The following is a 72,089-nucleotide window of genomic DNA, read 5'->3' on the forward strand; positions in this document are numbered from 1 at the left end:
GAAGAAGAATAAGAATTTTTAGCCTCTCACCTTGTGTGCTCTCTTTTAGGGTTTGTGTGAGTGTGTGTGTGCGTGTAAGAGCTCAAGCTCTCTTCTCCTCTGTATCTTTTCAGGATTAGCAAATAAAGAAATAATGATGAAGCATATAAGAGCGATGAACAAGGCATGGATGGAGAAGCATGCCACGATGCAAAAAGAGAAGGGTTGCCCATCTTGGTTCAATTATTAACTTTCAGACCTCTTTGGTTGTGTGAAGAAGAATAAGAATTTTTAGCCTCTCACCTTGTGTGCTCTCTTTTAGGGTTTGTGTGAGTGTGTGTGTGCGTGTAAGAGCTCAAGCTCTCTTCTCCTCTGTATCTTTTCAGGATTAGCAAATAAAGAAATAATGATGAAGCATATAAGAGCGATGAACAAGGCATGGATGGAGAAGCATGCCACGATGCAAAAAGACAAGGGTTGCCCATCTTGGTTCAATTATTAACTTTCAGAGCTATTCCAAATAGCATTCCAGGTGCACTCTTTATATGGCTTGGTAGATGAATAAATAATTCTAACATTTGTAATATAAGATTAGTACCTATATATTCTCATAATAATGAAGTAATCTATGAAATATAGAATGAGTACCTCGTTGTTACATAGAGATTGATGGCGTACCCTTGTAGATGTCTTGTCTGCAAAGAAGTTTAAAGATAAATGGAGAACTGCTTTTTATAAAGGTAAGCAAAAGTGGAGGCATGCTACTAGATGGTTAATTGTGATTGCAAACCCTACACAACAAGGAGATGGTTTCTTTGAGTAAGAAAACCTATGTCTTTCCCTCTTAGTCATTTTGATAGGCAACGACATAAATTGGTTTTAATATTGCAGTTTGATTTTGGTGTAGTGTGTTGCAATCGACTAGTGCAAGTAAATTGGGATGACAAAACAAATTGTTTGATAGAGGATAGGTTATATAGCTTAGCATCTAGCACATTGCCAAATGACCAGAAAGCTATGATTTTAGATCTCTTGATTGATGGAGATCCTCGACTTAAGGACTTGCAAATCCCAAAGAGTAAGTAATTATTATTTTCCCAATTTTCTTCATATATACAAAGCATTGTATCTTGTATTAATAACAATTTCAATGGCAATACAACAAATGTAACTTTATTTAGAGATTGGCTAAGACAAGAAGTGATATGGCATGAGAGTAGAACACAAGGTGTGGCAATCCTTATAGAAATTATAATTATATATAAGTAATTTCCAGATACATTTAAGGAAGACCTCGATGATCTCAAGAGATTGTATTCTGGGGAAGCTATTTGAGGAAATGGTGGGATCCCTAAAAAAACAAGGTGTGGCAGCTTCAAACCCTATTTTCATCAAAGCTACTAAGCATGTTGTATTCAGGTGCGTAACAATCTAGAAAGACCACTCACTACTTTTTTTATGTTCTTGTATTCGTAACTTCAACAGAAACAATTATATGTAGATGGATTCGTAAGTGCCATGCTGAGAATTATGTTCTTGTATTTGTAACTTCAATGGAAATAATTGTATGTAGTTGGATTCGTAAGTGCCATGCTGAGAATTATATTGCAACTGTGCTAGCCATCATAAATGAGTGGCAAGATCCAGGACATGAGAACACACAACAAGAACTTCGAGAACTTCGAGATGCAAGGGTGTACAAGAGACTATTCCTTGAATTTCCAAATGGAAAATTTCTTAGGAGAGAGAAGGTGATATACACACGACCTTGTAAATTAAAGCAATCCAAGATGGTATGTACTATATATCTACTCGTGCTAGTAATTAGATTTTTTTTTATAAATATTTAATATTAGATTATATTGATTCGTGATTTATGTTATGAAGACTTGAATTCTACGTGACTAATCACATCTTAAATCAAAGGAGGGCAAAGAGCTTATGAAAGATCAAGAGGTTGATGAAGATGGAGAGGATGAAGGAGATGACGATGATGAAGTTGTAGAAGATCCTGAGATAAGGATGCCATGAATGAAGAGGAAAAATGAAGAAGTGGAAGAAGATGATGAGGACGCTGACGTTGCATTAGAGTTTGATGATAGAAATTTTGAGTATGACATTCGGCCCATCGAAACAACCCCAAAAATTGATGAAGTGGATCATGCTGCAACACAGGCAAGACACTCTTTTACTCGTAATTAATTACTTTTATTAATAAATAGTTGGACTACTAACATATATGATTTGGTTATGGGTGTAGATAAGCTTGGCTAGAGGTAAAGCGCAAATGCACCATTTTGACATAATAATCCAGCTGACCTAGGTGTTTTGACTGTTGGAATTAGGGTTACAGGAAAGCACACAAAGCTTGGAGAAGAAGAAGCCAGAATGCACACAACACAAAGTGTATTAGATTGTGTCAATGTACAAAAGATAAGTTAGCCCTAGAATAATGGGCGTATATACAAGTCGGGGGAAAAAACCTCCTAAAGAGGAAAAAAGTGCCCCGGTGGTCCTAAGTGTGTTCACACACATCACTGCCTATGTATATGGCAACAAATCCCCCGTGGGAGTGATGGTGTGAAACGAGAGCTGGCACTCATGTATAGGGGAGTGCCATGCTCGTAGTATATCAGTCCACAAAGGGGAGCAAGCCCAAAGCTTTGCGGAAAGCTTCGAACTTCTCACGAGGAAGCGCCTTTGTGAAAAGATCGGCGAGGTTGTCCTGTGTTGGCACATAGGCCAAGTTGATCTCTCCTGCTGAGAGTCTCTCCCTGACATAGTGATAATGCACCTCAATGTGCTTTGTGCGAGCATGAAAAATTGGGTTTCTCGCAACTGCCAATGCGCTCTGATAGTCAGTGTAGATAGAGGTGGCAGACTCGTGTCCAACACCCAAATCAGCGCATAAGCCGTCTGAGCCACACACACTCAACCGTAGCTGTGAAAGCTGCCCTATACTCAGCTTCACAACTAGAAGTGGCCACAATAGGTTGCTTCTTGCTCAACCAAGATATGCATGAGCTACCGAGCATGAAACAAAAACCACTTGTGGACACTCTTGTGTCATAGCAACCAGCCCAATCTAAGTCCGAAAAAGCATGTAAATCTGGCGGCAACGATCGCCCCTTGGGATAAAACAACCCAAGATGTATGGTGTCAGTCAAGTAGCGAAAGATGCGTTTAACTGCCTTCCAATGCTGAGACCCTGGGCTATGCATAAACCTGCTCACCTGTGAGACTGTAAACTGAATGTCTGTCCTCGTAATGCATACATAAATGAGGCAACCAACAGCTGTCTGATAGAGTGTGACATCAAAGTGATCTCCAGCATCATGAAGACTCAACTTCAAACTTGTCTCCATTGGAGTAGCAATAGGCTTGCAATCTTTAAGGCCAAATCTTCGCAACAATGTCTCAATATACTTTGTCTGACACAAAGCAATACCTCCATCACACTGCTTAAATTGTATCCCCAAATAATGATGCAAATGCCCCAAATCTGACATCTCAAAAGAAGCATTCAAATCAGCAATATGACTCTCATTTGGTCCTGTGAGGAGCATGTCATCGACATAGAGAGCAATGATTAGATGTACATCATCCACACGTTTAACATACAAAGTGCTTTCTGTTGGACTATTCTGAAATCCATGTGCAGTCAAATATGCATGTATCTTTTCATACCAAGCTCGTGGAGCTTGCTTTAAACCATATAAAGCCTTTTTCAACCTGCACACTTTGTTTTCCTGCCCTCTTTGAACAAAACCACGAGGCTGCGATACATATACCTCCTCATGCAAATCTCCATTCAAGAACGCAGTCTTTATGTCTAACTGATGTATATTCCAACCATTATGAGCTGCCAATGCACAAATGCTACGAATGGTAGTCATACGACAAGTGGGAGCAAAGGTCTCATCAAAATCAATGCCCTTTTTTTGAGCATAACCCTTTGCAACAAGTCTAGCTTTATAGCGATCAACACTACCATCTGGCTTTCGTTTTAACTTAAAAACCCACTTACATCCAATGGCCTTCTTACCAATAGGCAAATCACACAAAAACCATGTACCATTCTTCATTATAGCATCATATTCACTTTGTATTGCAGCCAACCAATTTTCTGATTTTTGTGCCTCATCAAATGAAAGAGGTTCTTCCTCTTCACACATACTAGACATAGCCAAAGCATAACAATCTGATGCATAAGAGGCATGCTGAAAACCTGAACGAGTACGACTAGACATAGGTGCATCAATTTTACTATCACGTAAGGTTTGTACCAGCCATTTAGGCATACCTCTAGCCTGCTCATTTTCAGCCCTATCCTCGTGAATTATATCCTGTAAATCTGCATCAAAAATAGGCTGATCTATGATGTCGTTTGAAATCTGCATAGGCTGAATATTTGCCTCATTAGGACTTATATTTGAATTCCCACCTGTAAATAGAGGCAACAATGTATCAAATACATCCCGTGAGCTCACACCTGTCTCTTTGGTACATAATAACCAAGGCTGCACAGCATCTTCCACAAAAACAACATCTCGACTAATCAAGATACACTTTGATTGTGGATGATACAATCTGTAACCCTTGCTCTCAGCACTGTAACCAATAAAAATGCATTTGACAGCCTTATCATCCAATTTTTTTCGTTGTTGCACAGGCACTAAAGCATAGGCCAAGCAACCAAAGACACGCAAGTGACCAATAGAAGGTTTCCTGCCATGCCAAGCTTCGTATGGAGTAATAGACTGCAAGGCCCTATTGGGACACCTGTTGAGTACATATGCAGTACACATGACAGCCTCAAGCCAAAACGCATGTGGCAAAGCTTGGCTCTCGACCATACATTGTGCCATCTCTATAAGTGACCTGTTTTTCCTCTCAGCAACACCATTTTGCTGAGGGGTATACGGCACTGTACATTAGTGTTTTATCCCATGACTAGCCAGAAATGCATCAAACTCTTTAGACATGTACTCCCCCCCTCGATCAGAACGGAGGGTGCCCACATTACAATTGGATACATTTTCAACCATAAGCAAAAACTGTTTGAAGCACAAAAACACTTCGGACTTTGCCTTCAGTGGATATACCCATGCATGCCTTGAGTAATCATCAATGAAAGTCACGAAGTACAAGTGTTTACCAAATGACGGAGTTTGCATAGGCCCACATACATCACTATGTACAAGTTACAATTTGCGATTGGCCCGCACAGAACCATCCTTTGGAAACGCAGAACGCTGCATTTTGCCTAAAATACAGCCTTCACAAACATGTTTCAATGGTGCCTCATATCAAATTTCTGCAAAACGCAGCAAACTAGCAAAGTTCAGATGACCAAAACGAGCATGCCGTAGCTTTGCATCTGAAACTGCCTATTCATCAGAAACTGCATTTGCTGAATCTTCCACACACTTGTCATAAGAATTGAGCCTATACAACCCACGAAACAAGGTGCCAGATACAATAAGCGTATCACCAGAAGTCAAATCATGAATAGTACATCTGTCATCCACAAATTTGACTACAAGTCCAAGTCTAGCAAGCGCAGAGACAGACAATAGATTCTTCTTTATCCCTGGCACATACAAAGCATCTGAAAGTGTGAAAGCGCTGCCATTTGCAGCAGTAAGCATAATTTTACCAATGCCCTTCACTGGGTAAGAAGCATTATTGGCACATGTGACAGTATTCCCATTAGGGACAGCCTCAAGACAAGTGAACATATGACGATGTGAGATAATGTGCTTTGTAGCACCACTGTCAAAATACGATACATCAGAGTCAACAGAAACTACCAAGCATGCATCATGTACAGATGGGTCATACTGGCAATATACGCTAAACGCCCATTCTGTATCCTGCACAACATTTGCAGAATCTGCATTTGTAGAAGCATCTGCTATTGTGGCTACATTTGACTCTTTCTTCGTTGCCTCTTTAGCCTTTAGCTTAGGGCAATTCTTAATGACATGATCAGTTGCCTTACAATAGTTGCACCTCATTTTTTTCTTGCCTTTATCAAGAGCCTTCTCGGATTTATTGTTGCTACCTGTGGAAGGAGAAGAAGTTGCAGACCTACTAATAGGAGAAGAAACAGTGGAAGGGGCTGCCTTACCACTTCTTCTCTACTGGGCAGGAGCAAATGCTTGATCAACTGCACGCTGCCTAGCCCTATTTTGCCTGGACTGCGCTTCTTGCAAGAGCTTGTTGACTAAATTATCATACTTGACAACATCAAGTCTGTCCTCAATAACAAGTCTCCACGTGGAAGTAAAAGTCTGATATGACTCAGGTAAAGCATCAAGAACAGTCTGCACAAGAGAATGATCATGAATAATCTCACCTGTAGAAATCAACTGTTCCTTGAGATCTTTAATCTCAGCAAGAAAAACATTCATGTCATCATCTTCCTGCATAATCTTCGATTCTAGCTCTTTACGCAGGTAAGAGATTTTTGCCTCGTTACGACCTGCATACAAACCAGCTAGAATATCCCAAGCCTGTTTTGCTGTTTTAGCTGAAAGAATATGTGGGGTGATGTTATGTTTGACAGAAAGTGGCATGAGCTTGCGTATCTTTACCATCCCAACGAGCTTGTTCAACAGTGGGTAAAACAGCAGCAACAGTAGAGCTGCTAGAACCTGCAACATCCTCAACAGATCCTACATCCACAGAACACCCTGCACAATGTTCCACACTCCTTTTGCAACCAAAACATGATGCATCATGTATGCCCAAAGTGGGTAGTTGCTATCTCCATCCAATTTGTCATCAGCAGAGATAACATGCGAAATACATCATTGCTGTTATCAGCCATGGCCACTGACTGAAACTGATGCAAAAGCTACCTGTAATGAAGCAAAGACTGAACAGAAAACAACTTGTGCTATGTAGCACGGTCCACAATAGAATACGTATGCCTGTTCTGCAAAAAACTGCATTATCGAAATTTCTACGAAAAATGACGAACACCTGTGCAGAACTTGAAATGCAAAAACGGAGCCCGAAACGACCTCAGATGCAATTTCTGAGAACGCAAAGTCCTATGGGCTATTTGCAGAGTATAGGGACCTGCAAGCGCTCATGAAAGCTCACCTCAATCGGAGAACGTGAGTCGGAGGGTGCTGGCGGTGTAGCCCTGAAAGCCGATGCCTGCTTTGATACCAATTGTTGGAATTAGGGTTGCAGGAAAGCACACAAAGCTTGGAGAAGAAGAAGCTAGAATGCACACAATACAAAGTGTATTAGATTGTGTCAATGTACAAAAGATAAGTTAGCCCTAGAATAATGGGCGTATATACAAGTCGGGGGAAAAAACCTCCTAAAGAGGGAAAAAGTGCCCCGGCGGTCCTAAGTGTGTTCACACACATCACTGCCTATGTATAATGTACTTACAATCAAGTTCCTCTACTATTGTGGAAACCTCGTCGCTCATCACAAGTATATTAATCAATTTTGCATCACATGTGTAATGACAATCAATGTGTATCTTTTGTATTGTTCTTAACAAACTCTTCTCAACATGGTGCAACAATACATACTTTTGCGAAGGTGAGAACATTTGCAAGGGATCCTACCAAGATAGGGCGTGCAATTCAAAACCAAGAGAGTCCAGAGGAGTTAGCATGTCTTTAAGATATGTTACAAAGTGTGAAAGAGGCAAACTGAACCTTCAATATTAAAGGTATCAATACAAGCACAAGATGTGATTATATTATAGTGAGGTTGCCCACATGAGCTTCCTCGATGATGTTATCCCACCATGGAATCTCTATACATGTGAGTGATCAAGAGGAAATTTTTAACAACAAAACCTTACGTTACTCTGTTTACGTTGGGCACAAATTCTCATGTTTTCACATCAATGTCACGTAGATGGAGATGAGCCTTTATTGCTCAAGATTTGTGAGACATCCTTGATAACAATCCCTCCCGTATTGTCATGTTTTCACGTCAATCTCACGTAGATGGAGACGAGCCTTTATTGCTCAAGATTTGTGAGACATCCTTGATAACAATGGCTTCCGTATTATCATTGGTACAATGTATCAAGTGAAAATCATGATAGGCAAGGCCGAGCAATATGGCTTCGTATTAGACACCCTGTTAAATGTGCAGTTTACGACGAAGATTGGAAAAGCGTTTGGACATGAGGTGAGCAACACTAACCATAGAGGTGCTTATGATTCTCATAAAAGGTTGCCATTGAATAACACTTTCTATTATAATAAATCTTCTGATACTCTTGTGCAGACACATACCCTCGTCCGTTGCTACGTTCTTGAGCATAGTTAGAATAAACCATGCATAAATTTTCACCTGATTATATCATTGATCCTTGTGCAGACACATACCCTCGTCCGTTGCTACGTTCTTGAGCATAGTTAGAATAAACCATGCATAAATTTTCACCTGATTATATCATTGATCCTTGTGCCAGTATGCACTGGGGATGCCCAAATGGGATTGCATGGTGAGGTAAGGCATAAACATATGAGTACTCCAAATTATTGGTGTTGCATATCATAAACATATGAGTACTCCAAATTATTGGTGTTGCATATTACGTGGAATTTAGAGAAATGTTTTCTTTGTAGGTGGATGTCAAAGTGGATATTAGTTTTGGGATAGTCTCTTGAAGCACCATAGGGCAAGTGATTGTAGAGCTTTATGCAGGATGTGGAGATTGTGCTATGGTAGCGTAAAAATTAGGTATGAACATAGTTTGTATTGATTTAGAAGATGACATTGTAAAGGGTGTCTCAAATGAAGATGTCATTGTAATTCAATGAACAGATTGTTTACAAATATTCAACAGATTGGGTTTAACAATTGTTTATGATCAAGTCATGATCTTAGAGAGAGAGAGAGAGAGAGAGGGTGGGAGGTGGTGGGGAGAGATAGAGAGAGAGTGTTCAAAGTAGAGAGAGAGAGAGAGAGAGAGAGAGAGAGAGAGAGAGAGGAGCTAGGTTAGAGGGGAGGAGCGGGGCTGGGGGCTGGGAGGTGGTGGGGAGAATTAGAGAGAGAGTGTTTAAAGTAGAGAGGGAGGGTAGCCAAGTAAAGATCCCTCTAAAGCTCTCTACACCAAACTCCCTCGGTGACAACCCCCTATACTTTCTTGAGTTAGCCTTTCTTAAGTTTGGACATGCCCATAACCACGTGGACATAAATTAACCTGTGTTGCCTTGGTTTCGCTAGCCCCCAATGATTGTTTAAGAACGAGTAGAGTCTAGAGGCCTTGTCTTGTTTACATCTATTCGTTGAGTTGCAAGAGACAAGCTATTCAACATTTAGATCAACAAACAACACTTGTTTCCATTCCAAAACTGACAAGCAAGCTTTGCCACTACCCAATCCAACAACCTTGAGCTTGTCACACATTGTACCAATGGTGCTTAATCAAGATGTAAATCCCTTCTAAATATATTCAAACTCGGCTACACTCATGTTTACTTCCATAATTATCTATGTAGATGAATTTTCCATAATAGTATCCTTACACTTAATTCAATATGAAGCATTGTGTGTGTATGTGAAGACTCTCAAGCAACTTGCTAAAACCAATAATATCACCATCACCACCCAATTTGGGAACCAGAGAAGAGGTTTTATTATGCCTTCATTTCGTTTATTTCCAAAACAAGGATATATGCTTAGAGGTGTTTACCTAACCTAGATGGGAGAATAGTTAGGCTCCTTAACAAGCGAGAAAACTATAAGGACATTTCTACCCAAGTTACAATGCTTGCACCACATGGCATTTCGAGAATGCACAAAAGAAGTGCAATCTCAAATTCCTTAAATCTAGAATTGGGCATGTGGACAATACCACTTTTGAACAATTCTATTGTGCATTTTGAGACTGCACAATAGAAGTGCAATCTCAATCTCCATAAATCTAGAATTGGACATGTGAACAATACCATTTCTGAACAAAGAAAGTGCAAAAAGGCGAGGATCTTTTAATAAATATAGAGAATGTTTCCTTGTTGCTAGCAGCGGGTTCCCTCATTACACAAATTCTCTCCTTTATATTAGCCCACCAAGATTACATGTTAGTATGTAGTTAAAAAAATCTACAAAACTATATGTAATGGACTTGCAATACTCTCATTTTCACTTATGAATAATATTTTAATTTAAAAGAAGAAATTTTTAATGCATTTTAGTTGTATATATATATATATATATTAAAAATTAGAAGTTAATTGGTTAACCAGTTAGGGCATAGGGAGGAAAAAAGGTTGAGAAACATTTAAGGCAAAAGCTCTAATAAACATGTGCTTCCTTGCTTGTCCGGCTAGTGTGAAACATAAATTGCGAGAATCTGACTGTGGTTTTAAGGGTTTACGCTGCATCTAAGGGTTCTCCTGTGCGGCAGCGTTTGCCTGTGCTACAAGCAAAGCTCCATGGGGACTTCTTTGGACGAGAAAACCTCTGCTCAAGTCCTTCGCCAGGTCAGTTATGCATCTTTTTTGTTTCTGCTGTTATGATACGTGTTTGTGTGTGTGTGTGTGTGTGAGAGAGAGAGAGAGAGAGAGAGAGAGAGAGAGAGTGTTGGTGCTGATAAGAGAGAGTGCGTCTGCGTGTTTTGTGTGTGTGTGTGTGTGTGTGAGAGAGAGAGAGAGAGAGATTGATTTTTTGCTGTCTCTCTAAAAAACCATTGCTCATCTTTTTGTTGGGGTGGAGACGTGGGCAAGCACCACGAGTGTCAGGGTTTGAACTCACATATTTTGGGAGGGGTGATTTTTTGGCTGTCTTTTATCTTTCTTTCATGCTGTATCCCATACATGGTGATTCTGTGAGCTTGATTTTCTGTGTGTACACAGCCTTGTTTCTCAAGTATTTTTAGGTCTGACCAAAAGGCTGTGTAAGAAAGCCCACAGCCTGTTTAAACGGGAGAGAGAGAGAGAGAGAGAGAGAGAGAGAGAGGGAGAGAGAGAGAGGGAGTCATTTTTCGTTTCTATAGGTGGAGTTCTACTTCAGTGACAGCAATCTACCAGGCGATAAATTTTTGCGGCAGTGTGTTGAAGGGACTGAGGGTGGTTGTATCCTTTTAGATTACTATTGAAGTTGGTCTATACTGAAACACATGAAATTGCTCTGTGTGAATCCTTAACACTGTCAGTGGTAAGCCTTCCCCTGATATGCTCTTTTGGGCGGATGAGAAACCATCTCAAATTAAAAGAGGGTGGTCCTGACAACGTCCCTGCAGAGACGACTGCTGCTGTTGCTGAAGTGCTTCGAAAATCGACTTTTTTAACAGTTTCTGATGATGGTAACATGATTTTATTGCCATGGGGATTTCTTCTTAATATTCCTTCTGCTATGTCACCTGTTCATATGGAATCCTTCCAAGCATGGGTGTGTTACTAGAAAAGGCCAATTTGTTGAGAAATGCTAAAGGGAATCCCATAAATACAGGTGTAACCACCATGAGTGTCATTTCATGTGGCATTAAAACATGATTGATTTTCTTAGGCTGCTGTCCGGTCTTTGGATTTTTGTGGTTTGTAGGTCAGAAAGTTGGCCGAATTGCTCCCCTATTGAAGCTTGATGAAGTCCAGGCTGCAGTAGATGCTAGAAGTATTGCAGCAGGTCCTCTTCGTTGGACAATGACAATGGAAGAAGTTGAAACGTTCTTTTCTCAGCATGCGAAGGTGAGATACATTGTAATATGTATGATGACATCATCTCTGGCTTTTTTTTGAACTGGAAACTAGACCTGTCCAACTCCCTGCCTGTCCCACGGGCAAGATATGTTCTGTAGCTAGCCTTATTTTTGTCTGCAATGCAGCTTTGTCTATTAAAAGTAAATCACTCCCACGTAATATATTTGCTTTGCGTTATTGCAGGTAAACAGCGTGCGTTTACCTCGCCACCCTGTAGGGAGAGTCTTTTGTGGCTTTGCTGTTGTGGAGCTTTGTTCTGAAGATGATGCCAAGAAGGTGTTGGAGTTGAAAACATCATTTGATGGTATCGAATTGGAGATAAAACCAAAGTATGGGACGTGATTTTTGCAGTACATTTCAAAAATTTTACTTTTCTTTTAGTCACTTATGGCATAATGTGTTGGAAAAGATGGGATGCATAGAAAGTCCATGAGACACCCTCAATGTTTGGCCTGTGCATACCTAGCAATGATTATCTGTCATGTGCATCACCGCACTTGGAGTTGCTTTTTGGACATGCTTTACCAACAAGTGCAAGGCCCTGAGGTGGGACACTAGGCTTATTCAGTGTGAGCCCTTGTCCAGGGATGGGTCGTCGTTGGATATTGGCCATTCAGTATTTCATGCTAGTCTACTCATTCAAGTACTCTTAACTTCTCCAATGAGGATGTCCCGCCACCAAGGCGACAAAAAAAAAACACCAAAAACAAAATAAAGAGTACACAAAAAATCAAACTCATAAGAGCCCATCAGTCTAGATGGATACTGCCAGCACTCCACTAACTTCTTTTCATCTTACTAAATCCCCCACCCTCTCATTTTTCCGGAGAGACATGAGAATTAACCAAGTGCGACACTTCCCCACGTGTCTCGACAACTCCTCTCACCGATCACGAGGGCGCGATCGACTTTAGTAAGGGGAGTATGTTAACCATATATTGGTTAACACATTCCTACGACAACTATGTCCGCATACTTATGTAATGGGCACCGTAAATCCCATCATTGGATGAGGGAAACGTCCTAAAGACGCTCCCAAATATTGGGCTTCGAGGGACAAACAAGAGGATCTTGGTCAGTTAGCTAAACCATAGAGAAAAGCCTTGTAACTATGTTTTGGGCGCCTTGGGTCACTTACTCCTAGGTGGCCTAGCGGGAAAAGGCATTAGGGAAAAATCTCAACCAAGAATCTCCAAGCCAATGGATACATAGGCCACATTGAAAACGATGGGTACATTTAAGATAATTTAGTGGACATACTTGTGTGTTGCCAATTGCTTGAATATACGCATTGGCTTGGATACCAATATATTAATTTTCTTAACATAGTCCTGGATTGTCATGTATACGAGCTTCCCATCACATTGGCCATTGGGCACTTCCAAGCCATGGGACACACCTAAGAGAGTGGGTACACTAGACGTAATGGATATATCTAAGGTAATGGGCACATACAATGAGGGGTATACAAGCCATTACTAATGAATCAATGTGAGTAACTCACACTTAATGGCATACAAGCCAATGGTAATGTAATATCAGAGATTTTGCTTCTAACCAAGAATCTTCAAGCCAATGGGTACATTGAATAAAATGACTACATCTAAGATAATGTGTGTACAAGCTGATGTACCCACCTGCTTGCGTGTGACCAATATCCTGCATGTACCCACTCTCTTAGGTCTGTTGCCCATGGCTTGGAGGTGTCCAATAGCCAATGTAATATATTGGCTTGAATAAACCCGTTGGCTTGTATGCCATTAACTTTGAGCTACTCACATTGTTTCATTGATTTTTAGCCAGACAAAAAGGGTACTAAACTATAAGCCTTTGCCCTTTGGGCAGGCCAAAATTTTCACTCACTAGATCACAAGTTAGCCTATGAATGTTTAGGCTCTAGTTCTCAAAGGTCTCATACTGTTCCCTGAAAACTATTCATTAGAGGTCATAGGCGGGAAGGCCGTATCTCGTGCTGCTAATAAGTGCTCCACACATTGGTTTAAGTGAATTTTTTGACACACAAGGCTTGTTATGTGGGATAAGCCTATTGTTTGCACCCAACCCCATCAAAGACAACACCAAAAACACCTCCATCAAGTAGATCATAATCCATTTTCCCTCTATGAACAAGTCTCCGTCACGAGAACGTGCAACAGGGGAGCATGCATCAACAGATCCCTGCACTGCAAGGCTTTTGCCTAGCATCGCGTCTAGCATGATACTAGAGAAGGATCCTCTGCTTGAGGATGTGTCTACCCTGCAAAGATGACAGGCTGGCAGCTTGGGCAATGGATATCACCTCCGGCCCGTGACGATTGCAATCTGAAGTTTATGTGAGCTGGTCATCTTGTACGTGGGGTGCTGGTGCTGGCCTTTTGCGTAGCAATTTTGTGTGCTTTACTTCAACCAGGACAAGGTCTATGGCTTCGTCCTTGCTATGAATCAAGTAGGACTCATTGACGTTCTACTGAGATGCATATAATCGTAGTGGTCTTGCCTGTTTAGGCTGAAGGATGGATGTAACGTGCCCCATGGGGGATCGCATACATGTTGGTGTGTATAATCACTAGCTAATGGGATCTTAAGTGTGCATACTGTTCGAGAACCTCTTATAATCGTTTTTTGTTATTCCATCTACCTATGGGTGGTGTTGTATGGAGAAAGAAAAGAGGGGGAGATGTATGTGTTTAGTCTTTGCTGATACTGAATTGGTTACGACTATAGTGGAAGAGGGCATGTGACTCTAGAGAGTGGTCCAAAGCCCTCTTTGATTAGGTGATGAAAGCGGCCTCGTACCTCATAGTAAACTTGGCAGTGGCATGTGTAGTGCAACTCTATCTCAGGCTCCATGTGATAGGGGACATACCTGACCTCTGTTTGCACTCTAGTGTATCTACTAAAATTGGATGACATATGAACTATAGTTAGATCCTGTGGTTCTTAATGTGTTCTACATCTTGGGACTACCTTCAATGAGAGAGAATCATCACTAGAGATGTTGTGTTTGGCTTGCATGGCTTGCTTGGCTAGAGGATATACCATAGAAGGTTGGTTTATACCTTCATCTAGTGCCCTTGTAGAAGCACCCCCTTCATATAATGATGGGTGCAAGTACTTTTACGCATTCCCCCCCCCCCCAAAATTTTTTTTTTAACACTAGGAACCTTTTCGAAATGAGACCGTTTTGTTTGAGTTTCACAGGGTATACGCGCGCCAACAGGGTGTACCCGCGCAAACAGGGTACAGCATACAGGTAAACAGGTACATCATGGCAACGAGCTTGGAGAAAGCAAGGGCTTATGAGCTGCACAGGGTGTTAAGGACTGATAGAGAGCTTGGGAAGGGCATGTTTAGATGCCGGTTTAACTGTAGGATAAAGGGGAAACCGGTCAGTTTCTATAATGTCAATGCCCTGAACACGCATATGCGTAGCAAACATGAATGGACACTCTTCTATCCAACACAGAAAACAAGCGTCAAGCTGGATAATGCTCTCATAGAAAGCTACAAGCCATTCTATGAGAGTAGCCTCTTGTTTCATGAGACGGATGTAGTGCATGATGATGTAGTGCATGAAAGGGATGAAGTGGTGACTGATGTGGGGCGGGAAAAGAAAAATGTAGGCCATGTTGGGACATACGACACGCATCATTATGTACGCAGACGTGGTTATGCTTCTCAAAAGAGAAAGCATGGTGTAGATGATGTCAACTCTTGGTCCCAAAAATGGGATGACATGCACTCCCGGTGTGAAAAGTTGGAGATAGCGTGCCGGGAATTGCAGGCAGAATGCTTGCACATGAAGAGATGTTGCTTAGAAAGCATTGAATCTAATGATTTGGGCAAGAGAGTGGAAGCTTTTCTTGACAAAAACATGCCTCTTTATGTGCAAAAATACTTTCGCAAGGACGGCGAGAGGGAAGAGCCAGCCAGAGGTCCAGTGGAGGCTGAATGCCTGGCAGACGCTGGTCATGTACAAACTGCCCATGTGCCAGATGAGGTTGCGCATGTACAAACTGCCCATGCGGTTGTGCAAGATGAGGTTGCCCAGGTTGGGGAGGCAGAGCCTGCTCCCAAGGTTAGGGAGGCAGAGCCTATGCAAGTTGTTGCCTTGGTTGGGGAGGCAGAGCCTATGCAAGATGCTGCCCATGTGGTTGTGCCGGAGTTTGCAGTTGTGCAAGATGTGGTAGATGTGGTTGGGGAGGCAGAGCCTGCTGCGTATATGCAAGATGTTGCCTAGGTTGGGGAGGCAGAGGCTGCTGCCCATGTGCAAGATGTTGCCCAGGTTGGGGAGGCAGAGGCTGCCCATGTGGTTGGGGAGGCAGAGGCTGCTGCCCATGTGCAAGATGTTGCCCAGGTTGGGGAGGCAGAGGCTGCCCATGTGGTTGGGGAGGCAGAGCCTGCTGCCCATGTGCATGATGTTGCCCAGGTTGGGGAGGCAGAGGCTGCCTATGTGGTTGGGGAGGCAGAGGCTGCCCATGTGGTTGGGCAGGAAGAGCCTATGCAAGATGCTGCCCGTGTGTTTGTTGTGCCGGAGTTTGCAGTTATGCAAGATGTGGTAGATGTGGTTGGAGAGGCAGAGCCTGCTGTTGTGGTTGGGGAGGCAGAGCCTGATGCTGCCCAGGTTGGGGAGGCAGTGGGCACACATGCCAGAGCCAGCCCAAAGTCTCAAAAATCAGGGTCCACTTTCATGTCTTACGTCCGAGCAAGAGTCCATGCTTGCTAATGCTACTGTAGATCCAGATCTTACTGTTGAACAAATTCGTATGGCTGCAAATGAGGATGTGGAGACGGCTTTAAGGCTTATCCTCCTGCAAGAAAGGTCATTACACATAAATGACTTGCAAGTCATATCCAAAAAGCAAGCAAAAGGTAGAAAGAAAAGCAAGAATAAAGAAGAGGAGTGTATATATGAAAAGGTTGAAAGGAAAACATTAGAGTTTCAACCCTCTTTCGTGTCCATGCTTCTTGAAAGGCAAACCATGATGAACATAGCATGCTTTGACATGCTACTCAGAGCTGCTTGCTGGATGAGAGGAAAGCTCAGTGATTCTGATTTGGTTATTATTGATCCGCTTGTGTTTTGTGGGGCAAATGATATCTTTGTCAAGGCATGGACTCATCAAATGCCACAGGGGTATGAACGTATGATTCTGGTTTGCATGCCTATTGTTTATGACAATCACTGGTCATTGGTTTTGCTGGCGAAGGAGGAGCCGCTTTGTTTGCTAAAAACGAAAGAACGGGCTAAATTTTTGAGTAAGAAGAAGCATCAAGTGTTTCATCTTGACTCTCTTACAGATAAGAGAAGACAAACAATGCTCAAGCAACATGTGAATGGCTACTTCAAGAGCCATCCAAACACCAAAAAGTTGGCAAAACAGAAATGGCAGAGGCCCCGTGTATTGCAGCAAGGGGGTACGTGCTTGTGTGGCTGGCACACTTTGCATTTTATGTTGGAAGTCATGTATGCTTCAGACTTTCTTGAAGCACGAAAAATTTTGCTGGCTATAGATCAACAACAGTTTGAAACTTTCAGGATGAGTCTGCTTGAAGACATTCGTGCGATGCTACTTAAACCATATGGATTAATGACAAGTTAAAGATCCTTCATTGCCACCATCTCTCCTGCAGTCTCTTGTTGTCGGTTGCTCTTGTTTCACAGTCACTTGCTTGCATGCTAGATGGATACATAGATGGATGCTAGTATGCATGACAATTGCTTGAATATACGCATTGGCTCGGATACCAATATATTAACTTTCTTAACATAGTTCTTAATTTTCATGTATACTAGCTTCCCATCACATTGGCCATTGGGCACCTCCATGCCATGGGACACACCTAAGAGAGTGGGTACATCAGACATAATGTATGTATCTAAGTTAATGGACACATACAATGAGGGGTATCTAAGCCATTACTAATGAAACAATGTGAGTAACTCAAAATTAATGGCATATAAGCCAATGGGTTTATTCAAATCATTGTGCACTGATGGGGAGAAACTGCAATTAAGGTTTAGAGTTCATTCATGGGAGACATACACAGAGAAGCAAGGGAGAGAGAGAGAGAGAGTTGTGGGGATAAGTCAACTCATGAAAAGCATGAGTGTGTGACTCCCCTATCACACATGTATATTGCACTAGTACACATAGTGCACTTAGTACATTAAAAGTACTAAGTGTACTATGTACTATAACTTATGGGCTTGTACACACTATAAGGGTGGGCATAACGCCTTTACCCCAACAACCTCCCACTTAAAGGCAAAGTGCCCTTAAGTAAAGGAAAAGAAAAAATCAGCATGTACATGATAATATACAAGGCCATATCAAGGCTGAAAATGGCCTCATCCAATGCCCATCAAGTGTCTGCAATGAGCAAACCGCTCCGGAGGCAAACTCTTCGTCAATAGATCAGCCGGGTTGTCATCTGTATGAATCTTAACAAGCTGAATTTGCTTGTTCTCTATCACCTCTCTTATGAAGTGATACTTCACATCCACATGCTTCGTCTTTGCATGAAAAACAGGGTTCTTTGCCAACTGAATGGCACTCTGACTGTCACAATGCAACAATGGAATATCCCCTGTATAGCCCAAATCAACCACTAACCGAGATAGCCATAATGCCTCCTTGCAAGCCTCTGTGGCTGCAATATACTCGGCCTCTGTAGTAGATAAGGCAGTGCACTTCTGCATCCTGGATATCCATGACACAGCACCTCCTGTGAATGTAAATACATAACCGGTAGTAGACTTCCGGTTATCTGGATGACCGGCATAATCCGAATCCGTGTAACCATGCACTAATGCATCCTGTTTGCCAAAGCAAATGCACAAATCCTGTGTGCCCTTCAGGTATCTCATGACACCTTTCACTGCTTCCCAATGCTTCTTGCCAGGGTTGGCCATGTATCTAGAAACCACTCCCACTGCAAATGCAATGTCCGGCCTAGTAGCAACCATGGCATACATGAGACTGCCACAAGCTGAAGCATACGGAATCTTGGCCATATCAGCCCTGTCTGTATCTGACTGTGGGCTGTCCATAGCACTGAGTTTCACATATGGAGGCAAAGGAGTACTAGCTTTCTTCCCCCCGTCCATATTGAACCTCTGCAAGACTTTGCCAATGTATTCCTTCTGAGACAAATACAACACATGCTGATTTCTGTCCCGAAGTATCCGCATACCCAAGATGTGATTTGCATCACCCAAATCCTTCATATCAAAGGTTTGATGCAGCCTCTGCTTTAAAGCATCCATCTCTTTACGAGATTTCCCGGCAATCAACATATCATCAACATACAAAATGAGAATCAATAGACTGCCATCCAAAGCTTTTTTGGTGTACAAGCAGTGATCTATATCACTTCTCCTGAATTTCTGAGATTTCATGAATGTATCAAATTTATGATACCATTCTCTTGGTGCCTGTTTGAGCCCATAAAGACTCTTTTTCAGCTTGCATACAAGCTTCTCCTTTCCACTCTCTGCATAACCCTCTGGCTGCTGCATATATATCTCCTCATGGAGATCACCGTGAAGAAAAGCAGTCTTCACATCCATCTGAATCAAGTCCAGATCATCATGCGCAACCAAAGCCAACACAGCTCTAAGTGTGGTCATTTTGACCACTGGAGAGAAGATCTCATCAAAGTCCACACCATATTCCTGCTTGAAGCCCTTAGCCACTAACCTGGCTTTGTATCTTGGCTTAGCATCTGATGCAACTTTGAGCCTGTATACCCACTTGCATGGCAAAACCTTCTTGCCTGCAGGCAAAGGCACCAACTTCCATGTTCCATTTTTATGCAGAGAATCCATCTCTGACTTCATGGCACGCTCCCATAGAGCTTTGTCTGCCCTCTGTAAAGCCTCTTTGTAACATGAGGGCTCCCCACAGTCAGTTAGCATCAAGTAGTCAACCCCTGGAACAAACCTGTCAGGGGCTCTAGAGGGTCTAGTGGACCTCCGTACCCAATGACCATCATTTGCAGGTTGCTGTCCAGCCTGCATATCACCCATTGGTGGCTCCTGTTCCATGCCATAAGGCTGAAAAATCATGCCCGGTATATCCTCTAACTGTGGTATATCCATAGGGATATCTTCTGCCATCTCTGGCTGTCCATTTGGACCATTTTCAGCACCATTTAAGGGCTGGTTTCCCTGCTGTAATGGCTGATTTACAGCCCTTTGTTGTTGTCCATGATGTCCATCATCATCAAAGATGACTCTGCCAGGCTCCTGTTGCCTTGCAGGCTCTTTATACATGCATGTTTCATCAAAAATGACATCATTGCTGCGTATGATCTTTCTATTCATGGGATCCCATAGTCTATACCCCATTTCACCTCTGTCACCATATCCTAGGAATATGCATTTGTGAGACTTAGGATCAAGTTTGGTGCGCATTTCCCTGCGTATGTGCACGTACGCAACGCAACCAAACACTCTTAAGTGCTTGTATGACGGAGGCTTCCCTGTCCATACTTCTTCTGGCACTTTTCCACCAAGCCTCGTGTTAGGTGACCTGTTTATAAGGTGTACGGCTGTCATAACAGCTTCAGCCCAAAAACCATGAGGTAATGCAGCATGTGACAACATAGAACGGACCTTCTCCTGAATGGTCCTGTTCATCCTCTCTGCTGTCCCGTTTTGTGGAGGATCATAAGGAGTAGAGAGCTCCCTCTTGATGCCTTTAGCATCACAAAAGTCCTGAAACTGTTTGGACATATACTCTCCACCGTTGTCGGAACGCAAAGCCTTCAGTGTTTTGCCAGTTTGATTCTCAACAAGAGCAACAAACTTCTCAAACACTGAGAATGTATCGCTCTTCAAACGAAGAGGATAGACCCACACCTTGCGTGTGGCATCATCTATAAAAGACACAAAGTATTTTGCCCCTCCCAAAGAAAGCTGAGGCATCTCACATACATCTGTATGCACAAGTTCTAACTGAGCATCTTTCTGTCCAAGAGCTTTCTTGTGGGGGCACTGTAGTTGCCTACCATATATACAATGCTCACAAAACTGAAAACTTGAAAACTTTAGAGAAGGCAAGTAACCCAAACGAGACAATTGCTCCATTCCCTTGACACTCATGTGTCCCAACCGGCTATGCCACATAGAAATTTCCGGCAGCTCGGTTGCATTTACATTAGCATGGTGACAAACACCTGCATGCATGAAATAAAGAGTGTCCACCTTAGAGCCTCTGGCAACAACCAGTGAGCCCTTACTAATCTTCCACTTTCCACTACCAAATGTGGTAACATAATCAGCATCATCAAGCTGTCCAGTAGAAAGCAGATTCTTCTTGATCTCAGGCACATGCCTGACATCATGGAGCATAAGCTGTGAGCCATCTGAAAATACAAGCCTCACATCACCTCTGCCAAGAATTTTGCATGCATGGTTATCACCCAAATAAACCACTCCTTCATTGCCAGCAGTATACCTGACAAACAAGTCTCTGCAACCTGTGACATGAAAGGAGGCACCTGAATCAATGATCCATGAGTGCATACCATGACCACCTGTAAGAAGTGAATGGGCATCAAGTGAAGAAGTAAAGAGGACCTCATCCTCACTGCCACCTGCATGTGACACATTGATTTCTTCGATCTTGACTCCACTTTTGCCCTTTGGCTTTACATCTTTGGCTTCATCCTTCTCTTTGTCTTTGCCTTTTCCCTTTTCCTTTTGATCATTTTTCCATTTGTAGCATTGCTTTTTAATGTGTCCCTTCTTGCCACAATAATGGCATTCCAAATCCTTTTTGGAGCGAGACTTGCTCCTTCCCCTTTCTTGGCTTTTCCCCCTTTGCTGGGATCTCCCACGTGCATTCATTGCATTAGACTTGCCAACAGAGTTGTTTTTCCTGTTCATCTCTTCTTGAAGAAGAGCACCCTCAACATCTGCATATGACAGCATAGCATTCGAATTGCTAGTGGCTGTCCTGAATGTGTCCCAACTCTCTGGCAAAGTGCATAACAAAAAAGTGGCTTTGAACTCATCATCCATGGCCAACTTTTGATTAATAACCTGGCTGACAACACCATTAAACTCATTGAGATGGGCTGTCATAGACGCCCCTTCCTTCATCTGAAGACCTATGAGCTTCTTCAACCAATACACTTTGCTTGAGGCACTTTGTTGGGCATACAAGTCCTGCAATCTCTGCCACATTCCCCAAGCTGTCTTCTCTTCACGAATGCTGAAAAGTAATGAGTCTGACACAGACAACATGATAGTAGATCTTGCCAGCTCATCCATATCTTCCCACTCTTCAGCTGTAAGAGAAGCGGGCATCACACCCCTTTCTTTGATAGGCTTGTGCTGCTTTTTCTGGAGCAACACATTGTAGCACTGGGTTTGCCAAATGTCATAATTCTGCGAGCCTTCAAGCTTCTTGATGTGAAGCAATGAAGAGCTCTCACCTGTGGTTGCCATTGCAATATGCAACCTTTAATGCCTGACTCCCTGCAAATGTGCAAACACTGCACCAAAAGATGTGCAAACACTGCACCCAAAGCACACAAAGTGCTTACAAATGTTCTCCCAAGCTTTATCTCCCACTGCGGAAGCAAGAATGCAACTTTTCTCCCACTTTTTGTGATGAAAACACCAAAATCTGGTTGTTGCAGATTTTGGACAGCACCTTAAATGTGCTCTTTTGCCCTTCCAAAGTACTGTATAGCAGTACTAAGCGCTCACCAATGATGTACCAAACCTGTACCGGCAATTTCAGCAGCTGAATTTGAACCTTTTGATCACTCAAAACAGTGTACAGCCATGCCAAAACATGCACAAAGCTGTGCCAAATCTGTACCAGTAGGTACAATAGCAATAAATGCTCTCCTGGCTGTCCAAATGAGTGAAAATCAGATTTTTACAGTCACGAACACTGCATAAAACAGTCCCGAACAGAAATTGGGCAAAAGCCCCTTGACTGCAAGCTGATTTCTGAGGATTCAAGGCATAAATGTCTTGCCTGCTGCTTTGCCAAGCTCAACAAGCATACAAACTTGAAAAGCCCCTTGATTTGAGTTCAATTTCTGATCATACATGGTACATTGACGCACATGAAGGCATCCAGAGTGTTTGCGATGCTTCCCCCTGGCCACATATACATCAAATACATGAAAGCCCCTTGATTTACAGGCACATTGAGTGCTTGTAAGGCATCAGCACATTATCCACAGCATCAAATGCGATTGCCTGCATGCAAATCAACTCAATCGGCACAAAAGCCCCTTGATTTGCACTGCAATTTGCTGCGATTTTGCCCAAATGTGCGATTTTTCACATCATACAGCATGTATGAGTGCTTAATTGCACAATTACATCAAAAGCCCCAAATTTCGACATCCAATTTCCTGCAAATTGATCCTGATTTGACCAATTTCCTGCAAATTGATCCTGATTGTGACCAATGTCACCTGATTTTGCCAATTTTGCTCAAAATTGAGCAATTGGGCACCTGTACCTGCTCAATTGATTACTGTATTTGCTCAATTGCAAATCCCAAAAAAAAATTTGAAGCAGAATACCTCTGAAATTTCAGAATTTCTCTGATTTGCAGGTTGATTTCTGTTGCAGGAGGGGGTTTTGCTGATGTTGATGCTTATGCAGTTGCTGCTGCTCTCTCAACCCAGTTGCTGCTTGGAGGAGAGTCGCCAAGTCGCCTGCTAGAAGATTGGCTGCGCAGCAAGTATACGGGAGGCGTTGACGACCAGCAGCAGCAGTTCGACGTCGAGCATCAGTAGCGGCAGAGCATGTACAAAGTGTCAGCATGCGCACAGCAGCCGACGACATATGCCCAGCAGCCTTCGCTCAACGCCTGGCGCTGTGTAGAGCTGACATCCTCGCTATGCTGCCTTTGCCCGTTTTGGCCTAGCAGCGCTACACGATTAGCGCTGCTATTGATGCCGAAGGTAGCCGGTGTCGCCCAACCTTCGCTAATGGCCAGGCGCTGCCTTCGCTTAGCACCAGTCGACGCCCAGCGCTACACGCTTGCGCACCTGTTCGCCTGCGTGTATCCGCCTATCGTTGACGCCCGCCTGTGGTGTGATGCCCGCTTGTAGTGTGCTACGTGTAGCTCTGCCACGTCAACACTTGGTCGACTGTCTTCAGCTGCAGCCTGCGAAAGTTGCAGAGAGCTACGCTTTCCTACGTTCAACACTCACACAGAGAGAGAAAAAATCAACGCTTGAACCTTCTTCTCCTCTACAGCAAATTCGACACCACCAGTTGGAAGTGTAGGCTCTGATACCAGTTGATGGGGAGAAACTGCAATTAAGGTTTAGAGTTCATTCATGGGAGACATACACAGAGAAGCAAGGGAGAGAGAGAGAGAGAGTTGTGGGGATAAGTCAACTCATGAAAAGCATGAGTGTGTGACTCCCCTATCACACATGTATATTGCACTAGTACACATAGTGCACTTAGTACATTAAAAGTACTAAGTGTACTATGTACTATAACTTATGGGCTTGTACACACTATAAGGGTGGGCATAACGCCTTTACCCCAACAGTGCACATCAAAGAAAGTGCCAACTTCCAAGCCATGGGCACACCTAAGAGAGTGGGTACATCAGTCATAATGGCTATATCTAAGGTAATGGGCACATACAATGAGGGGTATACAAGCCATTACTATGAAAAATTATTTAAGAAAGTTTCAAATTCAGTTTGAACCATCCTTTGGTGCTACTGCCATAAGCGGCTCATAGTTTTAGAATAATGCCTTAGACAATGGCTTGAATATACCGAGTGGCTTGGATCCTGTTGGGTTTTATGCTGTGTATGCACCCAGAGGAGTGCTAGTGATCATCAGTAGGTTACTGGGGCACTTTTTACTTCAGTTAGTGGAGGTTTTTTCCCCCAGTTTAGTTCATTTTCACTTATATGCAGTTTATAAGTGTTTTGGTCCACCCGGCACATTTATGGCCGGACATGTGAACACTTATCCTTTTAGGGGTCACTATCATGTGGCTTGTATTTTCACTTTTTCTATCATTGAATAGTACAGCATTCGTGTTCACTCTCTGCTTGGTTTTCCACGCCTATTTGCTTTCTGTAAACCCTAACCCTAACCCTGTCCTGTCTTCAATTGGTATCAGAGCATTGAAGCTGCTCTGCCCTGTACATTGCCACCGTACAGCATCCGTACATCTGCGCCGCCTTCAGTCACACGTGCGCACTAGCTGCCCGTACATCCAGTCGCACGTCGCCTTCAATCAGGTACTACAACAGGCGTCGCCTACAGTTACGTACGTGTACCAGCCCCGTACTGTATGCGTACGTGTAACAGCCCCGTACTGTATGCGTACGTGTACCAGCCCCGTACAGTAAGCGCAGCCAGCAAATCGCCGCCTGCTGGTATTCGCCTGCAAGTCGACACCTGCAGCCTGTCAAGCGCAGCCTTCACCCGTACACCTGTGCGCCACCTACTGTGCAAGTCGACACCTGCTTCGAAGACTGCGCCTCTGTACAAACCTGCGCAGGACAGTACTGTGGAACTGGTCACCCTGCTCCGTACCTGCACAGTACAGTCGACCAGAACCTGCAACGTCAACATTCAACTGCAGTTTTAGTCTTCTGCTTTCGTACATGCTTCCGTACAGCACCTCGACTGAGTTGCTGAGTACCTGCACAATACAGAAGTGGTAAGCATTACATATTTTGAGTTTTGGGCATTCTTATATTTCTCTGTGAAAAATATACAGGCACAACAGGCAGATTTTCTAGCAAGAAAAATATACAGGTTTTTAGCACAGTTTGGGTGCAGCCAATTTGGGCATTTTTGGGGCATTTTGGCATTGTGTACGCCATTTGCTGCTCTACTCAGTCATTGGTGCATTGAGCTGCACATTCAGAGGATTGAGAGTGCAGGCAGATTTGGGTGAACTGTATTCAGTGGAGTACAGTTGTTATCAGGGTTTTTGCTATTGGGTTTTTTGGTAAACAGGTACAACATTGTGCGTAAAGCATAATGGCAAATCAACAGCAAAGTGATGTATTCACATATTTGTCTAAGGAAGACAAATTGGATGGCACGAACTACTCCTTGTGGAGTTTTATGCTGAAAAATGTGCTTGTGGCAAAAGGTCTTTGGGATTTTGTTAGTGGTGATGAACCACGTCCAGGTCCATTGGCTCCAGAGACTCCTCCCCAAGGGGGTGCTCGTGGACGAGGACAACAGGTACAGGCTCCAGGACAGCCATTGCCTGTTCAGAGAACAAATGCTCAAAAGACATGGGATGCCAGGGATGCACAAGCTTTGTCACTCATTGCATTGTCAGTTCAGAGGTCCATTATACCTCATATTCGTTCAGCTGGCACTTCACAGAATGCATGGGTGACTTTGGAGCAGATGTATGCTGCTCGTAATGAGGCTAGGATCTCATTTTTGAAAAGAGAGCTGGAAAATCAGAAAATGAATGAAGGAGATGATATGTCTAGCCACTTAAACAAGCTGCAGGATTTGAGAGAGCAACTCATCAATGTGGATGAGATTATTCCTGAGACACAGCTTGTGTCCACCATCTTGCACTCTTTGCCAAGATCTTACTTGGCTTTCCATACCTCTTTGAACCTCAGCATGAGGAATGCTGTTGAACCCCTCAAGTGTCAGGAACTTGTTGCTCTCTTACTACAAGAGGAGCAAATGAGGAAGAATATGAATATGAACACAAATGCTGAACAAGCATTTACTACAGGTCAAAAGGGGAAAGGGAAATCTCAGCCAAAGAGTGCAAATCAAAATTCAGGTGATGGTGGTTCTTCACAGGATACCAAGAAAAGTGATGGACAGCCCAAGAAGAAGGGCAAATGTCATTACTGTAAGAAGCCAGGTCACTACATCACGGAATGTAGGAAGAGGATTGCCAAAGAGAAGGCAAAGGAAGTTGGGATGTCTGTTAATGATGCTCCTAAAGCTCCTCCAGAGACTGCTTCTTTTGTTGAGGACAGGGATTACTGTTTTTTTACATGCAGCTATGATGCCTCTTGGTCTTCACAGGCACTCAGTTTGACAGAGCATGCATGTACTTGGTATTTTGATAGTGGTGCCTCAAAGCATATCACATCTCGCAGGGATTTGTTTAGTCATGTTGGCCCTGCCCCTGTTGGCAAAACTGTTCAGTGTGCCAACAATGCTTCATATCCAGTGTGTGGCATTGGGGAGATTCAGCTTACAGCCATTGATGGCTCCATTCTCCGCCTTACGGATGCCTTATATGTACCAGGGATAAAGAAGAATTTGTTGTCCATTTCTTCTTTAGCACATTGTGGAATGCAAGTCCACTTTGATGATGATAAATGCATGGTCAGAGACAAAGCAAATGCCTTGACCTTGATGCTTACTGGTACATTATGTCATGGACTTTATGAGTTGGATGCATTTCAGCCAGTGGATCAGTCTGCTTATCATGCATTCACTCTTACTCCAGCTATGGTTGATGCGGAGTTATGGCATGCTCGCATGGGGCATGTAAATTTTGGTAGTCTTATGCTTATGCAGCGACATAATATGTTTACAGATCTACCTCTCATGGAGAAGCCTCCAGATCACATTTGTGAAGGATGTATTTTGGGAAAAATGCACAGGTTTTCCTTCCCACGTGATCAGGCTCTAAGAGCAACTGCAAAGTTGCAACTTATACACAGTGATCTTTGTGGTCCCATGCAGACGAAGTCATTAGGTGGTTGCTTTTATTTTGCAACATTTATTGATGACTTCTCTCGTATATGCTGGGTCTATCCTTTTGCACAGAAATCACAGGTATATGATGCATTTTTGGCCTTTGTAGCACTTGCTGAGACAGAGTCAGGATGCAAGGTGAAGACTCTCCGTTCTGACCGAGGGGGGGAATATATGTCACATGTGCTGAATTCTTTTCTTGGGAGTAGAGGTATAAAACATCAGTATACTACTCCTTACACTCCACAGCAGAATGGGGTTGCAGAAAGGAAAAATCGGTCACTCATGGAGATGGCCAGATGTATGCTAAAGGCAAAAAGACTACCACATATCTTTTGGGTGGAAGCAGTAATGTGTGCTTGTCATATTTTGAATCGATGTCCCACAAAGGCATTGGTTTCTATTACTCCTTTTGAGGCTTGGCATGGCCGCAAGCCTTCTGTATCGCATTTTCGTATCTTTGGGTGTCTTGCATATGCACACATACCCAAAGAGTTAAGGAGGAAGCTTGATGATAAAGCCACAAAATGCATTTTTGTTGGGTATAGCCGTGAGAGCAAGGGCTACAGGTTATATGACCCACTATCCAGGAAGATATTCATCAGTCGGGATGTGATTTTTGATGAAAAATCAGAAATATCCATGGCTGGTTATGAGGCAAATCAGGCTGAAAATGATGTGTTTGAAGGTCTACTACCCATGGAGTTTCAGTCCACAGTTGGTGATCCAACTCATGAGGGTACTGGACAGCCAGCAAATGATGTAGGTGGTGCAGAAATTCAGCAGCCAAATGAGCCAGAAGCTGAACCAAATATGGGACAGCAGGCACCACAGGTCAGACATATACCTAGATGGTATTTGAGGACATTACAGGACAGCCATTTAGAAGGTCCTCTTGCTGGTCGTACTCGTAGGGAGACAAGGACCAATGAGCATGCACACATCATGGATTTGAATCTGGTTATGGCAGCCAGTTTAGAGGATGATGATGAGCCTGATTCATTCATGGATGCACGAGATAATGTGCATTGGAACAAAGCCATGCAGGATGAGATTGATTCTATTAAAAAGAATCAAACATGGGATTTGGTTGATCTGCCCAAAGGCAAGAAAGCCATTGGTACTAAATGGGTCTACAAGTTGAAAAAACATGCAGATGGATCCATTGACAGGTACAAAGCCCGTCTAGTTGCAAAGGGCTATGCACAGAAGAAGGGCATTGATTATGAGGAGACATTTGCTCCTACATCCCGTATGTCGACACTTAGGTGTGTCATTGCATTGGCTGCACATCGTGGTTGGGTTGTTCATCAGTTGGACATAAAGACTGCATTCCTACATGGGGACCTCGAGGAGGAAGTTTATGTATTTCAGCCCATGGGATTTGCAGAACATGGTCATGAGGGGAAAGTATGCCGGCTGAAAAAGGCCTTGTATGGTTTGAAACAAGCTCCACGAGCTTGGTATGCAAAAATAGATGCTTTTCTACTCACTTAGGGATTTGTGAACAGTCCATCAGAGACCACTTTGTATGTGAAGAAAGAAGAGACAGATCTGCTGGTCATCAGTCTTTATGTGGATGATCTCTTGCTCATGGGATCAAATGATGACAAAATTGCAGCATTTAAAGAGATACTGCAACAGACATTTGACATGTCTGACTTGGGCCTTGTACATTACTATTTGGGCATACAGTTTGTGCAGGATAACAGAGGCATTGGGTTGTTGCAATCACGTTATGTTGCTAAACTTCTGGAGAAGTTTAAATTTCAGGATTGCAAGCCTATTAGTACTCCTATGGAGCCTGGGATGAAACTGTCACTACAAGATGACAGTGTTTCCTTTGATGCCACTACATATGCTCAGGCTGTTGGGTGCCTCATATACTTGTGTAATACAAGGCCAGATATTCAGTATGCAGTCTCTCAGTTGAGCAGGTTCATGCACAGCCCACGGTTGTCACATTGGCAAGCTGTGAAGCGTGTATTCCGTTATTTGCAGGGTACCTCGTCTCTTGGTTTGCTTTATCCTGAGGGGGGTGACATGCAGTTACATGCTTACAGTGATTCAGATTAGGCTGGTGATTTTGATACCAGACATTCCACTAGTGGGAATTGTTTCTTCCTTGGCGCTTCATGCATTTCTTGGCTAAGCAAGAAACAGACCACAGTGGCCACTTCATCTTGTGAGGCAGAGTACAGAGCAGCCTACACTACTACTGTTGAGTGTGTTTGGCTGCGTCGTCTTATGACTGATATGGATATTTCAGTGGAGGAGCCTACACCTATCTATACTGATAGTCAGAGTGCCATTGCTGTGGCCAGGAATCCTGTGTTTCATGCTCGCACGAAACACATTGAGATTCACTATCATTTTGTTCGGGAGAGACTCCAGGCAGGAGATATCAGTCTGATCTACTGTCCTACAGATCAGAATGTGGCAGACATCTTCACCAAGGCATTACCACGTCCGAAATTTGAAGCATTCCGCAATGCTTTGAATTTGTTTCCTTTTGGTGGATGATGTACAGTGATCACATATCACTCCAGGGGGGTTTGTTGGGTTTTATGCTGTGTATGCACCCAGAGGAGTGCTAGTGATCATCAGTAGGTTACTGGGGCACTTTTTACTTCAGTTAGTGGAGGTTTTTTCCCCCAGTTTAGTTCATTTTCACTTATATGCAGTTTATAAGTGTTTTGGTCCACCCGGCATATTTATGGCCGGACATGTGAACACTTATCCTTTTAGGGGTCACTATCATGTGGCTTGTATTTTCACTTTTTCTATCATTGAATAGTACAGCAGTCGTGTTCACTCTCTGCTTGGTTTTCCACGCCTATTTGCTTTCTGTAAACCCTAACCCTAACCCTGTCCTGTCTTCAGATCCATGACTATCTCTTGGACACATCCAAGCCAATGGGCACATCAAAAAAGGTGCCATCCTAGTAATTTCACACATCCAAGTGAGTGGAATCCAAACAAGTGGGCACATTGAAGCCACTTGGGTACATCCTTAGTTAGTGGGTGCATCCAACCTAGTGCACGAATTAGTAGCTTGCATGTGTCCATTATCTTGGATGTACCCACTCTCTTCAAATGTGGCCAATGGCTTGGTGTCCAATGTATCCATCTAGCATGCAAGCAAGTGACTGTGAAACAAAGGGCAACCGACAACAAGAGACTGCAGGAGAGATGGTGGCAATGAAGGATCTTTAACTTGTCATTAATCCATATGGTTTAAGTAGCATCGCACGAATGTCTTCAAGCAGACTCATCCTGAAAATTTCAAACTGTTGTTGATCTATAGCCAGCAAATTTTTTCGTGCTTCAAGAAAGTCTGAAGCATACATGACTTCCAACATAAAATGCAAAGTGTGCCAGCCACACAAGCACGTACCCCCTTGCTGCAATACACGGGGCCTCTGCCATTTCTATTTTGCCAACTTTTTGGTGTTTGGATGGCTCTTGAAGTAGCCATTCACATGTTGCTTGAGCATTGTTTGTCTTCTCTTATCTGTAGGAGAGTCAAGATGAAACACTTGATGCTTCTTCTTACTCAAAAATTTAGCCCGTTCTTTCGTTTTTAGCAAACAAAGCGGCTCCTCCTTCGCCAGCAAAACCAATGACCAGTGATTGTCATAAACAATAGGCATGCAAACCAGAATCATACGTTCATACCCCTGTGGCATTTGATGAGTCCATGCCTTGACAAAGATATCATTTGCCCCACAAAACACAAGCGGATCAATAATAACCAAATCAGAATCACTGAGCTTTCCTCTCATCCAGCAAGCAGCTCTGAGTAGCATGTCAAAGCATGCTGTGTTCATCATGGTTTGCCTTTCAAGAAGCATGGACACGAAAGAGGGTTGAAACTCTAATGTTTTCCTTTCAACCTTTTCATATATACACTCCTCTTCTTTATTCTTGCTTTTCTTTCTACCTTTTGCTTGCTTTTTGGATATGACTTGCAAGTCATTTATGTGTAATGACCTTTCTTGCAGGAGGATAAGCCTTAAAGCCGTCTCCACATCCTCATTTGCAGCCATACGAATTTGTTCAACAGTAAGATCTGGATCTACAGTAGCATTAGCAAGCATGGACTCTTGCTCGGACGTAAGACATGAAAGTGGACCCTGATTTTTGAGACTTTGGGCTGGCTCTGGCATGTGTGTGCCCACTGCCTCCCCAACCTGGGCAGCATCAGGCTCTGCCTCCCCAACCACAACAGCAGGCTCTGCCTCTCCAACCACATCTACCACATCTTGCATAACTGCAAACTCCGGCACAACAAACACACGGGCAGCATCTTGCATAGGCTCTTCCTGCCCAACCACATGGGCAGCAGGCTCTGCCTCCCCAACCACATGGGCAGCCTCTGCCTCCCCAACCTGGGCAACATCTTGCACATGGGCAGCAGGCTCTCTGCCTCCCCAACCTGGGCAACATCTTGCACATGGGCAGCAGCCTCTGCCTCCCCAACCACATGGGCAGCCTCTGCCTCCCCAACCTGGGCAACATCTTGCACATGGGCAGCAGCCTCTGCCTCCCCAACCTAGGCAACATCTTGCATATACGCAGCAGGCTCTGCCTCCCCAACCACATCTACCACATCTTGCACAACTGCAAACTCCGGCACAACCACATGGGCAGCATCTTGCATAGGCTCTGCCTCCCCAACCAAGGCAACAACTTGCATAGGCTCTGCCTCCCTAACCTTGGGAGCAGGCTCTGCCTCCCCAACCTGGGCAACCTCATCTTGCACAACCGCATGGGCAGTTTGTACATGCGCAACCTCATCTGGCACATGGGCAGTTTGTACATGACCAGCGTCTGCCAGGCATTCAGCCTCCACTGGACCTCTGGCTGGCTCTTCCCTCTCGCCGTCCTTGCGAAAGTATTTTTGCACATAAAGAGGCATGTTTTTGTCAAGAAAAGCTTCCACTCTCTTGCCCAAATCATTAGATTCAATGCTTTCTTAGCAACATCTCTTCATGTGCAAGCATTCTGCCTGCAATTCCCGGCACGCTATCTCCAACTTTTCACATCGGGAGTGCATGTCATCCCATTTTTGGGACCAAGAGTTGACATCATCTACACCATGCTTTCTCTTTTGAGAAGCATAACCACGTCTGCGTACATAATGATGCGTGTCGGATGTCCCAACATGGCCTACATTTTTCTTTTCCCGCCCCACATCAGTCACCACTTCATCCGTTTCATGCACTACATCATCATGCACTACATCCGTCTCATGAAACAAGAGGCTACTCTCATAGAATGGCTTGTAGCTTTCTATGAGAGCATTATCCAGCTTGACGCCTGTTTTCTGTGTTGGATAGAAGAGTGTCCATTCATGTTTGCTACGCATATGCGTGTTCAGGGCATTGACATTATAGAAACTGACCGGTTTCCCCTTTATCCTACAGTTAAACCGGCATCTAAACATGCCCTTCCCAAGCTCTCTATCAGTCCTTAACACCCTGTGCAGCTCATAAGCCCTTGCTTTCTCCAAGCTCCTCGTCGTTTTCAATGTGGCCTATGTATCCATTGGCTTGGAGATTCTTGGTTGAGATTTAGCCACAAAAAGGGTCTTGTAAGGATTAGCTTAAGTTGCTAATTTTTGGGTTGCTAAGAGGTAGTCAGAACCCGTCCTGCACATGCTAGTGTGATGCCCATCAAGCATACACTTGTGATGGTGTAAACATGTGTATTCGCCCTGGGCACGCGTTGTCACTAGTGGTGGCCATCGTCGGTAAGTCTAGGTCAAATGTGTCACCCCAGTGTGTGAACCCTTGGGAAAGGTTCTAGTAACACTGTGATTTGGGGGGACACGGATATAATGGGTTTAGGACAGTCCATTGGTCACCCACACTTGGGGACTGTGGGAAAAGTGTGAAGTAGTAAGATCCCTCCAAGATTCAACCTAATTCACAGGTCAAACAAGGTTAGTACAAACAACATAGAAAGGCGCAGGCAAGCTCACCACCCGACCATAAGTCGTTTCCACAACCACTCTCGAGCTAGGGGCTAAGGCTCCACTCCTACATATCCATGTGAGTTAACCTTGGCATCCCATACCACCAGAGCCTGTCCTAAGGGACCTTTGGCAAGACTATCTGTGATCCGGCATGTCCACGGCGGGAGTGAGTCTCTCGATCCAGGTCGAGACCACACTGAATAATAATAACCCAAGACTCACTTATATAGTTACTTATTACTGCTATAAATAACAATCTAGTTATAAATAGCTAGTAACCAAGGATCTATTAATTCAACCGTATTAGCGGACATGCAGATTTCACATTGTGAAGTTTTCGTTCGAGTTGCGGCCAGTTGATATTGTGCTAATTCTTTCTATCTTTAGTGGTGCATTTGCCCTATCAACTACTTTATTTGCTGTACTAATTCTTTCTATTTGCTACTTTCCTTAGTGCTAGGCTTCATTATGGTTGAGTCTGCCCTACATCTTCGGAGGTTTGACAGAAACTCAGTACGAAGGGCTTTGTGTGAATATATGCTCTTATGTGTGTGTGTGGAGTGCGTGTGAGAGCATATCTTGATATAGAGTTCTACACCCACTATTGGGCACTGATGATGTTAGTGGGATGTCGTAGTATCTAGTCCATACTATGCATAATGGAGTTTATAGTTATATAGTCTTGTGGGTTGACTACCATGAGTATATAACATGCACGTTCCTAAAAGGTGAATTTGGGTATGTTCTTGGATTCATCTAGGTATATAATTCAGCTGTATTAGCGGACATGCAGATTTCACATTGTGAAGTTTTCGTTCGAGTTGCGACCAGTTGATATTGTGTTAATTCTTTCTATCTTTAGTGGTGCATTTGCCCTATCAACTACTTATTTGCTCCATTAATTCTTTCTATTTGCTACTTTCCTTAGTGCTAGGCTTCATTATGGTTGAGTTTGCTCTACATCTTCGGAGGTTTGACAGAAACTCAGTACGAAGGGCTTTGTGCGAATATATGTGTGTGTGTGTGTGTGTGTGGAGTGCGTGTGTGAGAGCATATCTTGATATAGAGTTCTACATCCACTATTGGGCATTGATGACGTTTGTCACCATTTGGTCCCTCTCCATTTTTGGAGCCACTTCTATGGGATTGTCACTCCATAGAGCGGCCAGATTTGTGCCATGTTCACATGGGGCCAGGCCAGTGTCCCATGTGAAAGGGCCAGTTTTATGGTGTCACATGGATGGGAGCCAGATCAGTGTCACCCGGTGCGACTAGTGCTGCGTCACATGGACGGAAACCAGTTTCGTGTCACCCGTGTGTGATTTGCTTCGTGCTGTATGGATGGGAGCCTGTTGGTGCAACCCGTGTATGGCCACGATGGTGTCTTACCTATGGGACTGTCACTCCATAGGAAGACAAGGACATATTTATTTATATTTGTCGCGCCAGTTTTGTGCGCGACAGGAATCTCTTGTACAAGTTTCATGAAAGGGTGCACATGCATTTATGCCTGCATGCATAAATTTGTTTTTGCATGACTTGTTTGCGTGTCTGCCTGTTATGTCGTGCCAGTACACTGGATGGGGAAGCCCCCAGTGTACTGTGGAATGCTGTTTGTTGACTTGGTGGTGTGGCGTGTGAACAGGTGGTAAGTATTGTCATTTTTCCCCTTTTAAAATGTAAAATCCATAAGCTATGGACCATGGTTAACTTTAATGTTTATAAGCTAATGTGTTCACACACATTTAAAAGAAGGGTTGGACATTTCCTTTTGATGGTGCCCATAGTATTAAATTGGATCTAAGGTTTTATAACCTTTGATAAGGCTTTTGCATGAAACATTTTTGGGAAATTCCCACGTGTGGTGGGTTGGTGGCTTCTTTCTCTCCATCGCCTGCAGTCTCTTCTATCCATCGCATGCAGCCTCTTCTTTTCATCGCCTGGCTGCTGTACCCGCCTGTACTAGCCTGCAGTACCCGCCTGTACCAGCCTGCTGTCCACGCTTGTATCAGCCCTGCAGTACCCGCCACACAGCCCTACTGCCCACGCTTGAACCTGGCTGCCCTTGTGTACCTGTTAGCTGTCCTTGTGTACTTGCGGTACCTGTTGGTTGCCCTTGTGTACTTGTTGTACCTGTTGGTTGCTCGTGTACTTGTTGTACTTGCTACAAGTACAAGTACTTGCATAGTACTTGGCTGGTTGTACCTGCACACGTGTGAAGTACCTAATGTGCTTGATTGTACCTGCTACAAATTGTACCTAATGTGCTTGATTGTACCTGCTACAAATTGTACCGGTTGTATCTGGATTGTACTCACCGTATCAGGTGCTCTCATATTCATTTTCTCATTTGAATAAATCTAAAATTTGCTAATTTAAATTTAGAAAATGCTTTAAGTTGGGTAGTGCAGGAGCATGGCATGTATATGCTGACCATGTTCAAGAAATTCTTCCTGGTGTGGCTAGTATATTTCCTTGTGTGGTGTTGTTAACCGCGCTCTCATCTGAGAGCGAGTGAAGGTTAGACTCACCAGGGAATTTGGGAGCAAAGCTCATTGGGGAGAACTAGGCCACGTTCCCTTTGTGGTGTACCCTTGGCCTGCGTTAGTACGGGCGTGCCTGTTGGTGCACAGTCTCGGAAGACCAGTGAAAGGCAGGTGTCCACCTAGTGAAGGTGGGAATGAGCATGTGATTTGGGGCTACTCCGACCAACACCTCTTCATCGACTTGAACGAGTTCTATTTGGTTGTTTTCACTCCCTTGTGGAGAAATCTGGCCTGTCAAGCTCGTGACACTCGTACAAATATAAATACTCCAAGAAATACAAAAAGTATTGAGGGAGGGGCCGGCCCTTTTCGGCCCCAGTACTGGTGTCATTTGTATTTTCAGTATTTCCAATATTTGTGTTGCTGATGTTGTTCCATTGTTTAATAACAGTTAAATTAAGTGTTCTAAATATGTGTATATTGTCTTTCGCGTTCTGTAGGCCTCTTGTAGGGAGCGGTCACAACGTTAGTGGGATGTCATAGTATCTAGTCCATACTATGCATAATGGAGTTGATAGTTATATAGTCTTGTGGGTTGACTACCATGAGTATATAACATGCACGTTCCTAAAAGGTGAATTTGGGCATGTTCCTGGATTCATCTGGGTATATATATATCTATTAATATTGAATCTTAGCCACCCATCTAAGCCTGCTATTCCTAATCCCAAGACTCCTCTAACCTTGTTGGATTAGTACCTAACCTCGAGGGTTAGTGGTAGGTACGTAACATTCCTCCCTTTAATTGATCGTGGAGGGTATGGATGATGTCGAGCCAAATGCTCCTTATGGACGCCGTAGGCGGAGTGTGGGTGCCCTCGATGGCTTCGCTGCATCTAGTTCGCCATATGTGCCAGACTGCAATGCTACTGCAAATCTCCCAGCTCTAACATGAGGCCGGTCTCTAGTGATCAGTAGATGGGGTCGTGAATGACTGGTACTGTCGAAATGCGGAGGTGAGAAACATGAAGAGCTAGCCTCCCACCATCCTCCTCATAAGCCTGACAACCTTAGTCTCTGTGGCCCAAGTGATGGTGCCCCGTGTAATGATCCAGGTTGAGGCCCTATCCATCGTGAAGATGCAGAGAATCCGTTGCCAAACCTGCTGAGCCTTCGAGCAATCCCGAAGACAATGTCACTAAGATTCTTGAGGGTGACCGCACCTCGTGCAAGCTGTTGGTTGACCTCCAATGACCAATCACGTGCTAACCGCCAAGCTCCTGCGTGCCGTCGGTCAAAGAACGAGGGTAATATTTCGAGGCTGAAAACTGTCCCAAAGCCTCTTCCAAAAATCTGAGAGGAAACGTTGGGAGAGGCCCTATGATTGCGAATGTGTTGCTGCCGTCGAGGTGCCATCAATCCTTGGCATCTGAATCTTGTGGTGTCACCATTTGGCCACCCGAATGGTTCACTCTTGCTTTCACACTATGTACATATTGGATTGGTGTCCATGGCTTATGGAATGTGCCTATGCATGTGATTGACACGTGTCATGCTGTATAGTTGGTAACAGAGCATAAGCAGCTTGGATTTTATTCATCAAAGTGACTTATAAGGGATTATAAGTTGGTGTGTTTACATATCATTTAAGTGGCTGCGCTTGTTATTATTTTGGGCATGTATATGTGGAATCTGGATGGAGGGAGGTGCCTAAAGCAAACTTGGCCATCAAGCTCGTGAAAAGCATAAAAATGGTATTTTTGGCACATCAACCAGTTTTGGCTAAAGAGAGAAAAAGCATGGAGGCTATTCTGGGCTAGTGGACTCTATGAAAAGGGGGAAGGAGGGATGCACATGCAGGACAGCAGTTCTATCTCTTTGCTGAGTCTTGACCGTACAGTCTTATAGCAACAGTCAGCGTTTTTCTCTCTCTTCAGGCCAACTTATTCTGGCTTCCCCTCTCTCTCTCTCTCTCTCCTGGCGCAGCCGTATAGCAGGTGATAGGCGGCAGCTTTTCCTCTCTCTCTCTCTCTCTCTCTCTCTCTCTCTCTCTCTCAAAGAAGCACATGTTCACACAAGACAGGGAAGCTCAACTTGTAACATGTGGAAGCTTTGGGGTCGAATCGGTAACTTCAATGCTCAGAATTCAGCAATCTCTCACAATGAAAATAACGCACAAAACTGAAGTAGATGTGCCAGAGAGAGAGAGAGAGAGAGAGAGAGAGAGAGAGAGAGAGAGGGACACAGTACCGGGTCCCAAATACCCTCTGTAGGGCCCCCACCACGAATGGTGTATTTCCTTTATTAGAATGATGCAAATCAGAAAATAAAGACCGAACTTTGACCTGTTTTGGCTGAGATAAATCTCTGCCCTTGACCTTCAGCTTTCACCCTTGTGTTAGCTTCTCCCTTGGCTGTCCGGGCCCTTGAGATGCTTCAGCACTTTGTGAAATATGAGATGGAATGAATGAAATCATGGCTGACCTTTTATACCCTCTTAGGTACCCGGTCGGCCAGCAGCATGAAGTCGGGTGGCATTAAATGCTCACGACTTGTGAAAAATAGCAATAAAATGCTGAAAATGTTTTCACACTTCTGAAAGTCCTGGCCACTCTGCGCATTGGGCTATGGGCTGCTGGGTAGCCTGTGTGGGCTGTCCCACACCTGGCTGACAGCCCTTGTAGGGCCTGGGGCTAGTCGGCTAGCTGCTACTGGCCATAGGGCTGGCCGACAGCCCCTTCCAGCCCAACACATGGCTGCTGGGCACAGCCGGGGCCCTCCTGGCCCCTTGGGGTTGGTTCTGTACCTCCCCCATGCCCACACTAATGGGCTTGGGGTAGCCCTATGGGCTGGCCCCATCTCTACATGCAAAACCTACATGCCTACACAGAGGTCTGGCATCCAGTAGCACACGAGATACACATAACAACTGACATCATTCCAGAGGGAGACTTAGTGCGGATTGGCACTGCTTCATGTGCAGGACAATGCACACCTGACCTTGGACGCATAGAGTGGAACCCTGGCTGCTTGTCTTGGACTGGGGTCACATGGGACCAGTTTCCACTCCAGGTTCTGCACCTTCTTGTTCAGATATGTCCATGTGGCATCCAAGTGCAGGATGCACGTGACACAACTGGCACAATGTTGTCCAGGACAACCTTGCATATCTTTAACCAACCACATTACAAGCGCAGAATACCTGCGATGTCTCTCCAAAACAGCTCATAGACTAGAATCAACCAATCCATGAAATTGATAAATAATTCATAGCTTTGTAACCGCATATGCGACATATTCTAGTGTCCCATACCACCACCCATATGAGATCCTTGTTTAGGCGACAGTTCTAGCATCCCATACTGCTAGAGCCTCCAATACACAAGACCAAAACCATAAACTATTCATCAAAACCATAGAGAAGTCTTTTCCAGAATCAGAATGTTATCCAATGAAAATGCCTTTCAGAAAAAGAATTTATCCAGGAACACATCTCAAAATAGATATGAGAAACACTCCACTTGCATTAGCAAGGGAGTTCAACATGACAAAATCCCAAATATTGGCAAAAGAAAAGCATCAAACATAAATACTTCTCTCGATAAAAAAAACAAGTCCGTCGCCAATATATTTATGTACAATCAAAATTTATGGGACAAATCCCATAAATGTCCAGGAGAAAACCAAAGTCCACAACATGCAAAATCGTGTCTAAATCTCCTCCAAAACTTCATGCTTTTTGTGGCAGGAACACTGGCTCCCAAAACAATTTGGCTTGGAACAACCTGTTGGTCCATCTTCCACCAGAGGAACTTGCATCTTCTGTTTGCTGTGCTCCTTTTGAGTCATCGCCTTCCTAAAAGAAATGCCTGTTTGCACCTCGAAGAATAGGTAGTTTTGGAACAGGAGTCATCTTTCTCTTTCGGGAAGAATATTTGGAAGCTTCTTCAGAAACCAATGAGTGATGATGTTCAGCCAACCCCAGATCTGGTTTTACCTTATACTTGCCCTCTGCATCAAGGATAATATCCCCTTCTTGAAGAAGGTAGTGAAAAGCCAACTTTGTGGTATTCATTTCCAGCATTGATGCCAAGTCCAGGAAAACATCTATGGCATTGGACTCCATAATCCTTTTGCTTTCCATAACTGTCCTCACATCAGGGTCTTCGCGGTACATCTTCAAATTTGCATCTTTTTCTTGAAGCTCTTGACGAAGCTGCCTTGTCAAAAGAGTTATGATGGTCAAACTGTGCATCAATGATCCTGATGTATTGTTACGGACAAGTAGATCTCCGAAATTATCCCCTAGATACTGTGGACCATTTCGTGTTACACGACGGATTGGTTCAGTTGCATATGAATTGGATTTGCCTTCTCATGTGAAAGTTCATCCTGTATTTCATGTTAGTAGACTTAAGGAAGTACTGGGTGGAGCAGATCAGTTAGTTACTCAAGAAATTATAGATGTCGAGGACATGACATTTGTTCCGCACGAACCTGAAAAGATTCTTGGATTTCGTGAACGAAGATTGCGTAATACGCTTATCACGGAATACAAGATCAAGTGGAAGGATCGTGTTGAGGAGGACGCTACATGGGAGACATTGACTACTCTTCAGAGAGATTACCCTGCCCTTTTAGTGAGCTCAGGAGTGAGCTCTTAGAGAAAGGGGAGTATGTCATGTGCACAGTGTGTATCTACCGTGTGCTACACGCATGCAAGACTAGTTTCGAGGCTTGGGGAAGCTTGGAACTAGGCAGGCTGATTGACGAGCTGAGTTAGGGAAATACTACGAGCTGAGTTAGGGAAATACTAACGGGTGGGCACCCAAGTATGGACGGGCGAGCGCCCAAGTGTGGACGCCCGATGACCGGCCAAGAGCCTATAAAAGGGCGGCCAAGGTTAGTTATTGGCATATAGAGAATCTCGCGAGTTTGTGAGAGCTCTATGGTCTTGGAGCCTGGATCTAGTGCAGACGTGCACTTGCTTTGCGCAGCCGAGGTCGGCAGCAGTCTCGAGGTCCGCGAGGGCAGCTTCGTGGCGGTATTTGACGTCGCGAGGAGGAGATTGGTCGGTACGTCATCCTAGTTAGCTCAGCTCGTGGCTCGGTGGAGACAGCCAAGACTGTGGGCTCGCCCACGGCTGTCATGGTTGGGAGGTGAGTCAGGCCTGCACCCCCTTGCTTGTTTGTTTGTTCGTTTGTTTGCAGGATTCGAGTTTCGAACCAAGATCGATCACGAGGGGATCCGTGGGGATTTGACACGTGTGGCTTGTGAAACTTGCATGACAGAACATGTATGGTTTCAACTTTCTGAGACTTGACATGACAGGACATCTGTGGCTTCTGAGGCTTGACATGTGTGGCTTGTGAAGCTTGACATGACAAGACATGTATGGCTTGTGAAGCTTGACATGACAAGACATGTGTAGCTTATGAGGCTTGACATGACACGACATGTGTGGCTTATACAACTCGACATGGTGTGTCCATGTATGGTAGATGCAGTGTGACAAGGTGTGATCAGGACTAGCAACCTTGGCACTCGCTTTATACTTATGTTTTGGGAAGGATTCAACATCCCTGAACATTCAGAAGAGCGGTTTATGGATTTATGGCTATTTCAAACACAGTTGGCTCTTGTGTCCGTGTCTTGTTATTGTCAGAGTTGTTGACTCTAGACATGAATACAATTTCTTCCTTGATACAGTTGGCTCTTGTGCTCGTATCTGACTTCGGATCATGGATCTGGAATTATGGCTTTAATGCTGGACTTATGTAATATTACTGATGAGCAGTGGATTTGCTATACTTGAAGGATATTTCAATGGTATCAGGCTTATACAGCTGCGTACAACTCTCTTATAAGACGGAGGGGATGCCACCTGAAACCGGCCTTCAGAAATCTGACGGGCGGCTCGCACACAAAACACTTCATCACCCATGGGAACTTGGAAAAGGAAAACAAACAGGGGGAGCTAGAGTGCTCCTGCAAATAGTACAAGGACACCGATTGGCCCCAAAATGCAGTGGCGCCCCTTGCATTATTTCTTTACTTGAACAAAATTTGAGTACAAAGTACAACTTGTCGAATCCTCTACCAATAGGATCCCTTATAGCTTTTCACCCAGGACTTCCAAATAAGAACTCTTGTTATTACAACAAAGCATTCCATAGAGAAGGCAAATCTGGACGACACTTCCCTGCTTAAAAAGGTCTTCTCCATCTCAACCATGGATCCAACGAACCCTTTTCCAAACAGCAGTAGGGCTGTACCAAACCATATGTCCCCTATAGTCACAGCTTGCATGTAACCTCGAGAAAACTATAACCTGTTCACATGAATTCTAGAGACTTGTTCTCCACATGAAACCAAAGACCTGTATCTGATAAACCATAGACTTGTATCCATAAACCATAGGCCTGTTTCCTCGTTACCAAAGTCCTGTTTCTTCTCGGAAAACCAATGTCCTGTTTCCATGACAGATAAACCCACATATGCACCATCCAATCACGGTGCCAAAAACCTAGAGAGAGAAAGATAGAGGACGTGTCAAGCAATCCCTGAATACACATAGGTCCAAGTCGAAGAGCAACACATCTCTTCCAAGAACATCATCCTGTGCATATGTAGCTTGATCCTCTGCATCCTAATCTCGTAAACAAAACCTGCTTGCGGAGAGAGAGAGAGAGAGAGAGAGAGAGAGAGAGAGAGAGAGAACCCTTGGCTGTTAGCCCCTCGGCGCCTCCTTCAGCTTGCCTTCTTCCAAGAGAGAGAGAGAGTCGTGCTGTCCGACCCAACAGTCGCCTTGAGATGTCTCTGCTGGCTGCTTCCACACATGCAACCTGCCTGCATCCGCCTGGCTCTTGTTACTGGCTGACTGGCTGCCTGTTGCTGCCTGCCTGGTCTCCCTGTTACTGGCTGTCATCCAGCCGCCTGGTGCCCCTCTGCTGGCTTTAGCCCATGCGCAGCAGCACCTGGCTGAAACCCTTGCGCAAGCAACACCTGGCTGAGGTCCACCCGGCACCCACCGCCCTATGCACAGCAGCCCTGCAGCCTATGCGCAGGGCTGAAACCCTTGCGCAAGCAACACGTGGCTGAGGTCCACCCGGCGCTCACTGCCCTACGCAGCCCTGTAGCCTATGCGCAGTAGCCCTACAGCCCATGCGCAGCAGCACCCTGCTGTGGCCCATGTGCGCGCAGCAGCCTGGTCACCCCTGTGCACAGCAGTCCATAGCTTATGTGCGCAGCTGCCCTGCCTGAAGCCCATGCGCGCAGCAGCCGCCCTGCTCTTCCACACGTGCAGCCTCCACACGGCAACCTGCTCAAAGGGATGCGCTGGCCGGCACACCATGCGCCACACGATAATGATCCACACGGCGACCCCCCTCCACGATTCTGCAACCTTTGCCATATAAAGAGATGATGCGCTTTCTCAAAAACGCCAAAAGCAATTAGCAAAAATGCATGCTTATAAATATAATAATATTTTAAGCCATCAAAGGTTTAAAAACCTTATAAATTTTAAAGTCCTTTTTGTCCCCTTTCACACTTGGGCGGGCCACACTTCTGAATTTCCTTTTCATATCCAACTGATACTTGTCCACACTGTCCATCCTGTGCCCGTGCCCGTACCCACCTGCTTGTTGTCCAGAGGGAAAAACACAAGGTCGTAACACCACCAATTTGGTCCCCTCACCAGTCTTGAAAAGTGTTTCACACCTGTTTGGAACCAAGGTGTAAACGGGGATTTTCCACATAAGAAAGCTGGATCAGTTACTAGCAAAGTTTAGCCTGAAAGATGGCCATAGAGCTTATTTTATTCATCAAAGTGACTTATAAGGATTATAAGTCGGTGTGTGTTCACATATCATTTAAATGTGGCCGGGCTTGTTATTATTTTGGGCATGTATATGTGGACGGAAGGAGGCGCCTAAAGCAAACTTGGCCATCAAGCTTGTGAAAAGCATAAAAATAGTTTTGGCTAAAAAGAGAAAAAGCATGAAGGCTATTCTGGGCTAGTGGACTCTATGAAAAGGGGGAAGGAGGGATGCAGGACATCAGTTCTATCTCTTTGCTGACCGTACAGTCTTATAGCAACAGTCAACGCTTTTCTCTCTTCAGGCTGACTTATTTTGGCTTTCCCTCTCTCTCCTAACGCAGCTGTATAGTAGGTGATAGGCGGCGGCTTTTCCTCTCTCTCTCTCTCTCTCTCTCTCTCTCTCTCTTCAAAGAAGCACATGTTCGCATGAGCCAGGGAAGCTCAACTTGTAACATGCAGAAGCTTCAGGGTCGAATGCGGAAGTTGTGTTTTTCATATCTTTGTTGGCATCGAAAGTCTTTGTACATTGATGTGGATACACGTTTGGTTTCATTTAGTGGGGCCAGTTGGCCGCACTGGAAATTGAGAGTTCGCGGAGCAATCCTGGTGGGGAAGCGGTTGCCAAACCGGAGGGGCCAGAGGGACCCTCACGTGACTCAAGGGGCCCATCGTCGACGGGTGGGTGCTGTGATAAATGGTTCTTTGACAGAACCAAATCCTCTTGTATTTTGCCAGTGTGGCATGCACGGCAGCGGCGGCGCTCAGCCCTGGTAGTCGATTGTTGACGGCCCGAGCGCGGGCCAATCGTCCGCCACTCTCACCCAATGGCTCCACCGATCACTGGGAGAAGAGGAAGGTATTACTTCTTGAGGGGCCTAGGAAGCAGACTGTCACTGGGAAGCCCGACACGCCAGCCAGTTGGTCGGACATGAGGTCGAAGCCGTGCTGCCACCGTGCAAAGAAGGCTTGGGCCGTACGCAGTGCAACGGAGCTCAGTTGCATGACTCAATTTGATGCCGCTGACGAGTCGAACTCAACCTGATAGTAGCCATGTCCTAGAGGATGAATGTCTTTGCAGGCCCATAGATGAGGCTTGCTTGCAAAAGATCTCCGAGTTGCCCGCGCGCTGGGCGGCCACAACAATCTTGCATACTAGAGTCCTCCGAAGGGTGAAGACCAGAAAATGCCGAGACTTGTCGAATGGAGAAAACCCCAAGAACTGAGAGAGCTGCTTGTAGAAGACGGAGGGGGTGAAAAAACGGAGGGGCTACAGAGGAGGGAAGGGAGAGACGGGGGGGGGGGGGGGGGGGGGTGTCATGTGCACAGTGGGTATCTACCGTGTGCTATACGCATGCAAGACTAGTTTCGAGGCTTGGGGAAGCTTGGAACTAGGCAGGCTGATTGACGAGTTGAGTTAGGGATATACTAACGGGCGGGCACCCAAGTATGGACGGGCGGGCGGCCAAGTGTGGACGCTCGATGACTGGCCAAGAGCCTATAAAAGGGTGGCCAAGGTTAGTTATTGGATATAGAGAGTCTCGTGAGTTTGTGAGAGCTCTATGGTCTTGGAGCCTGGATCTAGTGCAGACGTGCACCTGCTTTATGCAGCCAAGGCCGGCAGCAGTCTCGAGGCCCGCGAGGGCAGCTTCGTGGCGGTATGGACGTCGCAAGGAGGAGATTGGTCGGTACGTCAACCTAGTTAGCTCAGCTCGTGGCTCGGTGGGGACAGCCAAGACTGTGGGCTTGCCTACGGCTGTCATGGTTGGGAGGTGAGTCAGGCCTGCACCCCCTTGCTTGTTTGTTTGTTCGTTTGTTTGCAGGATTCGAGTTTCGAACCAAGATCAATCACGAGGGATCTGTGGGGATTTGACAGTGGTATCAGAGCATACCTCGTGAACGAGCAAGTCGGTAGGTAGAGAAGAAGAGGTCGAAGAACGGTATGTGTTAAAAAACTTGCTGTTTTTCTGTGCATACTGCAGTTTTCAGTTTTGTATGTGTTTTCCTTCATCAAAGAAACCCATGTTGTTGATGGGAGATGGTAGTTTTGGTAGGGTTGATTGCTTTTGCAAAGAAGAGGAAAGATGTGTGCAGTCGCATAACTTGTAGGGAGAGAAAACAGAAAAAAAAACGCGAAAAAGCATGAGCGAGAGAGCACGTGTGAGAAGGTGGCTACGCGGGCAGGTGGATGCGTTGGCATGTTTGCAGGCAGTGGCTAACGGCGGGCTGGAAGCGCCTCAGACTAGGCGGCCAAGCAACCAGGCCAGGCCGGCGGCTAGGCTAGGCCACGTGGCCTTGTGGCCAGGCTAAGGCAGCCAGCCCAGGCGGCGCCTAGGCCAAGCGGGCAGCGCCCAGGCCTACGTAGCCTAGCGCAGGCGGCCCAGGCCAGCGCTTACGCCAGCCACGCCCTGTAGGCGGCCAGCGCAGGTACCACATCCGGCTAGCACAGGCGCATGCAGGCTGGTGCGACAGTTTTTCGGCACCATGACGACAGCAGCAACGGCCAGCTCTCCACGTCAGCAGCAAGCGCCGGCTAATCCAGGAGGTTGAGGAAAAAAAAAAACACGTAAGGAAAGCATTCTTTTTTAGTGCTTTCGTTTTTGTTTTTTTTAGGGGAGTTTAAATTTTTTTTAAAAAAGGTTTAAAAGTCCTCCCCTCTCTAAGGTTTTCAAGGTGTTTATTTTTTTAAGAACAAAGAATATATATATATATATATATATATATATATATATATAGATATATATATATATATATATATATATATATAAACAACACAAAAGCTAAAGCAAAAGCTAAGCATAGCTTTTCGAGATTTTTTTTGGCTTTTGGGAAACCTTTATAAACCCCTCTAGTGAGCTTCTTGCCACACATCTCTCGAGTTCTCGAGTTCTGAAGTTCTCAAGTTTTCAAGCTCTCAAGCTCTCGAGTTCACTCGCACTTTCATTGTGCAAAGATCGAATTTTCTCTCCGCGTACCCTCTTCATGATGTCGACCCAAGAATCAGAGTTGGGGCCCCTCGTGGAACGCGAAGGCTTGCCGGCTACGGAAGGCACTGATGCCGATCTTTTTGACGAGTTTGTGTCAAAATCAGATTTCCAAGAGTTCAAAGTAGCTCTCGAAGCTTCTTCAACGGAACGTCAGGCACAAATCGCAGCCCAGATGCAAGCTTTGCAGAACTCCATCGCTCTATTGACCACTACCCTCTCTACTTTCTCGGGAATGGATACCTTGGCTTCTGCTTTAGGCCCCAACATTACTCCGGAACCGTTCGGGGGCGAGCAAAAGCAACGAACCAAGGAGATCGTGGACACGTGGCTACACAAGTGGCAAGTTCACTTTCAGTTTCATCCATATGATGATGGAAAGAAGATCCAGTTAGCAGTAGGTTTCCTGTCCGGCAAAGCTTTGCTTTGGTGGAAGGAACTGAACCCAAAGCCAACGACTTGGGCACAATTTGAAGACATTTTCAAGAAAGAATTCCTCGAGAAAGAGGATGATTATGATGTTGTTGCCCGGTTTTCAGCTTTGACCATGACCTCGCAGCACCTCACTTATGAGGTCTACCTCCAGAAATTTCGTGACTTGCAGATGAAAGCTACAAAGATGGATCCCACTACTCTTTTGGGGTTTTTCGTAGCTGGTTTACCAGACTCATACCGATTACAGGTTAAAAATAACAAATGTAAAACTTTGGACGAGGCCATTCATTCAGCTCGTATCTATGATGATACGATGGTGTCTTCCAAGTCGAAACCCGTTACCGAGCAGGGGAACAAGCATAAAAGAAAGTTCTCCGCACTTATGGCTAACACGACTGAAGGCAAGTCTTCGGACCAACCTTCGAAGAGTTCAAGTTCGACACCAGCGAAGAAGAAACGACTCCTTAGGGCTTTAAAGCTCAAGAAGCAAGGACGTTGTTTTATCTGCGAAGAAAAAGGACACATGCGTAACGAGTGCCCAAAGCAAAAGGGTACCAAGTCAAACGCAGGACCCAACCCAAAGGCAGCTAACCAGTTGTCTTTGACAGGTACGTCAATTACTATACTTTCTCGCCCTAGTACTTGTTCTGATTGTCTGTTAAATTCTAAGGTATTTGGCATGCATGATCTTCTCCGAGTTTATGGAGAAGTGAATGGCCATAAAATTCACATTCTGTTAGACCCTGGCAGTTCGCATAACTTTGTTAACTACAAACTTGTGCAGAAATTGAGTCTTGATACGACACTCAGCGACCATACCTATGAGGTACGTCTACCTGCGGGCAGACAAGTTTGGGATCGCAAGGTGGAGATGCTTCCAATCCAGATTCAGGACTACAAAGATACCCTGGAATGCTATGTTATGCATCTGGAAAATGTAGACTTGTTATTAGGGATTGAGTGGTTTAAGACTGTTGACGTCCAGATAGATTGGTCTAGTCATATTTTTTCTTTTCAGCATAGGGACACCAAGTATAGTATTTTAGGTGATTGTATCCATCCCTCTCAGGGACCTCTTGTAAATACAATTGATTTTGGAAATATAATGGATTCTTCTTTGTATACCGCTTTCCATTGTGTCTTGATTCCACTTTCTTCTTTTCTCATCCCTTCCTTGGATGTGAATGAATTAAGTGTGTTTGAAAGCAAAGAATTACAGAAGATACTTGATTCATTTCAAGATGTATTTCCTAAGGAATTGCCATCGGGTTTACCACCTGAACGGGCAGTAGATCATCGTATTGACTTGATCCCTGGTGCTCATCCTGTGAGTATTCCACCTTATAGGATGAGCCAAGCTGAGGAAGATGAGTTGGCTAAACAACTCGAAGATTATTTGAGGATGGGCCAGATCCGTCCAAGTAAATCACCTTGGGGTGCACATGTGTTGCTTAGGAGAAAGAAGGACAATACTTGGAGAATGTGTATAGATTACAAAAGATTGAACAAGCTGACAATTAAGAACCGTTATCCTCTCCCTAGATCAGATGACCTAATTGACCGGTTAGCATGAGCGAAATATTTCACGAAGATCGATTTACGTACTGGCTATCACCAGATACGTATTCATGAAAGGCATGTCGAAAGAACCGCCTTTCGGACTAGGTATGGCCATTACGAGTTTCTCGTATTACCTTTTGGGTTAACCAATGCTCCAGTCACTTTCCAGCAAATGATGAACGATCTTTTTCGTGAACATTTGGGGAAATTTGTGGTGGTGTTCCTGGATGATATTTTGATTTATAGCCGTACTCTTGAGGATCATGTCAGACACCTCACGATTGTCTTATCTATTTTAAGACAGAATCGACTATATGCTAAGTTGAGTAAATGTGAGTTCTTTATGACCGACATCATTTACTTGGGACACAAGATCACTAGAGATGGATTGAGCATTGACTATGACCGAGTTCAGAAGGTTTTGGACTGGCCTATACCGCGAACAGTGAAACAACTTCGTTCTTTTCTCGGTTTTGTTGTTTTTCTTCGGAAATCTGTACAGGAGTACTCTCAGCTCACACTACCGATGACCGACTTATTGAAAGGTCGTGGACGTAAGTCCAATCAGCCTATCACTTGGAATAACGATTTGGATATGGCCTTCAGACTTTTGAAAGATAAAGTCAAGGAAGCACCTATCTTAGCATTGCCTGATCCTAGTCGGCCTTATGTTCTTGAAACTGATGCCAGTGACTATGCTATCGGGGCTGCTTTATTTCAAGATGGTAGACCGTTTGCTTTTGAAAGTAAAAAGCTAGACGACACTCAATCTCGTTGGCCAACCCTTGAGAAGGAGCTTTATGCTGTGATTCATGCTCTCAAGGTTTGGAGACATTATTTATATGGCTCCAAGTTTGTGGTATTGACTGATCATCAGTCAATCAAGTATGTGTGTGATGCGGATGATTTGAGAGGCAGGAAAGCTCGTTGGGCAGAGTTAATGCAAGATTTTGATTTTGAGATCCGTTATCGGAAAGGGTCCATGAATAGTATTGCAGATGCGCTTAGTCGGATTAGAGAGGTGAATACTTTGTCGTTCACCGAGATTTCTACTGACTTATTTCAGTCATTGAGAGGGCTTTGCAGGACTGATAGTTATTTTGGTCCATTTTGGCAGAAGATCCAGGACGGGAGCTCATTGATTGACCAAGACTCGGTGACTGCGCAGTCTACCATTCAGGCTGCAGGAGGTCAGTGGATGATTCGGAATGGTTTACTATTCCGTAATGACAAAATTTGTGTACCACAGATCTCGGACATTAGGTCCAAGATTCTGAGGGAGTGTCACGACGCCCCTTCTGCCGGACATCTTGGGGTACATAGGACGCTATCTTTAGTGAAACACACTTTTTATTGGCCGAAGATGAAAGGGTATGTAGAAGATTATGTTCTCAAGTGTCAGATTTGTCAGGCAAATAAAGCTGAACGCTTTAGACAGGCTGGGTTGTTGCATCCTTTGCAAATCCCAGGTAATAAGTGGGAAAGTATTTCCATGGATTTTATTACCGGATTGCCAAGAACACATCAAGGCCACGATTCTATTTGGGTTGTGGTAGATCGCTTGACAAAAATGGCTAGATTTTTACCGACCCGGAAGACTATTACAGCTACGCAATTAGCTCGACAGTTTATCGAGCAATTGTTTAGACTGTACGGGTTACCGCAGGACATAGTCAGTGATAGGGACTCTAAGTTTATGAGTGATTTTTGGAAACTTGTTTTCGAGAAGTTGGAAACAACTTTGAATTTGAGTTCCTCAGATCATCCTCAATCTGATGGCCAGACTGAAAGAGTGAATCAGATTTTGGAGGATATGCTTCGGGCATATGTATCCAAAAGACAGACTTCATGGGAGGATTATCTTCCTATGTTAGAATTTGCATATAACAGTACTAAGCATACGAGTACAGGGTTTAGTCCTTTCATGCTTATGTATGGTTTTCAACCAAGATCACCTATTACAGTAGGATTCTCAGGACTTCAGCATGATGCAGCACGTAATTTTTTGCAAGATATGCAGGAAATGTTACAAGTTGCGAAGGAATCTATTAGAAGTGCTCAAGACCGAGACATGTTTTATTCTAATAGACATCGTTCACCTAGAGAGTTCTCTGAAGGAACGATGGTGTATTTGCGAGTTCCGAAAGATTCCGCGACTTTACGGACAGGTAGATCTCCGAAATTATCCCCTAGATACTGTGGACCATTTCGTGTTACACGACGGATTGGTTCAGTTGTATATGAATTGGATTTGCCTTCTCATGTGAAAGTTCATCCTGTATTTCATGTCAGTAGACTTAAGGAAGTACTGGGTGGAGCAGATCAATTAGTTACTCCTCAAGAAATTATAGATGTCCAGGACATGACATTTGTTCCGCACGAACCTGAAAAGATTCTTGGCTTTCGTGAACGAAGATTGCGTCATACGCTTATCACGGAATACAAGATCAAGTGGAAGGATCGTGTTGAGGAGGACGCTACATGAGAGACATTGACTTCTCTTTAGAGAGATTACCCTGGCTTTTTAGTGAGCTCAGGAGTGAGCTCTTAGAGGAAGGGGAGTATGTCATGTGCACAGTGGGTATCTACCGTGTGCTATACGCATGCAAGACTAGTTTCGAGGCTTGGGGAAGCTTGGAACTAGGCAGGCTGATTGACGAGCTGAGTTAGGGATATACTAACGGGCGGGCACCCAAGTATGGACGGGCGGGCGGCCAAGTGTGGACGCCCGATGACCGGCCAAGAGCCTATAAAAGGGTGGCCAAGGTTAGTTATTGGATATAGAGAGTCTCGCGAGTTTGTGAGAGCTCTATGGTCTTGGAGCCTGGATCTAGTGCAGACGTGCACCTGCTTTATGTAGCCGAGGCCGGCAGCAGTCTCGAGGCCCGTGAGGGCAGCTTCGTGGCGGTATGGGACGTCGCGAGGAGGAGATTGGTCGGTACGTCAACCTAGTTAGCTCAGCTCGTGGCTCGGTGGGGACAGCCAAGACTGTGGGCTTGCCCACGGCTGTCATGGTTGGGAGGTGAGTCAGGCCTGCACCCCCTTGCTTGTTTGTTTGTTCGTTTGTTTGCAGGATTCGAGTGTCGAACCAAGATCGATCACGAGGGGATCCGTGGGGATTTGACAGGGGGCGGGCGTGCAGGTGGGAAAATGGGCGAGAGGGGGCTGGAAAGGCGTAGGCAGCTGGAAAAATGCAGGAGGGGGGAGAGCTCAGATCCGCGCTACAACTCTGCATGCATGAGGAGGATGATGCAAGCAAGAGTGCAAGCTGTGCTGTTGCACTGAAGATGGGATGCGTTTTGCTGATTTGACCCTTGGATGTGCTGCATTTTCTTCTCTACAGGCTGTAGGTGCTTGCGATTTGCTCAGTAAGGATTGTTCACACCCAAAGATCGTGTTCACATGAACACCATAAGTGTTACAATGAATTCATGAAGTAACGTTATCATGGGAAAAATAGAAAAAAAAACTTAGCTACCTAGATTAAACCATGATAAAACCATCATGTGAGAGACCATACTACAAGGATCATGTGACAAAGTTACAAGGTAGCGCTACAATGGCTGAGACGCCTGGTGTGGTGGGAAAATCTCAGTTACATGTCCTCCTTCCAAAGAGAGGAGCACTTAATGTGTAGGCTTGGCATCTAGTCTAAATCCTGTGAAATCCAGTGCTGCCACCCATCATGAATGGGATTAAAGCTTCAAAATCTGAAGGCTACCTTTATTGAGGTAAGCCAAAATATGGCTTACACCAGTCCATGAGTGCCATTGTATTTGCCAAGAGAACTCATCGTGTTTTTCAAAAAATTTACTAGTAGTTAATTGTCTTGATTCCTGATTTACATGCTTGCACAGGAAGGACTTCGATGCAGAGATGGAGAAGTGCCAAGTGCAACGGGACTTCTCTTCAGCTCCAAGAGGGCAGCATCCAAGGCAATCATTTGAGGACAGAAATAAGAGGTAATGGATGGACTGCATGCCAGCTTACTTTCTGGACAGGGTTCTATGTGTAGATCTGTGTGAATAATTTGTCAAATATTCCTGTCGTACTGCTAAAGTGGCTTTTGTTTTTGGGGGAAGTAGCACGCACAAGAATGCCGATCCTGAGGAGCCAAGCTACACAAAGGGGCTCATTGTAGCCTTCTCTCTCCAGAAGATGAGTCCTAAGGATGACGGTGTGGCTGAGAATAAGGAAAATGCCATTGTGGACTCCAAGGAAGGAGAAGCTCTTAAAGAAGCTTCTACAACCTCTGCTTCTGGTAAAGAACTGGAGAATGAAGCAAACCAAATCTTGCGAGAAGACGTCAGAGATGCTTTCAAGGTCTATGGGACCATCAAGGTATGCCTTACTTCTGTTTCTGGCTTCAACATGATTAAAGCCCTTTTTTGTATTCATTTGAATAAATGATTATTTCTATCATTGTTTTTGGTTAAAAAATTTACTTCTGCAAGCGGGTTTGATTTGCTGCATTTAGGGTCTTTACAGACAGATCCCTTTCCATCAGGCAGGTATTCCCCCCTCGTATTGGACAGGTGGGGGGTTACATTGGGGAGATTTTCCACCCCTGTAGGATGGGTGGGAGAGATCTTCCCTTTTCATGGGTTCTGTCTGTAAAGCCTTGTATTCTTCAAGTCTTACGTCTTATGACGCATCTTCAACACTGCATCTCAGTATGTTGATTTCAATCGAGGTGCAACGTCTGGATATTTGCGGTTTGAGAAACCCGAAGAAGTACAGAAGGCCCGTACTGCTGCTGTCTTGGCAGAAGCTGGAGGTATTGTGGTGAAAGATCACATTGCGACACTAGAAGCTGTTGAAGGTGCTTTTCTCTTTGACTCTGTGTGTGTGTGTGTGAGAGAGAGAGAGAGAGAGAGAGAGAGAGAGAGAGAGAGTCCATCACAAGCTGCACAATTAAAATAGAAGATAGATATTGAGTGTCCTTATGATTCCAAGAAGAAAATATTTTGCACAACTGGAAGGAGGGTCAAATCATCTGTTGTGCTGCTGACATGGTGAGCAGCCCCGACAGGTGATTTGCTTGAAGCGCTGGCAAAGTAGCCTTTCAAAGAGTCTTGTTGCCTATGTGGCCGTGAATGGTGGGTGGCCCAGTAGATAACAAGGATTCTGGCATAAAGCTCCCCTTGCTGTATGAACACGGGGCTGCTTGATGGAGGCTGCAAGGCGCTTACTGTGAGTATGAAGATGGGGTGCAGAGGGAAGGTGGCATGGCCTGCGGGGTGTGTTGGAGAGTGGCTGGTGGGAAACGCCTGCTCCTTTCTGTTGTGATGTGCAGACGCTAGGTGATAGGTTGGGCTTGGCTGACTGCAATTTTTTTCTTTCTTTATGCAAGTTTGATAGTATGGTTTGTGGTGCAGGTGAAGCTGAGGAGCAGTACTGGACCAAACTCCGAAGTTTTCAAGATAAAGTACGTGGAGAGAGTGGTAGAGGATCACGTGGTAGAGGATCACACAACAGGCCCCGAAGGTTTTTATTTTTCTGCTCTAGTGGTGGTGGTTTTGAACCATTATGAAGTAACGTTTTGTTTCTGTCTTGTATCAAGTATTGTCGGCAGTGCCTGTGCCCGAGCAGCTATGTACCACTCCAGAAGCGGGGCAAAATATATCAGTCTGGCGTTTTGAAAATTTTCTCTATTCTAAAGCTGCACTTGGTTGAATTCAGGGATAATAAGTTTGACAGGTCTGGAGGAAGGATGGGTGAAAAACATGAGAATAAGAGGGGAAAGCCAGAAAATGATACAAAACTTGGAAAGCATGAGCGGTTTGAGGACAAGGACAGTGAAGATGAGGCCGACCATCCTTCCAAGCAGAGCAAGTTGGAAGAAGTACCATCATGACATGTTTTGTGTGCATCTTCATTTGCTTAGTTACAGAGCTCAGAAGCTTGTCGATTATACTCCTTTTTACTGGTTCAACAAGTACTTCGGTGCAACTGAATGTCGGAAACCTTGAGTTTATTTTTTGTTTTGAGGCACCTTGGTAATTGTTCATTACATCATCCCATCGAAGTTGGCTTCCCGCTCGAACTGTTTGGATCTGATGACTCTCCTTTATATGTTTTGTTACAAGACAGTTTGGACTGCATGCAGTTGCAAGTGGGTCCTCTGTGTGCCTTGTGATGCATGGACCTATCAAGACAGACTTTTGAAATCCCAGGCCCACAAGAACAAAGTGGTTGTAAAAATATGAGTGCCATTAAGTTAATAAGTCAGTCCATCTAAAACATCAAACGTGCATCACTTATTGTATTTCCTTTAGAAGATTCAGAAATACATGCCTCCTAAGGATCTAGATCATGATCCCTTCGTGAAGCTTTAGATTCAGAGTATTTCTAGATCATGATCCCTTCTTGAAGCTGTAGATTCAGAGTATTTCTTAGAATTTTGATTTTTGGACTTTAAAGGCTAGGACCTTTTAGTTTGTCTACTTAGAAATCTGAAATGATTTTTTTAGCAGGTAAGGGGGTAGAAGAGATCGGGAGATGTGGAATGAATGTCTAGACAAGGAGTTGGGGGCGGGCTAGGCCATGTAGAGCCTATGTGGGGATTGACAAACTACAGCATGTAGTGCATGTAGTTTAGCACTAAATCTGTACTCTGTTAGCCACAAAAAGTGCTTCTGCTCAGAACATGGTTTAGTACACACAAACAAACCTATCAGGCTAAAAAGGTGAAGAGTTTCCATTGGAGCTCAAACACACTAGGTGGACCTTGCCATTCATCCTGGTCTCGGTTCTTGCTAGAATGCTAATCCTTTCCTTTTCTGCCCTCTAGGCAAGGTTGCAACATGTAACAGCATCACCGTAGCCCTTTACTTGCTCACACTCAGGTTCTTGCCAGAATGCTAATCCTTTCCTTTTCTGCCCTCTAGGCAAGGTTGCAACATGTAACAGCATCACCATAGCCCTTTACTTGCTCACACTCATGCCCGCTGATCCACCATTTCCTATCAAGTGAAACCTCTTCCTCAACTCCTAGTTAAAAGTTGCATGGAAAACTCTGCTGCATCCATCGAATATCATTCGTGCATGATGAGATATAGAAAATACACGTTTTGTGCGTTTGGGTGCTTACACACACTTGCCAAGTTGGGTCCACCATCAAACATTGTTCGGGCATGACGGGATTGAGAAAACCCAAATTTTGTGTGTTTGGGTCCTCTCCGAGAGACTTGCATAGAAAACGTGAGATAGAGCACCATATCTCGTATGAATGACGTTTGATGGTCAGACCAAACTTTTTAAGTGGAGAGGGTTTAGCTCCACACACTTGCAAAGTTTTGGTCACAATTTGAAGTTATTCGGGCATGATGGAATTGAGAAAGCCTAAATTTCGTACATTTGGGCCTCTTGTAGGAACCCACGCCGAAAACGTGAGATGGAGCGTTATATCTTGCTCAAACGACGTTTGATGGTGACCAAACTTTGTGTGTAGAGGGGGATCCCATAGTAAGTTGTTAAGTTCGCTCACTATCGGACATCGTTTGGGCATATCGAGATTGAGAAAATCCATAGCTCAATCTTTTGTTGTAGTCAAGGATTTTGTGAGAGTCATCAACTTTTCTTTTTCAACTATATATGGTTGCTCTTCCTTCTTCCATGTCATCATTATCAACATTTAGTTCAAGCATGTGGAAGAAAGGATGGCCATCCAGTAGTGCAGGGACTCCTTCCGATATTGTTTGTGTCTTCTTCAAACATAGGAAAATTTCTTTTGTCAGTGCATCCATGAGCGATGCACTCACTCCGTTAAATATTTGCACAAAAATTTAAGGCAGAGGGAGCTTCCTGTAATATAAATGTAGCAGGTTTTGTGTATGCTTCTCTAGATTCCATTGCTTCCTCACTGCTTTCAGATTCGAGAATTGAAAGTCTGGTCTTGCATTTATTCGTGATATTTTAGCTTTTCTTTCTCTCTAGTATGCTTTTTTTTAATTCAAGCATTTTCATCGTGCTTTCCCATTTTACTTGTATGGCGTTTATGCTTGCTTTTTGCTTCTGAATATCATCTTCTCTATATGGTTGGATTGTTGTAACCATTTCAGTTGGGAGGGTAGGTTTACAAACGGGGAAAGATTATTCAGAAATTGGTGGTTGTTAATTAAACAAGGATCCAACACATAAGCTAGGAGGTTTGCTTCAAGCCTTGCCTATTCTTGAGGAAAAATGGATGCATATATCCATGTATTTTATCACAAGATTTTCTCACACAAGGAAGGGTTGGGACAACTATTTGTAGTGGTGGATCGATTGACAAAGGTGGCATACTTTATTTCTACCAAAATCACCCATTCGCGGCATCTATGATTGCAAGACGATTTGTGGAGTTTGTATTCAAGTTGCATGGAATGCCTCAACAAATTGTGAGTGATAGAGATGCCAAGTTTATGGGTTCATTTTGGAGAACGTTGATTGAGCTCATGGATACCAAGTTGACTTCTAGCACTGCCTATCACCCAGAAATGGATGGGTGATAGGAGAGACAATAAGTGGGTGGAGACATATTTGAGATACTTTTGCCATGATATTCAACATGCATGGGATGAGTGGTTACCTTTCGCGGGGTTTACTTACAATAGTACAAGTTGTTTAAGCATTGACATGTCGCCTTTTGAGGCTACCTATGGATACAAAGTGAACGTTCCAATCACTACAACACAACCCTCCCTTAGCAACACCCATTTTTATTGCTGAGGGGTCAAAGTATGGACATCATTACCAACGTTGCTATTGTGCGTCATTTCAAACATGTGGCCTTTATGCTTGTTTTCTGCTTTTGAACATCATCTTCTCTATATAGTTGGATTGTTGCAACTATTTCTTTTTGTAACGGTAGGTTTGGAAATGGGGGAATATGGTCAAAAAATTGGCTATTGTTGTTGAGGATATTTTTCTTTAAGCGACATGTTTAATCTTGCCATGTTTTCATCAAGAGAACCTTTGATTTTGAGAAGTTTATCTACATTCTCAATTCTATCTGGCTAAGTCTTTCATTTGCTTGCAAATGGCTTGCTTTGTTTGAACTTCTCTTTCATTGATTGTTGAGAGAGCCTTTGGGAGTTCGCAATAGCTAGACTAGTATTAGCCGTTTGATTAGCTAAAATACTGATTGGGAGTTTGCAATAGCTAGACCAATATTAGCTGTTTGATCAGATGGTTGGTCTCCATACTTGTAGGTATCATTGCTTCAAGTCCTATTGGTCAATTATGGTAGTGACTTTTGAACTAGGGAAAATATTTTTTGAATCATTATGTTGTCTTCTAGTCGGTATAGACTCTTTCTTGCATCATCCTAGGAGAAACATAAATTCTTTATTAAAGTGGTAACTTATTGGCCCTTGGATCTCATGTTATGCTAGATGACGAAGATGGGCTTCCCATTTTGACTGTGCAATAGCTGTCTTACAGATCTCCTTAATGTATGTGGCAAGGTGTTGTTATTAGTCTTAGAGGTGCAACAATTTTAGTCTTTAGATGTGAGTCTTGGTACAAGCTCTAGATGGGAGTGTAGTGGTAGGTTGCTAAAGATCACGTCTTAAATCACTCTACACCTTGCCTCACTCTTCTAAATAATAAATAAAGGTGCAATATACCCATTGAGAGCCATTGGATACCATTTCAACAGACGAAACTAGTGCACTAAGATACCACCACCACATCCTTTGTAAATCATCACTTGAGATATGTTGTTTGAGAACATGTTTCTAGGTCAAGGCAATAGTGAAGCCTTTGTATATTGAGAATTGAGCCATAAAAAAAGGCTGAGGCAACAAGCTTATGAGGAAACAAAAAGTAAATGAACTAAGAAAGGCATGACATTACTATTTTAAGGCTAAGGCAACAAAATTTTGAGAAACAAAGGGAAAAAAACGCAAAATTAATTGAGTGTGCTTGGCTAGCATGCATCTATATGTGGTAATTTTTTTTTAAATGAATCCATGCACTTCAAAAACGTTATGATAAGGCTTGACTTAGAGGAGGTATATGCCAATGGTTCATATGCATATAGGAATCTACATTGTATAATTTGCAACCTACTCAAAAATTTATGAGGTTGTTTCAAAGCAAAACTAAAAAAATATGCTTTGTATGGAAAGTGCATAAAGTTTCAAAGCAAATGAGGAGGAAGGACAAGGAGCCAATGGATGCTATCCATCACAAAGATGACTAGTGGGGTAGCCACACATTTTTAAGAGTAGATTAAAAATTCATGATCACACCCTTTCTAAATTATTTGAACTTACCATTGTGCTCGGTTTCTCTTTGCCACTTATCATCTAGGCTTGGGCCTTGGTGCATCCAAGTTCAAACCTTAAACCCCAAAGGAACTCCGCCACACCAAACATCCACAACACTTGGCAAGCATGTTTAACTTACACCCCAAAGGAACTCTGCCACACCAAACATCCACAATACACTTGGCAACATGTTTGCCTATGCCACTAGGCCTTGCTCTTCATCATGTTCTATCCATCACCACCTTGACACTACTTTCTATTGGTAACCCTCTCTCTCTGGATTCTTATCTGTCCTTACCTCCACCAAGATACTTGTCATTTCCTATTCCCAGCATTAGCGGCAAACTTTGTGAGTGTTCATGTGCTACTATCAATGACCCAAGTATTATTATTTTCACCACTGTGTGAAGGTCTTGGACAACCACAAAGGATGTAGTTGAATTCGATAACATTGCTCGTTGCTTTGGATATAGTCTTTAGGGGAACTCATAACTCTTTGGATTTTTGGTCTTTTATGTGCCATAAAGGATGATGTTGATTTCAACCAACATTGCTCGATGCTTTGGATTTCTTAGTCTTGGGGGGGGGGGGGGGGGGGGGGGGGGGCAATGTCACTAATTTCTTAGTCTTCAAGGGAAATGTTACTCCAATTCTTGTGCCATTTTTATTGATTGCTTACATCTTTTTGCAATCATTATCATAGTGACCCTAGCTTGAATTAGTAGAAGCCTACAATTAGCCCATCAAGTTGAGGGCTCAATCGTTGATAGATTTACCAAAGCTTTAGTTCAAAAACTTCAATGGTGATTCTCCATTTTGTGTAGACACAATTACCTGGTTCTATTAATGATTTATGTGTTTTCAAAAAAATGTTTAATGTCATTAGACATAATCACCTTGTTCTATTAATGACTTATAAATTATTTTTAAATGTTTGTCCTATGTGCGTGCATTGAGAAAATCTAAAGGGTTTGACCTTACGACTTGGTTCATGGGGACACTGAATGATACCTTACGCTTTCTCTTGCTAACTCTGGTCATCTTGAGGATACCCTTCGATCCCATCACATGTGGGTCTCCCATGCTAAAGCCCTATTTTGTGGTCCTCCCAAAGCTTGTTGAAACATCATTGTCTTTTACATTTTTAAATACCTCAAATGCCTTGTTTTGGACCATCTCTAGCCTTGTCATTCATCACTTTCCCTCTTTCTTTCTGTTTCTACTACCTTTTGTATACACCACCTCTTATATACCTTTCTATCTCTTTCTCTTTCCCTTTCAACCCCTCTCTCTCTCTCTCTCTCTCTCTCTCTCTCACACACACACACACACACACACAAAAACACACATGGCTTGTTTTGAACCCCATTTCTAGCCTTATGATTCACTACTTTCTTCTCCTCTCATATACCTTCCTCTCTCTTTCACTCTTTCCTGTTTAATCCTCTCTCTCTCTCTCTCTCTCTCTCTCTCTCTCTCTCTCTCATGTACCTCTCTCTCTCTTCCACTCTTTACCTTTTCAAACCCTCTCTCTCTCTCACACGCGCGCGCGCGCTGAATCGAAAAGGAAGGGTTCGCTCCCTCTTTATCCTTGCATGTTACATGCCTTACTGTAAAATCTTGCAAGAACCTCGTAAATAAACACAAATCATTGGCAATAGTCTCGCAAGAAAATTATTGCTATTAAAATTGGGATGATACAAGATTTGACATATAAGGCCCACATCAAGTAACTAGGGTAGCAAATTTATGCCAAAGGCCACACATTATGCTGAAACACACATGCATGCTTCACCTTTTTGTGAAGAAGCAATATAACCTAGTTGAGGACAGGCGATAACATTAACTTGACTTAGAGGTAACCAATTGCTTGTGCTTAATGTCCACCATACTTTTTTATGCACTAGTAGGATGGGTGTATGTATACTCTTGACTTTGAAATTGAGATCTCAGCCCCCCTTGCTTGAGAGAAACAAGATATGCATTGTGGAATTGTGCTTGGGCTAAGGGAGAAATTTCAATTGCTGCCCATGTCCACTATAGCTTATGCTAACTGCAAAACCTTCCAAACCCTGATTAAGAAACTCGGCACAAAGCTTTAACACTAAGCTCATCATAGTTGCAGAGCCTTGAAATCCATGTGGTTAAGGAAAGCATGTCTTAAGACATAAGTCTCATCTTAACAGTAAAAAAATCATGTAAAAGCAAGAAAAGCACATGCTTTACTTGGCTGCTAGTTTTTTTAGCAGTTAAGATGTGCTTAGTACTTAAGCTTGTAAAGATCTTACAGATAATAGCAGACATCAAACCATGCCAAGGCGAGAAGAGCCCGCCCCCAAAGGGCAGACGTGTGACTCTTGCGGCGGCAGGTTATGCTGCACTGGCATGATGGAAACTACAACAATATTGGTAAAGATAAGTTGTGTAAAATTACTACACAATAAGTCACCTGAAAAGGAGAAGGGTAGTTGATTGATGATCTTTCCGAGGATGATTGTATATTTTGAGTGTGACTACTGGCTTCAACAACGCTATTGAAATCGAGAGTCTTATCTTGGTTAGATGATTGTTTATCCTGACCAGACATCTGCAGATTCGACCATGCATATTATAAAGTCGATAGTAAATACACATGCAGGGTATTCATGATATGAGATAATAACTATATACATATCATATATGCATGCATGTATTGCATAGATAAGTCTATACAAAATCCTTATATTTCTGTATGAATGTGGTACACTCATGATGTGTAAATATGTGTGTGTAGTAAATGCATCTCTCTCTCTCTCTCTCTCTCACACACACACACACACACGATGTGTGTGTGCAGTAAATGCATCTCCCTCTCTCTCTCTCTCTCTCTCTCTCTCTCACTCACACACACACGCACGCACGCACGCACGCACATGCGTTACAGAAACAAATAAGACACATATATACATGCATGCATATGAATACATATATGCATGCATGTAAATATGTATGTTCATAGGTTTTACACACACACACACATACATTCGTACATGCATACGAATACATATATGCATGGATGTATGTTGTATGTAATACCAGCATGATAACAGAGCATCCATATAATATAGGAATGTTTGTAGTACACACACACACACACACACACATAATAACATAGCTTGCATATAAATGCATACATACATGCGTGCATGTTTTCTATAATCTAGGCATATAGGATCAAGCAAGGGAGTACGCACGCCAAACCTGAGCGGTTTATTGTAAAGAGAGACCAAGCCTGTGAACAAGCTTAGGGCATATTGGGCACTCTCCTCTGATGCGAACTCAGCAAAGGCATAACCTTTAGGCTGTTTTGTTAACTGTCTATTGGGATATAAACGTCCAGAAGGGGCACCATAATCTCATACAGAAGACGATCATCTACTCGATCATCTAGGTTACCTGAAGCATTGTTACAAACAGAGATTAACCACTTAATTAGCCTCTGGTTAAACTGCCCCAAAGCTGTTAATCACACGCACCTATGTACACAGTGGCTTCAGGCTTTCCCGGCATGGGCGCGCGAGCGGAATCCTTCTTGCGCTGCGAGGAGGGTAGGTTGGAGGCAATGGTGGAATGAAGAACCTTGCTCCTCTAATGGTTATAAACGCACACGATTTTATACCTTTTCTTTTACCCCCCCCCCCCCCCCCCCCCCCCCCCAAAAAAAAGAAAAAAGAAAAAAGAAAAAAATCAAAAGCAATCTCTACTAGTTTTTTTTAAATAAATAAAACGGAAAATGAAAGATTATATTATTATAAGAAGAGAGGGCGGATAGCCCCGCGGCGCTAAGAGAACTAAGAGGTGGGCAAATAGCCCAACGGTTAAGGGCTCTTGCCGTGCACCGCCACGGCTTGGATTCAATACCCTCCCTCCTCCCGCATGCCTCAATGGCCTGTGGTCTGTCCATCTCCTCACTAAAAATACAAATAAAATATCCCTAAAAAAAAGAAAGAGAACTACAAAACTCTTTTTGTTCGTACCTCTATCTTCACAAGGTGACTTTTAATATCAAAATTCAATCCGACTTTTAGTTGTAGTCCGGATGGTGAGGTAATCAGAGAGCTCCTTATCACGCTTGCCTAAGAAGGATTCTTCTTCATGAACCCACTTGGTTTTGTGCATGGTTTTTCATGTCCATCAAATGTAGATGCTCTGAATTTTGTGTTAGACTTGTGTATGATTTGAAAGAATTACAGATTTTGTTGGGTGTTCAACACCATCATGGAGAAAAAAATGTGGTGTGTAAAGTTTTTTAACTGCATAGAGCAGTGTGCTAGATGAAGATCGTAGCATCAATGTAAAGCGAGGATGCTATTATATACATTGCAATCAAGCAGGCCAGAGATGCTTACATTGAAAAAAAAAAAGAAATCTATACTACTTGCTTTCCTAAACGCCAACTTACTTTTCTAGGTCAAGATGCTTTTTATACGACATCATAACAACAAGGAAGCATACTTTTACCCAGGTAGCAATACAAGAATGTTTTTCCAAGATGTCTTCCATTTTCACATTTAAAAAATCATAAAGTTTTATTTTCCACGAAATCGCCTTGTTTAGAGAATCTCGCTTTATCGTTTGGTTTTTTATATCTTGAAAAGCATCACTGTGCTTTTCCATCAAGCAAAGTCTCTCTCTCTCTTCTCTCTCTCTCTCTCTCTCTCTCTCTCTCTCTCTCTCGGATGTCGGCCATGATCCCCTCATCAGCTCTAAGATCCATGACATGCTCCACTGCCATCGAGCTGCCTTTCCATGTGACGTAGCTGAGGGAGACCTCTTGGCCATACTTATTAGTCCCATGCTAGATATTTTGGAGAGTGGTATACCATCTGTTGGGGGCTAATGCTCCTCTCATGTTCCATGTTCCTGGTATTTCATGATGAGTTTCCATGGACAGTTTTATATCACCTCAATGAGATAGCTATGTTTTGTTTCAATTTTTATTTCCATTCCATAATGACATATGCCATGGAAATTATTTTATCACTTTGGTCTCATAGGTAAAGAGACTGTGGGGGAGAGGGAGAGCTTGAGTTCCTTGCAAGCACACACACACACACACGAGAGTGCAAGACACAAGAGAGAGATGGATGGTTGAATTTTCTTCTATCTTCTTCTCTTCTCTACAACCATTTAACTAAAAGATAAGAGTACATACATAAAGGGAAATACTCTCCTACTACAATAACATACAATGGTCGGTCCATAGTGTGAACCGAACTATATGAGCTGACACTATAACTATGCCATAACTCTAGTAGTCCAAAGTGGCTGTCACACAGCCTGTCATCCACGGTGGCATATTAACCATAATCTCACCAATCATGCCACTGGTATAAGTGCGGAAGCTATCACCCACATGGGCCATTAACGTCTGCCGCAACACTAGTTGAGCTCGATATCTCAACACTCCTTCTCGAGCTCAATTCCACACATTGTACTCTAAGCAAGCTCCTAAACCTGTGGAGCTTCTTTGTGCCCAATGCCCTTCGTGAAGATGTCAGCCACGTGATCCTTTGTGCTAACATATACAGATCTACATTACTTTGCTAGAACCTCTCTCTCACAAAGTGATAATGCACCTAAATGTGCTTCATTCTAATATGGTATACTGGGTTACTAACCAACTATATGTCACAATAAATAACAACTACCCTATCCATGGGCTCACCCATATCACCAAGTAGCTTCTGAAACCAAGCTACCTCATAAGCTGCCATAGTAGCACCCATTTACTTTACCTCTGTGCTTGACAAGGCAACTGTTGGCTGCTTCTTACTACTCCAACTCACAACAACACTCCCAAATGAGAACATAAAACCACTAGTACATCTAATGTCTACAACACAATTAGCCCAATCAGCATCTGTGTACCCACATGTAGCTATATCTCTATACCAGTCACATAGAAAAGTCCATAATCAACCATGGACTTTATGGACCTGAGAATCCATCTAGTGGGATCCAAGTGTGGCTTCCTAGGAGCTTACATAAATTGACTCACAAGTCTAGCACCATAGCTCAAGTCTGCTGGCCTAATAATGGTCATGTAGATCAAGCTACCCACTATATGCCTATAGGCGGTGGGTCCTCTAAAAGCTCATCTGTATTATTTGCGAAAAGCTTTGTATTATGCTCCAATGGCACTGAAATAGGCTTACAACATGTCATACCATACTTGGACAACATGTCCAAGCCATATTGACTCTGTAATAACAAAATGCCATTAGGTGATCTCACCACCTCTATGCCTAAGAAATACCGCAACTCGCCCAAATCCTTCATCTCAAACTTCTGCTTCAAAAGCCTTCTAACATCATGTATGTCAGCATCACTATCACCAATGATAATTAAGTCATCCACATAGATGACTAATAGCATGATCCCTCGATCTGTCTTTTTCACATAAAGTGAAAAATCTACATTGGATATCTGAAATCCAATGGTGACAAGATACTCCCTGATCTTGTTTGATCATGCTCTGGGTGCCTGCTTCAAGCCATACAAGGCTTTGCATAACTTGCACACAAAATCTCGGTATGCATCACTCTCATAATCTGGTGGCTGTATCATCTATGCTTCTTCTTGCAAATCACCATGCAAGAAGACATTCTTTACATCCATCTGATGTAAAGACCAACCCTTTGCTGTATAGTAATGAAAGCTCTCATGGTTGCCATTTTTGCAACTGGGTTTAATGTCTCCTCATAGTCAATGTTGTAAGTTTGCGCGCATAGCCCTTCGCAACCAATCTTGCCTTATACCTGCTCACTGAACCATCAGCATTATGCTTGACCTTATACACTCACTTAATCCAATTGCCTTCTTTTCCTTAGGCAAAGGCACTAACTCCCATGTTGCATTTGTATCTAATGCTGCCATCTCCTCATTCAGTGCATCTTCCCATTTCTTATTTCCAAGTGCCTACTTAAAACAAGTGGGCTCCAAATCTTGTATTGCTTTAACCATGTAAGCATAATGATGGACTGTATATCCATCATATCTTAAGCTGTAAACATGGCACCTAACCCTCGTAGACCTACGTACACCTGGATCATTGCTAGGTGTCCTCAAAACAACCTCAATTCTCCTTGTTGAAATATACAAGTGAATAGGGTGTGTATGGGAACAAGCCCTTAGCAAGAGGTTGTAGAAGAGAATCTGTAAATGTGAGAGAGGATGTGAAAAGTTGAGAAGTATCTACTGGGAGAGAATAAAGGGTAGCATGAGAAGATTTAGGAGGTGTGGAGATATTCTGGGAAGAGGTGGAGAGAATCAAGCAAAAGAGGTGGAGTGAATCAAGGAGAGATCAGTGAGATTAGATGCTTGGATGTAAACTCTATAAATTGAGGCATTGGCCTAATGAGAATTTGCTGGTTTTTGATTATCCATGCCTACATTAAGCTATCAATTAATTGCTCACTAATCACATCTTAATCATCGTCTAATCTCTTTATTAATGATGTTGATTCTAGCATTTGATCCACCATAGCTCATCACATTGTTGCAAATTTAACAGGGTATCAGAGCCTAGCTTAGAATCCATCAAATTTATGAGCCCATTATCTTGCTAATCACCTAGTTAATTAAGATTAAGAAAAAAAAAATCAAATTTTAGCTCTTTTTCAATTAAAATATGTATCCGTATAGCTGGTGGAGGAGCTCTCTCTCCCTTCACACATAACATTGGCCCAAACCCTTTTAGCCAAACATAGCTATACTCCATATGCTTCAGCCCATCAACTCAAAGCATCAAATTGCCGGTTGTAGCTGCAGAATTCCACGTTTCTTCAAGTGCCGTTTTTCTGAAGGAAAATGGAGATCTTCTCTTCCACAGATATAATGGGTCTAATTCCTCTTAGCCCCCAAGGGTTTTCAAGGGAGCTCTACAAGCTGGTGAAGACAGTTTTTGATTTCATCAAGTCTACAGTGAGATCCAAGCTCTCCATCAAATCTGCAGGTGACTTTGGTAAAACAGAGATTAAGCATTCAATGTTTGGTCAAATCTTGTGCTTCTTGGCTTAATCCTCTACTAGACTAACCGCTATTGATAGCCTTGAAAGGGGTTGAGCTCATTTGAACTCTAAGGCCTCAGATCTGGACTCCCCGCATACTCTGTTTTTTGCACACAAAACAAAGGATTATTTTGCTAATCAATGATTAATCAACACTAATCATTATATTTTGGTGTAATTGAGGGTTCAAATTAACCATTGGGTATCTGATACAGATCCCTATAACTTCAGATTGCAATTCAGAGATGGTTTGATACTCCAACCATTCAGTACAGATTTGTTACCCTTGGTTTAATGTAATTTTTAGTGAATTTATGCTGATAAATCTATTGTAATCATCACCTAAACACTAGATTGAGTTGTAAAAGGGTAGACACTACCCTTGAATCTTAAAATTGGATCAAGAGGTAAGACCTCCTTCACATCATCATCATGAGTATGGCACAAGAGAGCCAAATTTAATGGGGGAGCAGTTTTACACATGGCAAACAAAAACCATGTATCTGCTCATGAGGAAAAATCAGTGGGGGCTAGTTGAGGGAAGAGATGAATGCCCAGAGGTGAGTGGGGAAAATGAGTGGAAGAGCAGGAATGAGAAAGCATTAGGACTTATCGCACTCAGTTTAAATGATGAAATCATTCATCACATCACAGGGATACAATGGGCAAAAGATGCATTGGATGAACTCAATAAATTATTCGGCACTCAAGCAAAAAATCAAAGATAAATTTGTTAATGCAATTCTACAAACTGGATACGAAGGAAAGTGAACCTTTAATCACACACTTGAATAAATATAAAAGCATTAAGCTACAACTAGCAGCATTAGCAAAAAGGTAGAAGATGATGAGGCACTAGTAGTGCTTCTGAAGAATGTGGACAAAGGTGAATATGAAAACATTGTAGCAACATTAAAGAATGTACTTGAATTGAAGCTGCACGAGATAGAAGGAGCTCTACTAGAGCAAGAGACGAGGGTCAAAGAGAAGGAATGGCTGGACTCAACAGCAGGAGAAGAAAAAGCATTCTTTACCCGAGGAGGATTCTCTCGAGGACGAGGACGAGGAAGAGGCAGAGTAGGAGGAAGGACCTTCACTTGCCATAACTGTGGAAAGCCAGGACACATGGCAAGAGACTGCTACAACAAACCCAGTGGAAAAGGAACGACATTGGTAAACTTCATGAAGGCTCCTAAGGAAGTGGAGTCAGATTTTTTTTTCTGAGAGAGAGAGAGAGAGAAACCCCACAACCCAATGTATCCTGCCCCAATAGAGTAAAACCAGCTCTGAGCCACCAATGATGTAGGCCATGTGGTAGATGTATGTGTGAGCACTTTAGTCAAGGTCACACGCACTTGTAGTAGCCTTGGACACATAGAGAGAGAGAATGTCAAGGACTATGAGTTTAGGGACTTGCGGCACTGGTCGCGGACTATCAAGGAAGAGGGAAACTTGGTATAGGGTGTAGGTGTGCTAGGAGTATTCACTTGAGGGGAGGTGTTGAAATATACAAGTGAATAGGGTGTGTGCGGGAACAAGCCCTTAGCAAGGTGTAGGTGTGCTAGGAGTATTCACTTGAGGGGAGGTGTTGAAATATACAAGTGAATAGGGTGTGTACGGGAACAAGCCCTTAGCAAGAGGCTGTAAAATGTGAGAGAAGCTGTGAAAAGGTGAGAAGTATCTACTAGGAGAGAATAAAGGGTAGCATGAGAAGATTTAGGAGGTGTGGAGATATTCTGGGAAGAGGTGGAGAGAATCAAGCAAAAGAGGTGGAGTGAATCAAGGAGAGATCAGTGAGATTAGATGCTTGGATGTAAACTCTATAAATTGAGGCATTGGCCTAATGAGAATTTGCTAGTTTTTGACTATCCATACCTACATTAAGCTATCAGTTAATTGCTCACTAATCACGTCTTAATCATCATCTAATCTCTTTATTAATGATGTTGATTCTAGCATTTGATCCACCATAGCTCATCACATTGCTGCAAATTTAACACTCCTTACACCAAGAGTAACCACAGACGGAATGCCAAGCTCCTCATCAAGGCTTTACTAAGAGCCGCTAGAGTCACCATCCACATATGAGTGACCTGTTGACAGTTCAACCACAAAAGGTTGATCTACCTTTTCCTTCCCTTCGCATGATACATGTGTGCCTATGTTTGTTCTCAACCTACCTGGCCATGGACTGACATTGAATCCACTGCTAGAGTACTCCAGGTCCACTAAGCACCTGTGATTACTGCTCTACATGTGGTGCAACATCAGCACTCCTAAGATCTGCATCTTCTGTTGCCTTCAGTGCCGTTAGTGCATACTAGCTACTCTCATCTACTGAGTGGTAGGGTTATAATATCTATAACCTTTCTACTCCATAGCATAACCAATAAAGATGCATTTCTTTGCCTTTAGATCCAACTTTGTTCTTACTTCATCACATATACAATACACCCAAATGCTTTCAAGTGAGACACATCTGGTCTTATGCCTATAAACTTCTGTTCATGTGTCATACCATGAACAACTGCAATGGGTGTCGTGTTCATAATGTACACAGTAGGTTGCTACTGCTTCTACCCAAAAATAATGTGGCATATTCTTTTCAGCCATCAAGGCATGTGTCACTTCTGCAATGTGCCTATTTTTTCTTTCTACATCATTCTATTGATGAGCATACCTACATGTAAATTCTCTTGACTCCCTGCTTTCTCAAATCGCTGAACTCATTGGACAAATACTCTCCCCCACCATCTAATCGCATTTGCATGCCTTTTTCCTTCTTGACCAAGATTTTAAATATTTGAAAGTGAGCAAACACCTCACTTTTCTCCTTCATGAAGTAAGCGCACACTTTCCTAGTGTGGTCATCAATGAATGCAACATAATACGTGCAACTTGCAGTCTTGTTCCTAATCACCTAGAGACTCTTTTTTTTTTGATTTGTTTTGGCATGTGTTTATGGTGAGTGGTCGGTCCTAATACATTTGAATGTATAACATATAAAAGCCTTGCACTAACATGCTTTTCACGTGGGAAAGCATGTTTGGCCTGCTTACGAAAGTTGGTATGCTACCATCAACCTTAATCTTTGGTAAAACTGCAACAATATCTTGGGCCTACATAGAGTTCCGCCATCATATATTCACATGACCAATGTGCTTGTGCCATATGTCAATATCTGCAATGACACTTGTTCCAAGTAAAAACATGGCTGCCTTTACCTCTCAGACATGTTCACATCCAAAGTAAACATCCTATCATTTCTGTTATCCTTTGGAACCAAGCGACAATTAATTTTTGAAGTCTTCCACAAAACATCCTTGAGAATTAAATCTCACTTGCAGACCCTGTTCAACCATCTATCCAATAAAAACCAAGTTCTCTGTAATATTTGGAACATGTACATCTGCCAAGTACTTCATTTTACCATCCTACATAAACAATGGCACTTTACCAATATGTGCAATGGGATGCGCAGTATCATCATGTGTTTCTCCATAACTTGCTTTTTTAATTTTTTATATGTCTCGAAACTACTCACCATGACTGGTCATGTGCTTAGAGGCACCAGAATCCACATACTATATATCTTGAGATCCTGACACATCTCCTATTTTGGAACTAAGCATATGCTATATCACCACCCTGTTTACTAGATGATGCATAGTTGCCTTGCTGCAACTTTCCACTTTTAATGTCATTCTGCTTTTTATAACAGTCCTTTGCCATATGCATTGGTTTGCCACAATAATAGTACTCTATGATATTTGCACTCTGATTTCTTTGCCAACCACCTCGTCCTCTTTGGCTCCCCTAGCCTCTAGATTGGCCTCCTCCATCTGTGTATGATTGCTGTTGTGAATCATTAGACTGTTGTTGTCCAGAATTCTGGTTTCCTTGTCGGCCACCACTTCGGCCTTGACCACGATCTCTAGCTCTAGCTCTACCTGAATTAGAGAGAAGGCATGTTCTGATGTGTTCTTGCTTTGTGAAGAAGTGTCCTCACCCAGAGACTTTTCTTTTATGATGATGAGACTTTTCTTTTATGATGATTGCTGTTGTGAATCATTAGACTGTTGTTGTCCAGAATTCTGGTTTCCTTGTCGGCCACCACTTCGGCCTTGACCACGATCTCTAGCTCTAGCTCTACCTGAATTAGAGAGAAGGCATGTTCTGATGTGTTCTTGCTTTGTGAAGAAGTGTCCTCACCCAGAGACTTTTCTTTTATGATGATGAGCATAGACACCAAATCTCCAAAGTTGGGAGCATTCTCTCTGATTGCAATGGAGGTCTTGAATGACTTGTACTCTTTGCCATGCCCATTCAAATAGAAACTTACCAAATCTCATCTTCCCATTGATACATTGATAGACCCAAGGGATTCAACAATGCCCTTGATCTTTAAATCATACTCATTGATAGACATGCTTTTCTTTTCCACAGTATGCAGCTCTTGTTTTAGCTGTAGTTTCCTTGCCTTTGTATTGGTTTGGAATATCTGCACTAGGTTCTGCCATGCAACTGTTTGAGTGTTGGCATCTTGTATGTGTTCTATCATTGTGTATGTGATAGTGATTGAAAGCTAATAAATGACTTTTCTTGCACGTTGATTCCAATCCTTGAATGCCTTTATATCTGCTGGAGTGGCATCCTCTTCAGACAACTCTGGAGACTCCTCATTATCGCCTTCAACATAGTCCCAAAATCCTTTACCCCTTCAAGAAATTGGTCATTGTGAACTTCCAAGCATGGAAGTTGTTTTTGTACAACTTCTCACACTAATAGCAATCTAATTAAGTTTGTTAAGCATATTAGCCTACAACAATTAGAAACCTATAAATAGATAATTTCTGTATGTAACCTGTAACATAGCAATATGTTATGTGACTACTCTGCAGTGGTACTTCACCACAACGTGTATGTCACCAGATGTGACCATAGTATATGTACATACACCTAATATCAACAATACATGTGCAAACACTGTTTGCACTCCCAAAATGCACTATCGCACTGTAATCACCATATTTTGGCCAGAGATAATTCTCTATCAGAACTTTCCAAAACTACTGAAAATACCTTATAGTGATCAAACGAATACCGAAATACGCCCGAACTGCGACTCTGGCTG

General features: G+C 43.5%; 1 protein-coding gene and 1 pseudogene across 2 annotated transcripts; one reads left to right on the forward strand and one right to left on the reverse strand.

The window, feature by feature from the left end:
- Positions 1-10,298: 10,298 nt before the first annotated feature.
- On the forward strand, positions 10,299-54,907 carry LA1 (La protein 1). The gene is made up of 10 exons (XM_086774769.1): positions 10,299-10,454; positions 10,967-11,045; positions 11,126-11,275; positions 11,515-11,657; positions 11,853-11,998; positions 52,506-52,610; positions 52,734-52,989; positions 53,323-53,470; positions 54,027-54,135; positions 54,331-54,907. The coding sequence occupies exons 1-10, from the start codon at positions 10,407-10,409 to the stop codon at positions 54,503-54,505; spliced, it is 1,359 nt and encodes a 452-aa protein (XP_086630895.1). The 5' UTR covers positions 10,299-10,406; the 3' UTR covers positions 54,506-54,907.
- Positions 54,908-60,567: 5,660 nt separating this feature from the next.
- LOC147618301 (uncharacterized) lies at positions 60,568-62,547 on the reverse strand (annotated as a pseudogene). Its single transcript, XR_015262153.1, has 4 exons — positions 62,420-62,547; positions 62,138-62,339; positions 61,354-61,491; positions 60,568-60,957 (listed from the first exon to the last, which is right to left on the reverse strand). The product of XR_015262153.1 is annotated as an uncharacterized LOC147618301 (transcript).
- Positions 62,548-72,089: the final 9,542 nt, after the last annotated feature.

This window comes from Cibotium barometz, chromosome 35 (assembly GCF_041138505.1).
Source record: "Cibotium barometz isolate CiBa-2024 chromosome 35, ASM4113850v1, whole genome shotgun sequence".
NCBI classification, from domain to species: domain Eukaryota; kingdom Viridiplantae; phylum Streptophyta; class Polypodiopsida; order Cyatheales; family Cibotiaceae; genus Cibotium; species Cibotium barometz.

What these genes read in the sequence shown, in the direction of transcription:
- LA1 (XM_086774769.1), top strand. Translation starts at nt 10,407, where the DNA reads ATGGGGACTTCTTTGGACGAGAAAACCTCTGCTCAAGTCCTTCGCCAG. An exon ending in GACACTAGAAGCTGTTGAAG is followed by an intron (nt 53,471 to 54,026) that starts GTGCTTTTCTCT and finishes TTTGTGGTGCAG; the next exon opens with GTGAAGCTGAGGAGCAGTAC. An exon ending in TCACACAACAGGCCCCGAAG is followed by an intron (nt 54,136 to 54,330) that starts GTTTTTATTTTT and finishes GGTTGAATTCAG; the next exon opens with GGATAATAAGTTTGACAGGT.